Raw genomic sequence first — 61890 nt, forward strand, 5'->3', positions numbered from 1 at the left:
TATGTCTGATAGTAAAAAAGAAGTTTTTGTGATTTAGCCCATATCTGTGGATTTCTTCCTCTACAAAATTGACCTTGGGCTGGTGTAATTTTTTTTGGTGTCCCTTGGATGCTCCAATGGTCCTTGCACCTCAGGCTATCTCAGTATGTCACCACTGAAACCAGTAATTTATCATCGTAAAACATCTAAATTCATTTTTATTTACCATTTTAAAAAGAGAGGCTGTGATGATGGGCACCGTAGGATTAGATACATCCAAAATTTACTGTATTTGCATAACATATGACTAGATATTCTGTGGGAAAATAAGTAAGATGATCACAGAATCCAACATATTCCTCCACGGGGATTGAGGTAGGGGAGTTTTGTAGAGAGGTATTTGTGCCCCTCTACCTTTTATTACAAGCCTCCTCCATCTCTCTCACCCCTTTCTCACTCATCCCACAGTTTCCAGCACTCCCTCCCTTTCTCTCTCCTGCTTCACATGCTTCTCTCTCTCAACCATTTTTTGCCCTGCACTCCTCTCCCTCTCTCCTGTCCTTTTGGTTTTACTAACAAGTTGTATTAGGCAGGGAGGTAAAGCCCCCCTGACAGCGCAGCATCTTGTTTGTTTTATCTCCCACATCATCTCCCTCATCATCTTCTGCAGACCTCCATCTTTCTCTCTCCTGCACCAGTACTCAACATTTCTCAACTTTCACTTCTCATCTTCTCTCTCCTTCACCCTACATACCCCCCATCTTCTTCCTCACCTTCATCACAGCTATCATATTCTCCTTCTCCTCCTCCTCTCTCCTCCATCCTCCCTATTATTTATTGAAGGCTGCTTATTGATGGTATCTTAATTCTTTTTCCCCCTTCCTTCTTCTTCCCTTCTTCCTTCTCTTGCAGGGAGTACATTTTTTTGCCAGCCTTCCTTCCTGTAGTACTAGTGTTCCTTCCCCTTCTTCTTCTCTGGCTACTTCCTCTCCTCCTCCCCTTCTTTCCCTTCTTTTCCCTCTCCCTTTCCTTCTCCGCTCTCTATCTCTCTGAGGTCCGCCTCTCTCTCTTCTTTCCAGTTGTCCTTGCCTCCCCCATCTTTTTCACCTGCCCCTCATGTACTGATCGTCGCATCACCTCCATTCCCCAGTGGTAACACGGGGCGACGTGCACGAGTGCGCGTGTGCGGGAGCAGGAGCTGCTAGCATGCAACAGCAGCACGGGGGAGGGGGAGGGGGAGGAGGAGGAGGAGGAGGAGGCGGCGGCGGAGGTCCGGCACAGCAGTTCGGCGCACAGCAGGTGGAGATGCCTCCGCCATTCTCGCCAGCCGGCGGCGCCGGGCAGCGGATCTCGCTGGCCGAGGCGCCGTCGCCCATCAGCAGCCGGCCGCCGGCGCCGGCGCAGCAGTACGACGAGCTCGGCGCGTCCAGCGCCGGCGCCGGGGGCTTCGACGCCGAGGGCCTGGCGGCCGCTGCCGCCGGCGAGGAGGGTGCCAGCGGGGGCTCCGCGGGCAACCGGTGGCCGCGGCAGGAGACGCTGGAGCTGCTCAAGATCCGGTCGGAGATGGACGCCGCCTTCCGGGACGCCACCCTCAAGGGCCCCCTCTGGGAGCAGGTCTCCAGGTAAACAACTAGCTGAATTGTTGAACGCCGCCGCACTGCACGAATCGCTCGCCACGCGCCGGCGGCCGGCGCCGTCGTCCCGGCGCGCCGCCGCGGCGGAATTCTCGTCGGCGGAATGCTGCATGAAATCTCGGCGGCCTCCGGGACCGGCCCCTGGCGCGATTTGGCTCTAGCTAGAAGCCGCAGTTAATTAATTACTTACCCGGCTAAAGAACTCTTCTTTTTTACCTTTTCCATAACCATCCTTCACGAGCACAGTGACTTTTCCATTTTTAAAATAGCACGAATATCGCTCTCCTTCCCCCCACTTTTTTCCAGAAAAAAATTCCCCCTCTATTTATCTATCACTCACTTTGTCTCTTTGATAAGAGCAATCAGTAGCAGTATACACGAGTAGCGATATCCACACCAAGCTTCAGATCCGGGGGCATCAATCCCAAACTTTATCTCTTTGGCCTCTGAATTTCGCGCAAAAAGGTGGGATTTTTATTCCCAGTTCGTTCCTCCTCTGCGCTGCGCATTCTTCTTGGGATTTACCACTGCGAGAGCTGCATGGATGTGTGTGTGCATATGCCTTTCTTTATCTTTTCCATGGGTGCCCAAATCGAGTAAAATTCTACATGCATGCAACTTTTGTGTGAGGGCTACAGTTGTGTTGCATGTATGATTGAAATCGCGGTGGTTGGTGGCGGTGGTACGCCATTGATGCAAGGTAATTATAGGGAAGCTTTTTCTTGTTGCTGTTGCTAATGGCGGCGATCGATGCGGTGGTTGGCAGGAAGCTGGCCGAGAAGGGGTACACCCGGAGCGCCAAGAAGTGCAAGGAGAAGTTTGAGAACGTGCACAAGTACTACAAACGCACCAAGGAGAGCCGCGCCGGCCGGAACGACGGCAAGACGTACCGGTTCTTCTCGCAGCTGGAGGCGCTGCACGGCACCGCCGGGGCGGGAGGTCCGGCGCCGGTGGCGTCGCTCGTGCCCCCGGCGACCTCCGTCGGGGTGTCCGGGGCGGCGGGGCCATCGGCCGTGCGCGTGCCTGCCGAGCCGCCGCCTGCCGTGGCGGCCGGCGCCGGGATGCCGACGATGGCGTTCGGCAACCAGATGAGCTTCTCGACGTCCAACACGGAGGAGTATTCCGACGAGGAGGACTCGGACGACGAGGGCACCCAGGAGCTGGGCGGCGGCGCGGACGAGCGCGGGAAGAGGAAGAGGGTCTCGGAGGGCGGCGGCGCGGCCAGCGGCGGCCGGAGCGGCAAGATGATGCGGTTCTTCGAGGGGCTGATGAAGCAGGTGATGGAGCGGCAGGAGGCGATGCAGCAGCGATTCTTGGAGGCCATCGAGAAGCGCGAGCAGGACCGCATGATCCGCGAGGAGGCGTGGCGGCGGCAGGAGATGACGCGCCTCGCGCGCGAGCAGGAGATCCTCGCGCAGGAGCGCGCCATGGCCGCCTCCCGCGACGCCGCCGTGCTCTCCTTCATCCAGAAGATCACCGGGCAGACCATCCCGATGCCGTCCATCGCCGCGCCCACCATCAACGCCATGCCGCCGCCGCCGCATCCGAAGCCGCCGCCGCCCCAGCCGCACCCCACGGCCATCGCCTCCGTCTCGCCAGCAGCCCCGCCGCCGGCGCAGCAGCCACCAGCCTCGCAGCCTCCGCCCGCGCAACAACCGCAGCAGCAGAGGTCGCCAATTCCGGCGACGCCGCAGCAAAGCACGGACATTGTCATGACGCCGGCCGAGACGCCGCACGCCGACACCCCCGGGTACGACGGGTCCGGCGGCGGCCCGACGTCCTCCCGGTGGCCCAAGGCGGAGGTGCACGCGCTGATCCAGCTGCGGAGCAACCTCGACACGCGGTACCAGGAGGCCGGGCCCAAGGGGCCCCTCTGGGAGGAGATCTCCGCCGGGATGCGGCGGATGGGCTACAACCGGAACGCGAAGCGGTGCAAGGAGAAGTGGGAGAACATCAACAAGTACTTCAAGAAGGTGAAGGAGAGCAACAAGAAGCGGCCCGAGGACTCCAAGACGTGCCCCTACTTCCACCAGCTCGACGCGCTCTACCGCAACAAGGCGGCGCTGAGCTCCTCCGGCGCCGGGGGCGGAGGACCCGCCGTGCACGCCAGCGCACCGTCGACACAACCGCAGGAGACGGTCACGGTCACGGCCGCGGCGCCCATCTCACAGACTCCGCCGCCGCCGCCGCCGCCGACACTGCCTTCCCAGTCGTCCCAGCACGCGGCCAAGAACGGCGGCAGCAGCAACGCCGCTGGCAGCGGCAACGGCAACGGCGGCGGCGTGTCCAACCGCGGCGCCAGCGGAGGCGGCTCCGGGGGAACGCAAGCGCAGGCGAGCAACGGCAGCGTCGCGGCCAGCAGGTTCTTCGGCGAAGGCGGCGCCGGCGCCGGCGGCTCGGCCTCGGCGGCGAAAAAGGTTAGCCAGCCAGCTAGCCACTCCTAGACATTTGACACATGCATGTGCGTTGTTGGTGTGGCCATAGCTAAACTGCACCGTACATGTGGTACCTGCTGTTCGTTTTTGGTGATCCAATGCTGATTGCATAACGCTGCACATTTAAAGCCAGAGGACATCATGAAGGAGATGATGGAGCAGAGGCAGCCGCAGCCGCAGGCGGCGGTCAGCGGCTACAACAGAATCGACGGCGCGGACAGCGACAACATGGACGAGGACGAGGACGACTACGACGACGACGATGACGACGACGACGTCGACGGCAACAAAATGCAGTTCGAGATCCAGTTCCAGCGGCAGCACCAGCCGCCGCCGCAGCACCAGCACCAGAACGTCGTCAGGCCGAACTCCGGCGCCGGCGCCAGCAACCCGCCCGGCACCAACGCTCCCAGCACGGCTGCGGCCGCGACAACAACAGCCGGATCTTTCCTGGGCATGGTCCAGTGATCGATCCATCCGCGCACCCAAACATTTCACCCGGCCCCCGGTGATTCTCATCCCCTCTCATCCATGGCTTCCATTTCTGTCTCTCCCTTAGCATCTGTATCTACCTACCTGTCGCCTCCATGCTCGTCTATATTTCTACACCTCGAAACCTAAAACCTCAAGAACTCTCCCCCTCCTCCAAGCTCCGGCAGTTCTCCATTCCTCATGCAGGCAGCAACACCTCGATCCATGTCGTCGTCGTCGCTGCTATACCCACCATATCGATCGATCCTCCCATTTCTTGATTCGTTGCTGTGTTAATTACAGTGGTCGCCTCTTTAGGTGTTACAGTAAAAAAAATTGGTGGTGGTGTGGTTATTTATTGATTTGTTGTGGTAATTAATAAGAACCCTCAAGCTTTGGGGTGTTCGCGGAGAGAAGTTGGAATTGGTGCGGTGAAAACGGCACGTGAAGGCGGTAATAAGAGCTCGATCGCGCGGTTAAAGAGACCAAGCAGACAAGGTGGCCAAAAAAAAGTGGCAGGTGACGCAGGGCGTGTACGCACTGTTACTTGGGTAAATGCTGTGCATTAGACTACTACTTTACAGTGGGGTAGTTTGTTGCAAGGGAGAAGTGAAAAAAATATGGAAAGGACTTGGCATGAACAAGAACTAGAGCTGGTGCATGCATGCGGGAGTTTTTCATCATCCTTCCTCATTTTTCCTTTACATTTTCACCTTTTCTTTTTATATTTTCCAACCAAGTAAACTGTCCATTATGAATTACCTAAGTTTTTTTTCTTTCTTTCTCAAACTGTTGTTACCGAACTTTACAGTGTATACTTGAGACATATTATATGTTAAATTCTTGTTATTATCGTACCGTAATGCTTTCAAGTGTGATTTTATATGTCAACCGCATTTAAAAAATGAAGTCAGTTGAGTAAGATAAAATTATTTGCTCAGTTCTGATCATACTCTAGGATCCAATGCGTGTCATTTATTGTAAAGTTTGTGTTTAGATCCAGCAAGGGATCTCCTGTTATATATTAATACTAACATGCCAAGATTGGTATACCTTTGAAGGATCGCCCTCACATGCATGCCAAGATTAAATATACCATGAGGAGGTGAGGTCACAATCTTTTGAACAATATGATCAAATCCAAAATAAGATATACTGCATCTCGAAGCTAATATAAACCATGAAAAGTATATTATATTTAACAAAATATTAAGCAAACCGCTGATTGAAAAAAGCACACCAAACTAAAAAATTATGGTTAGGTAATGAATGCTCACATTATTAAAAAATATAATTAGCATAATTACGCAATTTCTTATCAAAATAAAGGTTGAGTCCCCTTCAGAATTATTTTTTCTCATTTTGTAGGATTTATTCATTTCCCACTATGTTCGTGCAAAATTCTAATTAAATTATTGCATTACATATGATCCTATAATGATATGAGGAGGTGAAGCCACATTTTTTTGAACGATCATATCAGATCCAAAGTCTGGCACACTGCATCTGAAAGCTATCCGTGAAAAAAAAGCTTATATTTAATATTAAGAGAGCTACAAATGGAAAAATTCAAACAAAATCTGAAAAAAAATATTGTTAGAAGATGGAATACCTGTATTATTTAGAAAACTATATGTTGTGTGCATTATTTAAAGGGTGAGTCCCATGTGGAATGTGGAACTCATTCCTGTAGAGTTTGAAGGTGATTCTTGTGGGAATTTAGTTGTTTCTTTTAATATTTCTACAAATGTGTGTGCATTATGTATTGCCCTTTAGTGATAGATATGATTCGGTGTTGGGTAATTATTTATACGACATGCACACAAGTTTGATCCTAATTTCCATGGATTTATGTATCATAACGTAGAAAACCCAATTGAGTCTTGAGCCATATATAATCTCTTATGGTGGTTGCCAGCACCCGGACTCGTGGAAAAATCACAATGGACAAGAATATATGCCCGTCCCTATTCTAGTATTCATATTCGACCATTTGCTATATCGTCGATCCACCTCTAAGCATACAAATTCACATGGTAGCCTCAACGAAAAATCTCCTAGAATTAAAATGTATCCACCCCTTGGTGAATTTGATTTGCTCCTAGCACTTGATGAGATGCTTGTACTACTACTCTATGAGGGAGAAAAAAAATATGTTTTCCTGTAAGTAAATAAGCCTCGAGCGAAATGAGTGTAGCTCAGCTAGTAAGGTTCTTTGCGGTGGAACCTGCCCCGTAGGGTTCGAGTTCTCGACTCGGCACCATTTGTCTGGATTTATTACAGGATTTAATTAGCGTTATTCTTTCAATGGTAGACGACATGCCTGTCGAGAGTGAGTCGCTAGCAGTGACTTCGTCAATCTCGAGGATCTACCTGCTCAGTCTCTTGGAGATGCTTATAGAGGTGAGTGTGCGAGTCTTGATATTTGCAGGGGTAAGTGTGCGTGCGTGTGTTAGCGTATGCTTCTTTGCTGTGTTAAAAAAAGAAAAGTAAATAAGCCTCGAGATGCCTCGGAGTCGGCGCCACAGGCGTCTGGGCTCGTAGTTTATGTTGATCCATTTGGCAAGCTTACAAAATTGGTTTGCGGGGGCCAGTCAGGGCCATGGCCAGGGTCAGGCTCAAGCTCAGCAGCAGGGTGGCTACCGCCTGCCGCCTGCCTGCCTGCCTGCCTGGGGATCCGTATAGAAACGGTTGGAGCGTGGGGTGGCGTGTCCGCCATAAAAAGTTAAAAAAGGCTCGCCCCGCCCCGCTGTGGGATCGACGCCCCCCCGCGCTCGCGGGGAACGTGGTGTGGTGGCCGCAGCGCTCGCTCTCGCGCTCGCGTCGCAGGCCCGGCCGCTACGAGCGCTTCTAGCTCACGGCGGGTGGACGGGTGCCGTCTCGTCCCGTGCTCGATCTCGCGTCAGCAGCCTGGAGTAGGAGGCTCTCATCAGCAGCCGGAAGCATGATGAGCCGAGGCGTACGATGCCTGCTGCGGTGCGGCCTGGCCCTGGCCTGCGGCCTAGCTAGCATGTAGTGGTACTGGTCTACTACACTAGAGCTGCTGTGAGTTGCCGCTGCGCCTTCTTCTAGCTACAGTGCATCCTGCATCTACATGCAACACTTCGTCAGATCGAGCTCGACTTTTTCTTTCTTTCTTTTAGCAAGTACTAGCAACGGTCTCTCTCTCTCTCTCTCTCTCTCTCTCTCTCACACACACACACACACACAAACATCTCTGTGGGGAATGGAGGGGGTATTTCTCTCTCTGGGCTCGGGCAATTAGCATGAGAAGGGAGGGCATGGCTCTACCACTTTCTTGTTGCTGCAGCAGGCAGGCTGAATGATGCACATGGGGAGGTGAGAAAGGTACAAGGGGGCTAGAGGAGTAGTAGTAAAAAAAAAGAAGGGAAGGGGACGGGGTGGTAGGGATCAGACATGTCCAGAGGAGCCCACATCGCATGCAGCCCTGCTTCCCATTTTGCCCCCCTTTTTTATCCGTTCCTTTTTCTTTTCTTTTACCACTTGTATTGACTTTTCACCTAGGTAGTTTGTCGTGGTAAAAATCTCAGCCCAATGATCAGTATATCAGCAGCTAGCTAGAGTGCTACAGACAAGCCCAATTGCCACCCATGCATAAATGCTTTTTTATTCATGAAAAAAAGGATAGCATCATTTTGCCAACCTCTTGAAGTGATCCTTTTGTTGTTGTTGTTTTTGAAGAAATGAAGTGATCCTTTTGTTAAAATTTACTACTAAATCCACACATGCCATTCACGGGCTATGCAGCAAGTGTAGCTCTCTTGTAGTAAGTACATGCTGTAGTGTACTCCTGGTATAGGTGAAGTGGGCTGGTGTGTGCGTGGATCTCCCCAACACAAACACAGCGACAACCGTGTGCCACTCACTCACCCACTCACTCTAACGCCGGCAGCTTTTCTAATGATTGGAGAAGGCAGCCAAGCCAGAAGGGACACTCCCATCCCAGTAAAATTTCCCCTTTCTCCTCCCCTCCATCCACTCCATCTGCGAGTAGTTGTTGTGCATGGCAATGGCAAACTCTCATGCAGGGCTACCCGCAGAAGATTCTCTCCCTCTCTTGGCGATCCAGGTACTCTACGCAGAGAGGAGGGGTGTGCCAGCAGCGGCGGTAGAAAGATGGCGGGCGTAAACAGGGGCCCGGTAAGAAAGGTGAAAAGAGCACGGCGTACGAATTCACTGCGCGGCAGCATGTGCGGTGACTCCACGGTTCACGAGGCGCTGTTACTCCCGGGCGGGGCCGCGGTACTAAAGCCTCGAGGAGCCCGGCTAGGCGAACACCCGACCTGCTACACCAGGATTTCTCCTGCTGCTGACGCTGTAATAATCCACAGCACGGCGCCGGACGCTCATTTCGGCTATCCATCCCGCAGTGGATTTACTTCGTGTGGCATGTCCTAGCCCATGTGAATTGATTCAGTTAGCCTCAATTTGAAGGGTCAAATTTACATTTAGCTTTTAGAAATAGCGCGGGAATTTCATAGGAAATCGTAACGTTACATAGAACGGAACCCCTGCCAAGTTTCAGAGTAATTTCCATCGTCCAGAAATGAGCTGGGCGTAAAATTGTCCAGAATGGGCTAGGGCACTTTGGAGCAAAAATTTGGAGAAGCTTATGAAAATTGGAGCCGGCAAAAAGAAACAAGAAATATTTGCGCAAGCAAGCGGTTACCCCTCTCTCTCTCTCTCTATCCGGTGCATGCAAGGATCAGAACCGTACCGGGTACTCCCTCCTGATCGAGGTACAGAGGGAGCAGGGGCGTATGGCAGGGAAAGGTACGGTTGTTCGCGCTCACGCATGCCGAGACTTTGAGCTCAGCTCCTCCATCCCAAACATCTATCCGGTCCATGCACGCTCGGCTCGACATGACTAGCTACCGGCATACCAAACTCTTGTTGGGTTTGGATCTGTCTGCTCAAGGCGACGCTGTAGATTTACCATTTACTAAGTACTACCGCACAGTGCAAGGGCAAACATGTGTTTGCATGGGTCGATCCGGATCTATCACTTGATCTGGATCACGTGACAAGCTAAGCTAGCAAGTAAAATTTGCCGGATCTCGATCTAACCCCAATGCCTAGTCCAGGTCCGGGCGTCCGGCGTTTTGAGAGCTCGAGATTACTGTCGTTTAAAGATTAAAGAAAACCTACCTCTATCCACAAAGCGTTGCATGCTAGATTTTTTTTAAAAAATAATTTCCCCTTGCTTTAAAAATGAGCAAAAATGCAGAATCATGGCGAGTTTTAAAAATCCACAACTTTGTTGATACATGTTCAAGAAAAACTGCTATTTCTGACGCACATTGTAGGAGCATAGAATTATTTTGACACTTCATGAAAAAGTATAGTTCAAAATAGCAAATTCGATTCACAGAAGAGTGTCGTACCCTTTGCATTCGGATGGTAGGTGATGCTGTTTAATTAGAGTCATCGATTTAGTTAATCCATGGATGTCTGTAGCCTGTAGCCATACCAAGTGACCCCGCTTAGTCTAATGCCTCAGCTAATTAGCTGATAATGACACCCACATGATTGCGCTGCATATATGTTATCAGTAGACTAAAACTAGCATTTTCCCGAAGTTTAATAATAGATCGTCAGGCTGGCAATGCATACGCCAGCAAGCACACATCCAGTTAACTGACAAAAAATAGCAGCTCAATTTTCCATCCAACTTGGACTAATACGCAAACCATCCTTTTTTTGTTCAAAATCAACACAAAATGGAAATATACCCCAAAAGAGAATCTCAAGTTGTCATCTAGCCAACCAGAGCTCGATTATCAATTTCAGTGTATTAACTACTCTATACTTAGGTAGCCAACCATCCCCTCGTCGGAGGTGCTCTTAGGGGGAGGGTTGGGCACGTATGTGTCTGTACTATGTTTCATAAAAAAAATCATCCCCCTCGTCGTATAATGCTAGCAAGATGGTGTAAAATCTAAATTAACATGTTAGGCTATGCACCGATTTAGAACTTTACTACATTCTTTTTTACAAAAAATTATATCCAATTCTCCAATCATATATGATGTATGTATCTTTACAGTTTCTTTGTGTGTTAAGTATAAGCAATCCCCAAATGCTATAATCAAACCTAACACAACACATGCACGCATACCAGCATGCACATCCATGTCGGCGCCAGAAAATTAAACCACCGGAAAAGAGGCGTAGGGTACGATCGAACGGGTGGGGGCATCATGCGTCCTAGGGTGACAAACCGGTAAAGAGGAAAAAGGGCATCGTCCCTAGTGCACGAAAAGGTGGATGTTAAAATGATTGGGCCGCGACCCGAACCCAGGAATTTTGATAAGATCAGATCGATCAAGGCGGGACAAGTGTGCAAGCCTGGGTTTCTTAAATCGCCTGCGCTACGCCGCCCTGACAGCGACACCATGATGTGCCAGTTTTCTTTTGATCCGTTATTATATTTATATATAGATACATATACATATATATATAAACTCTCTAACGCCTGCACTGACACACGGCATCGGAACAGTTTAAGACCCCCGGGAAAAAAGTTGCGGCGATTCCATGCGGCTTTTGCACTGCACTAGCAGGGCTGGATGGAGCCGAAGCAAGATAAAGGAGCGGGGGGGGGGGGGGGGGGTGGGGGGCAGGGGTGGAGAAAAAAAGGAGTGAAAAAATAATTTAAAAAAGGTTCCCTCCGACGCCGGGAGCTGCTACTATGCGTGTCGTGTTCTGTGGTGTCAGCGTCACACAAAGCAGCGGCATGCTGCTGATGAGGCTTGAGATTACTTGTGCGTGCATGGCAGCATCAGAACGCACCGTACCGGGAATAGATAAGCAGTAGTTACACAGTCCCGTAACGATATGATTAAATTTTAAGCATGTTTGCTGATAAGGTGACTGCCATCTGGCTAGTTTATCCCTGTGGCTATCTCAAGAGTTTTCAACTGTCCATAAAGATGCTCCAAAAAATCAGGAGAGAGGTTATATGATGAATATAGATGACCACCATATAAGTTAACAAGTTGAAATTAGACTTTTCCCGAAGTTCATCTAGTAGTACAAGCAAACATGTATGTTTACATTGACCTAGTGAAAGCAACGCTGGCAACCAGTTTCTGTAGCAATTTTTTCATACCGTAGTTTAATTAACCGCGGATCCTAACAGCACAAATCAGTAGCAACTTCGCCTCTTCACTGACCACGCCACGTCATAAAACGGCACATTTTTTTTAATCTGCACACACCGGGCCGGCCGGAGAGAATGGCGACTAGACCATGGTCCACCGGCGCATGCAGCACCTACTGCGTGCCGGCGAGCCTCGGCGATCCACGGCCATGATGGTCCAGCCAAACACGCACGGTCCCGTGTTGCTGGAGACCATCTAAGCATCTCTTCTTTTTTCTTTTGCCCCTCCCCACCTTGGGTGGCTTTGTCCTCTTCAGGCTTGCAAGTAACTAATCAAGCAGAACCATCCATGATTGCTAAGATGAAATCGCAAATCTAGCACATATAGCTTGTGTGCCGCTGGACCACGCTCTCTCCAGTCCAGGGGTTAGCCATGAGCCTCGGCGTACCCCCGATACCGAATCACATGCCGAGACGTGACTCCTAAGCTCGCCGAATAATTAGAGCTTGCGCCTGAAGGAACTGTGAACAGCTTCCCAGCGAATCAGAGCCCAGCCAGATTCCCTCCTCCCTCCCTGTCCTTCCTCCAACCTCGTCCTCTCACCCGGGCTGCGCGGGGTTAACAGAGGATTAGGCTGGCGTTATTAGAGGAAAAGGAAGCTTCTTTCTTGGGAGAAAAAGACTGTCTGTACCGCACTGGCTTTAGGCTGTGCCCCTGGGAGGACCATTTCTGTTGCAGCAAACCTCCAAGATTGTTCTTGTCCGAGACGGGAGCTGTCATTGGCTCGACATGTTAACCTTTGCCAACTGTTGGGCCCTCCATAATCCCTGGCCTTGTGTGGTTGTACAAAGCTAGCTACATGGTGCGCTCCATTAACCTTTCAAGGCAGCACCTACCCAACAAGTGAAGCTAGGACCAACTGTTGACAACAATGCTTCAACGGCCACCATCAAGGAGAGCCGGCCAATTTGGTTGGCCATGTGTGGAGTGGTACGCGCGTGCAGATACAAGTCTTCTGATGCCATCAGATTATACGCATAGTAGATGCTTATACTCTGATATCTGGCGCCACTAACCAGGATGACACAGTGGATGCAGCACAACGATAGCAATCTTGCATAGAAATGCTGATGTACCTCGCCCAACGCTAATTGGGAAGGTGCCAGACTGGTGCCACTAGGCGACTGGTGAGCAAATTGCAGAGCTGACCATTGGCCTGGGAACTAACCAGACACTGATGTACAAGTATATCTAAGCTGGACCAAAGCAATTCACCAAACTTACAGATAGACTTTGATCTCCAAGTGGTTGCTGCTTTGACACCTCTGAACTTTCAAAATCACAGAATTTGGCCATAAACAATAAGGGTGTCCTTCCCATGTGACCATCAGAGCTGTGAGCTTCCTCCCGGTTGGGTTAAAGTGCCACCATTCAATGTTATTATGGTTTTACTGCAAAGATTCCCAGGGTTTCACTAAAGGTACCATCACCTAAAGCACATACTTGCGTGATGTTGTCCTTACAGAGCAACACAAAGCGATCAAAACGTCATAGTGCCAACCAGAAGAAGTCCAGATCACCTGAATATGCTGAGTTTCTGGCAGAGTAAGGTGAATATTTCTGGTGCACTGCTCTGGTTATCTGTCATGCATACCTAATGATTCAGTGAGTGAACCCAAGTGCCAGGGCATTAGGAGACTACTCTTCCAGATATCCATTCTGTTAGATCAGTGCAGAAACTTGAAGCAAATGACTAAAAGTCACTGGCAACATGCACAATCTGTCTCCACAGCCATAGCACGCAAGGCTTCCCCTGAAACTCCATCTATGTTCAGTAGAAAATAGAAATAGAACAAGTTGCCCAAATACCTGAAACTGAAAGCTGACTACCAGGTAGCTTTTGAGGAATCAGTTTGATTCCCTTTGTCAAAAACCCAAACTCAATAAAGGATCAGATCTTAGAGAATGAATTCTCTACCACGTTCACCATGAGGATGACCTCCAATTGGAATAGGATCTGCCAAAGTAAGATGGAAAAAAGAGGAAATAGTAAAGCTTCCATTTCTTTTGGTTGCTAATAGAGGCAGGAAAAGGGTAAGAGATGTAAAGTTGAAGTGGCAGAATTATGAGTTGTTGGTCGTTATTCCCTTGCCAGAGGAGTCCAGCCAATAGTGAAAGCTATACACAAATACACACTAGCCAACATGGAGAGACATGGCTCCCATGTTATCCCGTGCAACCCCTGTTCCCCACTCGTGCCCCTCCCGTTGCACATGGCCTTGTAACCAACCATTCCACCCCTCCCCTATAGTTAATATTGCCATGGGACCCCCTTCCCATACAGAACAATTATCACCACCTTCCTTCCTCCGTTCCTCTGTACCATGCACTTCTGTATTCAAACAGTGCTTTATTTTAAGTACGGTATGGTGCGGCAATATCTCTACTATGATAAAAGAAATTTGTGAGGGCACCCAATCAGAGGCTTCAATGAATTATTGCTTGCACTTACTAGCCTTGTTATGAACGGGATCTCAGCTACAGGATACAAAAATTCTAAACCAAATTGTACGTGCCAAAAATGCCAAATAATTGCGAGATGAAGGAATCCTTAATTAGCATCCTGTACCACATGTAGGACTTGAGTTCAGTAAGTTCAGAGCTGATGCTGCAGATAAATATTCCATATTGGTGGAGTCCCAGTTCTTTAGAAAGCAACAGGTATTATCATTTACTTTGATGCCTATCTACACCATCTTTCATTGTCAGGCCAGTCATGGGTGTATCATTCTATCATCCAGTCAGATATGAAAAAAAAAATCATTTAGATTAGCGGGCCAGGTGACTAATTAGCTAATTCCATGATTAGACTTAGACCTCAAAAGGGAATTGAACACCAGGGTAGGAACTGCGATAAAGAATCTTGATACCATAGAAATGTAGCAACTTACTGTTCATCGATAGGAACATATGACCATATAAATTCTAGCAACTTTTCAGCCATACGAGTGGGTTGGCCTTTGAGGCGTCACTTTCACAGGCCATACTTACAGTTGCACAACTTTGATGGTGATAATTTAAACTAGAAGCTAGAAAAGAATTATAGGGCTCACATATATCCATTAATGGAAACCTTTTGATGATCACTGCATAGCCCAGAGCAGGAAGATTCTCACCAAGTTGGACCTAATAGATTTGATATAGCGGAGTTCTGATATGAGCCAAACAGTTCCTCGAACAGCAGATGCCAGTCTTAATAATTCTTCACCTGAAATAAACATTTGGAACGAAGCCACTGAAGTATAGGCGATCTTTTTATTGGAACGGGTGAAATATAAATGAATCATTTTAAAGATGTCATCATGTAATAGAGAATAATTGTATCTGATCATTATATTTATCTGCCTTGACTCCATACAGATTGGGTGTTCCTGAGTTTTGTACCATATGCTTGGCATTCAGAAGCTGAACATTGGAAGCAGTGAGCACCACCATATTAGGTTGAATGTGCAATCAGCTCTAATGGAATTAGTAGGGATATCCAGGCTATGTATAAAAAAGATCACAAATAAGCACAGGGTCTCTAGTCACTCCACTTGCTGGATAAGAATCGAAGTCCAGAAACTATTATACTTGAGTTTCCCACAGTCATCCTCCTTATCCTATGTTATACACATGTCACATCAAACAATACAGCCCACCCTTTCAATCATAGTCAAAAGGGTATATCCTTCAAATAAATTATCATTGCTTCACCCGACATAACTTGCATTATGTACCAAAGACTACATAAGCTGCTTTACAAAAGAAGGAAACAAACCTTACATGTCCTATAACAATTTGACTCCCAACCTAAATAATGCTGGACGTGATATGGTGCAAGCTGGGTGTGATGGCAGCAGGATTGTTCAAGAATAGAATAATAATCCACTCACATCGATGTCGTTAATCACCATCCTAGAAAGAGTTCTTAATGTTAAGAGCTACTAAGTATCATTCTTAATTGTATTATCCCTGATTTGCAAATCTATGTAAAGCATTGAAAACAATGACATATCTCTACATTAACTACAGAGAACACGTACTCATTTATGATTATTACTTCTCATAAGCTAGAGGAATATTCTCCTTGTTCTTTTTTATGGAAAATCTTTTATTGAGTCATGCAGAAATGATATGCAGGAAGGTATATACTAAGCAAAAGCTGCAAAATGCCAGAACAAGACATGAACTCAAATGCCAGAAAATAAAAACCACAGAGCGGGTAACTCATTTTACTCAAAACCAAATGCTTGTTCAATTATGGAGGATGGGAACAACATTCCAGCACTATATATCTTGAGTAATTCACCATCCATATAATTGGGTCCACACTATAAAATAGATTGAAATACTACCTGGTTTGATTAGTTTTCCACAAACCTTTTCTGAAGAATCTTTCCAGGTTGACCACCAAATATTGGACGGTATATGCTTTCCCCAATATTAAACATGCATGGAGTGCCTAAAGAGCTTACATAGTTCCCTCAAAATAAAGAGCTTACATAACTACTAGATAAGTTTAGCGCCAATACCATGAGATTTGGATCAGATGATGCTCTACCATGTTACTTATTTGTTACAGCTGAATCTGATAGTCTATCAAAACTGTGACATTCAAGATATGTATCAAAACTCACTCGAAGCCCACTGCATATTTATCAAAATTTTGTTATTGTTTATTGTTTTGAACTCTCATGCATATGTCGATAATAAAGCAACTGTCATATTCATAAAAGAAACAAATAATGTAGAAGAAGCTTTTACAACAGCAAGGTATTGTGAAATTGTCATCACCGAAACAAAAATTACAGCCATGAACGGTAGTAGAATTCCAGTTATTGTTGACCGATATTATGCATTTATAACTGTTGAATATAGCTGTACAGATCTCAGAGCACGCTCGCACAATTGCCAAAGTGAGACAAGAAACTGTTAACCAGTAATTAGCCTTTAGCCCCAAGTCCATGTGACATGTAAATAAACATTACCACTAAATATGGCTCAGACTGAGAAGTTGAAATAAGTTTTCATGTCACTATACTGTTAGTAGGTGAATTAAAGTATCGAGCTAAACAAACAAAAAGTGTGGAGTGTCATACCGTGTTTCGACACCAACTGTGTTTGAATAAACTGCTTAGATACTATTTCCCTTGGGTCCAATCTACAAAGACATCCTATAACATTGTACCCATGTAGGGTCAGGCAACCAACAGTCAGGTTGCAGTTATTCTAAAATTATGGTCAACAACTGATCTGGTTGTAAAGTGCAGGGCCAATTACTAGCTCAGGCACACAGAAGAGTTGTTGCGCGCCAAGCACAACCGAGCCCACAACAAAGCTACGCCAAAGCCATCCATCAATCGGCACAACAAAGGGCGAACCGCATGATGACCAGAGATGGGCGATACAATCACAGCCGGATACGAATGTCACGAGGCGGTTACAGGATCAGCGCCGCGCAATCATCGGAGACTGCCAGCATCACACACTCAGCCCGTTCCGCGCCAGAGCGCCGCGCGAGCGCCGTGACGAAAGCTGTCGGGGAATGGAACGGAACGCAGCGGGGAGTGAGGGAGTTACCAGTCCCGCCCGTGACGGCGGCGGCCGCTAATGCGGAGGTCGGGGGGGCTCTCCTCCGGTCCTCACCTCTTTCCGGCCCCCTCCGGATCGGGCCGCGAGAAGGTGTGGGCGAGCAAAGGGGTTGGAGCTCGCTGCTCGCCTGAGTGCGCGCGCGCCGGCAGGCGGCAGCGTGGTTGGGATGGCAGATGGCACGGCAGCAGGCGGCAGGCCGCAGAACGAGGCGGGGGGCCATGGTCGCAGTGGTGAAGCGGTTTGGCTTCCGCGCTTGGCACGGCCCATCGGGAAGGCCTGGCCTGGTTAGTTGTGGTGGGCGTCGGCATGGCAGGCCGTACGTGGAATGGCCCCAAATGTTATTTCCGGGCTGGCTGGGTCCAATATGTCCGTTACAGCTTCCTACTTTCCTCTAAAATCTATTCCGTACTTTTTTTTCGAAGTATTTTGCATGTTTTGCAGTTGGTACACAAACAGACATCTCTGAAATTAAACTTGGGAGTATCGAGAGAAACTTACAAGTTATGATCATCTTTGAAGTGCACCAACAAACATACTAACATGATTCAAGACGCATTCGCAAGCAATCATCATGGCGTTCTCATGATACTATGATATTTCAAACAGTTTACACGATGTCTTTTAGAGAGCCGTGACGCTCAGATTGTTTACATGGTCGTTCTCGTAATCAAACTGCCCTTCTATCCTCGTCCTCAAGACAAAAAAAGAAAAGAAAAGAAAAAAGAGCGTAAAAGAAAACAGGCGCCAGCGGGCCGTGTCCACGAGTGCTGGCACCCATCCAGATCATGCAATGTCCACTTGTGCAGTGGCTGAAGCGTATACCGAATGGAGGGGTTCGCGCCATTCGCCAGATGGACCGCATCCTATCTGTTTGGAGCAGCAGGGATTCGTGCCAGAGAATACAGACGAAAGAAAAAGACTAGCCGGAATGCCAGCAAGCAGCAATAAGTGGTGGGTTTAGTGGTTTACCTATACTGCTGCCGTTTCCTGAACTGCACGAGCATCGGGTATATGTTCTCAAAGGCTCTGTATATATCCTCCCGCACCTTGGCTCCGGTGAGGACGACCTTGCCAGAGACGAAGGCGAGGATCACGACCTTGGGGTCCGCCATGCGGTAGATCAGCCCAGGGAAGATCTCCGGCTCATACTGTCAAGCCTCAGGAGAGCAACAGGTAAGTAAATGCTTAAGGTGAATGATTCGTCAAGGCAGTAATAAGGCACACAAGTTTTGAACTGAAGGAATCAAGAACCAAGCTCCAGATGTTGCTAATCGCGCAACCGTAGCCTTACATTGGCAAACATTCCACTGGCCAGAGCAAGGCCCTCCAGACGAATGGGAAATTTGACGTCACATGACCCAACTATATTCTGGATCTTGAAATCCTGCATGGCACCAGAACCGATTGAGTCAAGGTGAGAGATCAGGAAACCTTTTCCTTCTCGAACGAACCAAAATGGCACAAGCATTACCTTGAAACGAGCTGGGAAGCCGAGCTTTTGGACAATTCGCGCGTACTGCAATAGAGAATAACATTAAACGTCAGATACATATTAGTTACATAGCCAAATTCAGCAAAATACCGAAATCAGGATCCATACGGAACGGCGAAACAATGCGACAATTTGATCTTACCTTCCTCGCAGCCAGCCTTGAGTGCTCTTCGCTCTTTGCTCCTGTGCAAACCATCTTCCCTGAAGCAAATACCAGTGCCGTTGTCTTCGGATCCCTTATCCTCATGATAACCGCAGAAAAACGCTGTCAAAACAGTATCAAGGTTAAGGTGAGACTCCAGTTGATAAACGAATGTAATCTTTGGTTCCATGGTAATGTCCAAAGTAAACATAGAGCTTAGGCAGCACCGATTATACCTTTGGGTTGTACTCTGCGTTACGAGCGCTGTTGGCTATTTGTTGCAGATCCAACTGGCAGTCCAAATTGACTGTGGAGACAATGTTCCTGAGACATCAAACAAGAGGCTGGTTAGAACTCCACTCGAAATTGGGCAGGAAAGCAGCAATCACCTATCGACCCTTTCAAATTAAATCAAGAAAAATCTATCACAGAGCAGCAGCAATTGAACGACCAGAACATAACCATGGTATGTGTAGTTCGTTTTGGTGCAAGTTCAGCAAACTTTGGTTCTCCATACGCATGTGCAGCATCAAACTGGACATGCAGATTTCCCATACCCCAGGGAGATCACGGTTCCCAATTCAGACTACCTGACTAGATATGTGATCCCAAGATTAAGCTCAAGCACTTTGTAAAAACGTGGCCAAATTTGGAGCAAAAGGTTCAGTCGAATTCGGTTCAGATTATCGAGCAAGGAAACCAGGAAGAATCCTGGTCATAAACCCTTCCCACAATGCAACGCCCTGAATCCGTTCCCAATCCACGCAAACGCCAACCGCTCAGGCCAAACCGACTCCCCCTCCCAGTGCAAACCGTAACAGATCAAAACCCAGAGCCGGCGCGCGATCATTCGCAAACCCCGTCCCCAAGGCCCCATCATCCACAAACCCCACCAAATCGAAGCCCACCACGTCCAAGTTCACCGCCCCCCGATGTTTCGAATTCGTCACCGCAATTCTAACGCCGGGGTGGTCTCGGGACTCACTGGAGGGTGGGGACGAGGCCGGACGGGTGCACGGCGAGATCCACCGCCGCGTCCATCGCCGACGCCGCGGCTCGCCCTCCTCCGGCGCCCCACGCGCCGCTCCCGCTGCGGAGCCCCATCCCCAGCACCGTCGGCTCCGCGCCCGCCGCGGAAGCCATGGCTCGACGCCGTGGGTCGCGGGGATCGGAGCTTGGAGGCAAACGGTTCGAACGGGGCCGGGTTTTATGCTTGGCGAGAGGGGGTTTGGTCGGTTGGGCGTGCGGCGGCGTTGGTTTGGATTCGTTTGGGCTGTTGGTTACGAGGCCACGAAGGTGGAAGGAGGAAGAAGGCGGCGCGGGTGTCTTTGCTTTTATAGGCTAGGCCGTGGGTGTGTTTTGAGTTTGAGTCCAGGTCGGAGGCGAGGACAGCCCGGCAAAGAGGACGTGCGTCCGAGAGGGCCTCGGGGCTTGCGAGCCGAGCGAGCCGGGAGATGGCGCGGAGGAGTCGGGGCCCTTTTCGTGCGGGTGAAGTAGACGAGAAAAGGCCTGGCCAGCGGCCTGGTGGTGAATGAGTGGCATGGACCGGAGAGGCCGAAATAGAAATGCGTTCCTAGTTTCCTCTAGGCCGAAAGCGGGCGTCCCAAGAACCAAGATGTAGCCTAAACTAGGGGAACAACGAGAGTGGTGGTAGATTTCACAGAAAATGTTGGGCCAGGGAGGGGCCATGGCCCACGTTAGTCACAACGTGGTCTTCCCTTCACATTGACCACTTGGATGGAAACAGCGGGGCATTCCGGCGGCGGCGACACGAGCAGGCACGGAACGCTGCCTCCCCCGAAGCACATGGCCCGTCCAGCCGCGCAGCCACAGGCGCAGGGCGCAGGGCGCAGCGCGTCCAGCGACGCGCCAGCCCCAGGATCCCACGCGGCGCCGCGTTCCCGCCCCGTGCGGCGCGCACCCAACCCAATCCACATCCCATCCATCCCCGGGGGAAATCCCACGGCGGCCGCCCGCACACAGCCCCGCCGCTCCCACACCACCGACATCTCCGCCGCAGGCCGCAGGCCGCAGCTGGATTGCATAGGCGTCGCCATGCCAGCGCGAGACCCGCCACCGCTGCCCTCGCACCGCCACCCCCGCGCCCGCGCGTCGCTGACCCCCGGGCCCGCGGTTGGACCCCGACCCCTCCCTAGCTCCGCGCGTCATTGACCCATGTGGGCGGACGCCTTATTTTTAGGAGGCGAGAGCGAGAGTGCCCACCGGAACCAGCCCGCGGCACGGCAGATCGATTCGATCCTTTTCCATCCCGCGGTGGCAGAAATCCCTCACGCCCCTCGCCATCTTTAGCTCGAGCCCCACCTCCCAATCTCCGGTCCCCGGCCATTAAAGCCCGGCACCGCAGCGTCCGTTCCGTCCCATCCCATCCCATTCCGCCGCCCCTGATCCGTCCGCCCGCCCGAACCGACCATGACGGTGTCGCCGACACCGGCGCCATCGCCGCTGCTGCCGCCGGCGGGGGAGCCGTTCCGCGTGTTCGTGGGGTACGACCCGCGGGAGCACGAGGCGTACGAGGTGTGCCGCCGCAGCCTGCTGCGGCACGCCTCGATCCCGCTCGACGTGCGCCCCGTCCGGCAGCCGGACCTCCGCGCCGCGGGGCTCTACTGGCGGACGCGCGGGCCAACCGAGAGCACCGAGTTCTCCTTCACGCGCTTCCTCACCCCCTACCTCGCGGGCTACCGCGGCTGGGCGCTCTTCGTCGACTGCGACTTCCTCTACCTCGCCGACGTCGCGGGGCTCCTCGCAGCCGCCGCCCCGCCGGGCGCCGACGCGGCCCGCCTCGCCATCGCCTGCGTCAAGCACGAGTACAAGCCCGCCGAGGCCACCAAGATGGACGGCGCCATCCAGACGGTGTACCCGCGCAAGAACTGGTCCTCCATGGTGCTCTACAACTGCGCCCACCCCAAGAACGTCGCCGCGCTCACGCCCGACGCCGTCAGCACCCAGACCGGCGCCTTCCTCCACCGCTTCGCCTGGCTCGACGACGACGAGATCGGGGAGGTGCCCTTCGTCTGGAACTTCCTCGTCGGCCACAACAGGGTCGACCCCGCCGACCCGGACACGCGGCCCAGGGCCATACACTACACCTGCGGCGGGCCGTGGTTCGAGCGGTACAGGGACTGCGAGTTCGCCGACCTCTGGATCAAGGAGGCCGAGGAGCTCAGGGCCGAGAAGGAGAAGCTCAAGCTCCTCGAGGACAAGGACGCCAAGGAGGAGGGCAAGAACAAGGAGGGGAATTGATCGACCGGTTGGTCATACTGCATTAGATTGGTTCGTTTTGTGCTGCAGAAATCTCGTTCTTTTTCTCCTCGACATTCTATTCATTTCACGCGCCAATGTAGTTTATTTCGTGGATCTGATCTGTTGATACTGATATGTCGGGAGATTAGGATTGGATGGGTAGGCTATGAGTAAATTGATGGTAGTATATGTAGCTTCTGTGTTGCTGCAATTGGTCGGTTCTATGACTGCTCATCGTTAAGGAATAACAATCGTATTTTTTCAGCATTGCCCCGACAATGATATGATCTGTTCATTGATTCTGGTGGTGCTGTTTCTGATGACGTTGAACCCCGCCTCCTTGGTAAGGAATGTCAATCTGGCGCTGGGAAATTTGGTAAGCCATGGGGGGAATATGATCCCTTTCTTCCTCTGCATTGCTGAAATGAAACAAACAGGATCTGGTGTCCCGCTCCCACTCTGCAATCCACCACCATGCTGATTTTTGGCTGTGTACATCGTGGTGCCAATCTTCCATTGTTTTGCATTGCGGCGATTGGAATTGTGCGCTTTTATTCAGGAGATGGGATCTCCTACGGTGAAGATCTTCAGGCGCTGTACGTTTCTGAATGTGGTGCCGGGAATGTTACCTGAAAATAGTTGAATAATCAGTAGAGATATTCTCTTGTTGTTATTACCCAATCCATGTCGTCAGATGCTCGCTATCAGCAGAAGTGCCATCGCGCCATTGCTACAAACAACGCGAGAGCAGCGTCGTGGAGCCGATAGCTCCATGGGATGCACGATAGACCGATAGTATTACGCCCACACGGATAATAGGATTGCGTGCGCACGTTAAGCATTCATCATCGATTCATTTACATAAATGAACTACTGCTACTATGCACGAAGCCTTCTTTTCCAGTACCGTGAGAGGACGTTAGCTGGCTGCACTGCATCCTGATCAGCGTCCAGTACCAAGCTCTAGGAACATTCTGTTCAGTGCGTGCCGCTAGTGAACCTGCTTATTGTACTAGCTACATGATGCAGCTTCCACCTCTCATGTCGGCTGGAAATGCCTCGGGTTCGTGCTGAATGAACTACAATTGTTTTCAGGGCATTGCGTCACAGCTTCCTTGATAGTTGATATCTACATCACAGTATAACCAGGGCCGCCTCCGCCTTCTGGAACAGTCCACTCGATGTTTTGCTTTGGATCTTTGATGTCGCACGCCTGCAGATGCAGCCAACAAGTCATTCACGTTCGGAGGAGGAGCAGAGGATGAAAGCAGATAGCCAGATACAGAAAAGAGGCGAGGCAGGCAAGCCTAAGAAGTTCGAACTTCGTTGTGATTAAGATCGCGCCAAACACAATGGGAATTAATCGATCAAGAAGAAATATTGTGCGCTGATTCATGAGATATCCTAGCGATGCCTGTCAATTTATGCATAGTTTTTTTTCTCGAATATGCAGATCATGGGCATTGGGAAGATAAATCCATTCTGCCTACAGTCAAGTGAAGGAGTGGAGATAAATCACGATTCCCTGCCACTGGATTTACATTTCAGATATAGAACACATAGGAATTCTTGAATGCAACTCAAGCACGTATCTAGGGGAATGCAAAGTCCCCGAACTACAAGTGGAAACAGTTTACCTTGCAATGAAGACAGTTCTGTGCGTTTATGTGAAGCTTTGGATCACCTTTCTCGTCGGAGACGTATCTGCATGAAAACAGCGATGGCCAATAGTGATCAGAAGAGGATTTTCTGTGCACCGAGCACTTTTATCATCGCCGATGCGGCTAGGGACCGTAAGAATTTCAACAAGGCATGGCTAAACAACATACTCGTAAACCCGGGCTGGACAATAACGTGATTCTGGTCCAGCATACACCGGAAGATTTACTTTTTCGGGTACCATAGGATCCCTCAAGCGGAGATGAGGAGGCTGATCATGCTCATGGTTCGTATTGCTCCTGTACCAAAGGAATGATGGTCGATTAGTGTATAGAATGAATATATATTTAGTAGGCACATTTCTAGTGGCTACTCTACTTCAAACTTGTAATGAGTACAATATACACCTTCAAAATACATTCATTCAAACGCCTCTTAAGGTTCAAAAGTCTAAAAAACAACTTAACATTAATAATCCATTAGTAAATATTAGGGTGATACAGATTTGTGTAATCAATTCTAAGCCATGTCTAAATACATCTAAGACATTTGGCGTACTCCTGAACCAAAGAATAGCAAAGCAATAGTTAACAGGTGCAGATAAGGAGAAGATAAAAGGCTTTCTTCATTCTTGCTGCAGGCATACCTGTATAAAGAAGTTGGAACATCGAAGGTTATCTGTCCATCTGGTTTAGGATATTGAATAGGTGCGTGCAGATTGGCTGCCTGTGCACAAGGAAATCTTCTGTCAATCTCAATGGTGAAAAAAAGAAAAAGAAAATGCTGTGCATTAGCATGGTTTTTTACAAACCAATCAGCAGGAACAGTAACAGTAGTGCTGCACACTTACATCTGTTGCTTCATGGTCGGGTTTCCCATGCTTGAATGTATAAGGTGACTTTCCTTTGAATATGTAGCTAAAAGTTAACAGATTACCATAAGTCAGCAAATAGAATATTTACATAACTAAGATCAGATAATTTCTTGAATAGGAAACTCACCGTTCCAGTGCAGACAAAGCCATACCTGGAACAAATCCGTATTCAAATGCCTGGGAAAAACAATAATAAATATGTGTTCAACTTACTGTTTAAAGGAAATGCAGAACCTGCCTCTTTCGTTAACTATGTCAGCTTATGGGACTATTTAACCAGACAGCAAAGATAAGGTTTGTTTCGGAAATTGATAAAATAATCACATACTGGTCTATAATTCCTAGCTTTATGAAGCTCTTCCCATATCCATGACTTCTTGAGATTCTCCCAGTACAGTTCCATGGAAGATCCTTCAATGAGAGCCTTGAAAGTCGCTTCCGCCGCAAGCATACCTTTTTTACACACCCCTCACTTTAGTACAAGTGTTATCAACGTACGATAAAATTAGTACTAATGCACATAATTCGGCAACGAAATTAGTAAAGCAAAAGGAATGAGTGCTGAAATAGGATGTCAAAGCAAAATACATAGAGCAACATGCACAGATATAACATCAACCATGAAGCTGGGTAGCAATTGCACCAACAGAGCTGACAATTAAGTAACCCACAAATCTAGATAAATTCCAAACAAACTGAACATTTCTGTAACAAGATACCTGATTTCATAGCCGTATGAGTTCCTTTTATTTTGGGAACATTTAGAAATCCTGCAGAGCATCCAATAATTGCACCTCCAGGGAAAACTGGATATGGTATTGACTGAAATTTTACATTAACTTCATCAGTGTCTGTCCTATCAGTACAATTGCCAAACACAAAAATATAAAGTTGCTACAGGTAACAGAAATAAAATGCTGGGAAAAAAATGTTGCAAATCACAATGTATAGAAATAGCAGCACAATGAATGACTACGAGAGCAGTACTTCAGCTCACAAAGGTCATAGTGTGTAGTTAACCAATTATATGAGGTGAAATTATGTGATGCCATGTGCAATGATTGAAATGAAATAAACTAACAGAATGCTCAATATGCATAAATTATAAATTTTATACATCTGTCTATTTGCTACAAAATTGCATGTCGTTTCAAATGTCAGCTTACCTGGAAACCGCCTTCATTCAGAGTGCGAGCACCATACTGAATAGCTGTTCCACCTTCCAAAAGTTTTCTGACAGCAGGGTGCTGCTTGAATTTCTGAAATATGGTCACAGAATATTTAGAGAAACAAAGGTCCTTTTTGTTTGTTAAATTTCACAAAAATGTTTGTCTTCTAAACCACCCATCTAACGTATTTCGCATTAAAATGCATCTAAAAAGAAAACCACGTACCTGGAATTCATCATACGGACTCAGGAAAGGATTTTGATAATTCAATGCAACAACCAGACCAATTGCTAGCTGAAAAAAAAAGTGAGAGCAGATAATACATTGAGTACAATCGCTTACTACTTAGCCATCAGTAATCTAAATATCTAAGTAAATATTGCAGGAAGTCATGAAAAGAACCCCATATCTAGCTATCCAGCCTGCAACTAAGATGGTGTTTGGTTCGGCCATTTTAGGGTGTGATCCAATTACACCACAAACTGATTACGTTAGTTGGTGGTTGGTTTGCGTGCGGATGTTGCGGGATGCGATAACGATGTTGTACAAAGCCGATAATGCTCGAAATATTCCGTATCGTAGCGTCATAACGTTTGGATTGGACTTGCGGAGGAGGTCGAGGCCTCGCACATGCAAGTATATATGCCCCTTCATGGTGAAGACTGAAGAGCGGCTGCTGCAGCCTGCACTGCCTTGGGGCAGCCCCTGGGCATGCAAGCATATATGCATGATGGTGACCTTGTCCAGATTTAGTTACAGAGCTCTTTTGTCTACTCGAACCAAACAAAACAGAGGATTATTTATTCTGTAACCATTTACCGTGCAATCCCATTCCGTTTACGTTTGGGTTACAATTTTTTAACCAAACAGCACCTGAAGTCCAATGTGATAAGTGGTTAATTGATGATTTTAAGACTTCTTTTGAGCATGAATGAACCAATTTTTTTTTCTTGTCCCGGTTTCTGCTAAGTAGCACACTTCACTAAGTATGAGCAGTGGGGAAACAGTGTTAAAGTTGCTTATAATTTGTGCCAAATGCAACCTACAACTTAGCATTTCGTGCATTTTCTCCATTATCAGAGAAAGCAAAACATGAGGACAGAATATTACATCTATACTCATATGACAGAATGACAGAATACATCAAGTGCCAATTTGCATGTCTAACAGAAGAGTTACCTGTTGATCATCAAGGTGGTATAGGAATGATCCTCCATATGTTTTCGTGTCCAATGGCCATCCAACAGTATGAATAACAGAACCTGGCTCATGCTTTCCTTCTTCAATCTCCCAAACCTAAAGAATAGAATCCACTTAGTTCTGAGTGGCATTACTAACTCATTTACAAGTAGTTAGGGGGAAAGCATGTGAAAGCTTTGAAAGAGAGAGCTCATAAGTCACAATCCAAAAACTAAAATACAAATGGAACAATGCAATTCCTAAAAACAACATTGACACGGTAAAATGAAAAAAAGGTTTGTAAAAATAACATAAATATAGATCATCATAGTTAGATTAACACAACATTCCTACAACACATATGCCATATTCTTGCAACAATACGCATGAAGTGGCATAATTCATGCAGACGATCATGGATCATGTGTTCATTATGAGGCATAAAGTTAGTTCCACCAAAATTAAGAACAAGGCATTTGGAAACTGGAAGTGGTATAATGGATATTAAATACCTCCTTAATTCCAAGAGCATATGTCTGATGCTGCCCTTGCCCACTTTCTCTGAGCTTGTGATTCCTAATTATTTTCTGAAATATGTTTAGGCTTTAGCATCAAACTGCAATCATAAAAAAATAAATATTTCAAATAATAGATTTGTGAAACTAGCATTCCACATGCTTACCTCTGATAATGAACCTCGACAACCCTCAGCAAGCAGCGTTATTCGCCCTGCATTTCTAAGTAGCTGAGAATGAGAATAGATACGTGAGTGGAACAAAAAGAACAGAAAAGGAAGTTATGAAATTTATAGAAGTAAAAAAGAATGAACATTACCCGTCTATCCAAATTCTAAACAAGAAAAAAAAAGACCACTGATTAACTCTATATGCACTCACCACTCAGCATTATAGCATATATTTGCATGGCCAGATGTTTATCCCTGAATTAGTTATCTGTATGGAAGGCAAGTTACTTGCCTCTTAGTTCTACACCAGGTTGGAATGTTTCCCTTTTGGTTCCATCCTTAGCAATACCAACATCATTGGTTGCGACGCCTGTAACTATTTGATTTTCATCATAAATGATCTGTTAGAAAAGAATTCAAACAGATATTAGTCCTTCCACATATGAGTTTCTACAATGAAGAATGATGGTACCTCACTAGCAGCAAAACCTGGATATACTTCAACACCTAACTCCTCAGCTTTTGTGGCCATCCATCGCACCAATTGGCTCAAGCTGGACATAAGTAAATTTGTCAGGAAAGCCTGATCCTCCAGAATAGGAGGAACATCTAATTTCTTCAGAAGGCGTGGATTTAGATGATGAACATTGAACACATAAAAATGTTGGCACCTGATCACGTAGTTTCCTTTGTTGTCAAATGGAGATGGAAGTGTCCATGCTTGGTTCTTTGTTAACAGCCAGAACTTGTCAGAAGAGACAGGAACTCTGATTGGGGCCTGTCAAACGCAACATAACCGCATAAAAAACCAGCATGTGCTTCACAAATCTACAAATTCTACACTATTCCGATCTGCATTCCCAACAAGAAAATAGCTCAAGGAAAACAGCATATAAAGCAACACATATATCCAACAAAATGTCCTCCATCTGACAATTTGAAATTCTCAGAATGTTCGGATTTCTTATCACATCATAAGTATTATCCATATGACCAGCAATTAGGGTTGTTGTATACTTGAACTGAAAAGTAGCCAAAAAAATAGTCGTGATCGGTTGAATGAATCTAAGTCAAGTATGAAGTGAATCAACCGCATCATCACAGTCACACTTCGTCGCTAAATACACGGAAAATAAAGTTAAAATTCATCATTGTTCAGAGGACAGAAATGCGTACATCCTCTTGCCTCCATTTGGGAATCAGCTCGTCCAACGCCCGGGGCTCGAACACGTTCCCCGACAGCACATGAGCACCTGCGGCGCAACCAGGAAATTTCCCAAATCAGACAAAGGAAGAGCACATCGCTGCTCCCGAAGTAAGAAGGGGAAGCGTGAGAGCCGGCATACCGACTTCGGAGCCCTTCTCGAGGACGCAGACGGAGAGGTCGGCGTCGGCGGCGCGGCAGAGCTGCTTGAGCCGGATCGCCGCGGCGAGCCCCGCGGGCCCGGCGCCCACGATCACCACGTCGTAGCTCAGCGCCTCCCGGCCGCTGCAGAGCCACCGGGTCGCGCCCCAGCCAGGCGCGCGGGGTGGAGAGGGCGATGCCCTGGCCGGCGAAAGCGCTCGCCCGGCGGCGGCCGCCGCCGCGCGGATGGCCCGGTGCATTGCTCTCCTGCTCGGTAGCTCGAGGTGCTGGGCGCTTGGGAATTTGGAGAAGTGGGGGGAGGAGAAGGCCGGGAAGACACGGAAGTATGGCAGTGGAGTGGCAGTTGTTGGGTTTGTGCTTTGGATGAGATCGCTGAGGTGGACGGAATACGAGGAAGTCGAAGACGAACAGCTCTCCTTGATGGACTGGCCCATCTATTGTTTTGGGCTCGGGCGTTGCCGTTTCGTCTCAAGCCGAGAGAGGAATTTTTTTTAAGAAAGGGTTAAAAAGAAATTAAAATTTGAAAAAGGGGTGCCGGATTGGAATATTTCGAAAAATGGGGGCCTCCCGCCCAATGAAAGGGCGGGATGAGAGTTGCCGCCCACCCAACGGGCGGGGGGCCGGCGGGGGGAGGAAAACCTCTTCGCAGGGGCCTCTTCGCGAAAATAGCCAACATCCCGCCGTTCCAACGGGCGGGGGGTCTTCCGAGGGACCTCGCGCCCGCCCAACGGGCGGGACGTTCTGGGCCACCAGCCGTTGCAACGGGCCGGAGCTCCCCCCGAGGGACATCCCGCCCGCCCAGCGGGCGGGACGTTCTGACGAGGGGCATCCCGCCCCCCCAACGGGCAGGAGGTCGCCGGGAGGGGCAACCTGCCCTTCCAACGGGCGGGATGTCTCCCCACCACCTATTTAAGCCCCCCCCCACCCCCTAATTCTCATAAAATTCATCAAAAATCAACAAAAAAGAAAAAAGAGGAGAGGAGAGGAGAGGAGGAGAGGAGAGGAAGCGGCGAAGCCCTGTCCACACGTCGGTTTGGAGGTATTATAATCGTATAATTATTAATTATTTTTTATGAATATTTGTTAGAGTAGTTATACGTAGAATTCAGTATTTTTAATAGCTTTTAGAAATATTTCTTAAGCTAGTTCTGTAATAAATAGTTTTTAGTATTTTCAATTGTTTTTAGATATATTTCTTAGGGTAGTTATATTTTGAATAGTTTTTATAATTGCACTAGTTTTTAGATATATTTCTTAGGGTAGTTATATTTTGAATAGTTTTTATAATTGCAGTAGTTTTTAGATATATTTCTTAGGGTAGTTATATTTCGAATAGGTTTCAGTATTTTGAATAGTTTTTAGAAATATTTCGTAAGGTAGTTCTGTTATAAATAGTTTTTAGTATCTTCAATTGTTTTTAGATATATTTCTTAGGGTAGTTATATTTTGAATAGTTTTTATAATTGCAGTAGTTTTTAGATATATTTTTTAGGGTAGTTATATTTCGAATAGGTTTCAGTATTTTGAATAGCTTTTACAAATATTTGTTAGGTTATTTCTATTATAAATAGTTTTTAGTATTTTCAATTGTTTGTAGGAATGTGTCTTACGGTACTTATATTTTTCATGTAGATATGGTGCAGACACCAGAGCTCCTTGACGCGCACATCGATGAACGGCACAGGTCGTACCTGGCTGCGGTGGAGGGGCAGGAGCTTCACGAGTTGCGCCCTCGTGTAGCAAAGGAGTTGTTGCACCTGGACGACCGCTGGCTTGACAGGTGATACTTTATATTTTTTTACGAAACTAATGTATAGCGTGTAAGATAATTGTAACCACAATGCAAAATATACAGGTTACGTGAGGCTGGTTTGCTGCCACTCGCACGTATGCTTCAGGCCGGCGACGGCCAAGACGGTGGCGCGAAGAAGCTGTGCGGGGAGATGGCCCCCACGTTGCAGGACGTGTCGTACCTGCTCGGGCTTCCCATTGCGGATGAAGCTGTTGGTCCGGTTGCCGTGCCACCTTTCTGGAGGGCGGAGCTGCAGGAGCGGTTTGGTCCAGCGAACCCGCCACTTGTTGTGAACGTACCTGATTTGCCCGGCCCCGGCAAGAGTTGGGTAATACAATTTAGGGTACGTCCAGTTATTTTTTATTTAATTTAATTGAATCATATGTGAGTACCTCTAAGTTTTGAACAAATATATTACAGGCTCAGGATCTGCACCCTCTGGCTGGGCAGTACGAGGTGTCACGATACCTGGAGGCGTATCTGTTATGGTTGTTCGGCTGGACTCTTTTCTGCAACTCTACCGGCAATTACGTGGACAAGGTGCTCATGCAATACGCGCGCGCAATTGCGGATGCGGAGCCGGGCCAGGTACCTGGGTGGAGCTGGGGATCGGCAGTGCTTGCTGCGACGTACCGAGGTCTTTGCCAGGCCTGTTTGAAGACGGAGAGGACTGCCGTCATCACAGGCTGCCCACTTCTGCTGCAGCTATGGTCGTACGAGCGATTCGCCATAGCACGTCCCCTAATCAGCGAGGAGCCTTATCCACCCGAGATGTACGGGATGTGGGACGAGGATAGCCCCACGATGGGTTCGTTTTGGACCGATCGACGGGTAAGTTCTTTTAAGCTCTTTAATTTACTGTTGTACTTATATATTCGTTATCATAAAGCAATGTTGAATTTCAAATGTATGACGCTCCAGGTGCACAGTCCCAGGATGACCCGTTCACGCCAGCACCTCCTCCGCCTCGTCCTCACCGTGCTCCAGATGCATTTACGTACTCGGAGAACCACATACGCCGACGGCCTAGGACTAGGGGCGGGAGGGCCAAGAGAGCGCGAGGTCCGGGACATGCGGAGTAGATACTTCTGATTTGGTGAACTTTTTATATTTGAACTGTTTTTGTATGATACTATTTTCTTTTTAATCGGTTGATCTATCGTACTGTCGTAATATTCGGATTCTACGTTCCAAAACGTTATCGTTTAACCATCTTCACACGAATTTTAGATAGAGCAATCTTCTTCGTAAAATTGAATTAAAATTTTATATGTACACAAAAGAGTATGGCGAATCAATATTGCATTTGAAAACAGTCTGAATTTCAGATAGATTGTAAATCATAAATTCCAAAGGAAAATAATAAAAAAATGGCTCTCCACATCCCGCCCACTGACCAGGCGGGATGCCTCCCGCCCTCTGGCCGGGCGGGTTGCTGCCTCAGGGACCCCTTCGCGAATAAGAAACTTTCTTATTCGCGAAGGGGCCCTCGGGAGGGGCCTGCAAAAAGCTTTTGAAGCATCCCGCCCTCTGGTTGGGCGGGATGTCCCCGGCCCCACGCCTCCCGCCCGATGATCGGGCGGGAGGCACCCATTTTTCAAATTTTTCCGAACTGCCACCCCTTTTTCGAATTTTATTTTTTTAAACCCTTTTTTAAAAAAAGTTCGAGAGGAGGGTGCATAGAGGAATGGGCCTTGTTCTAGCCTGGATCCTTGGTATTTTGTCCGTGCCTTCTGAGAGGTGTGAAAGAAAAACACGGCCCACGCGGTCACGCGAGTCGCGAGAGCAATTGCACTTCATCCCGGGAGTGATTTAGGGCCTGTTCGAATCCAATGGAAAGAGAAAGAGAAAGTGCAAAACTTTTGCTCTTTTACACTTTTTTTGCACTTTTGGATCCAAACACCCCAAAGTGCAAAAGGGCAAATGCTACCGTAATTTTGCTAATTATGGATTAATTAGGCTTAATAGATTCGTCTCGTCATTTAGTCCTCATCTATGTAATTAGTTTTTTAATTAAACTATATTTAATACTTCTAATTAGCGTTCAAACATCTGATGTGACAGGAGCAAAAATTTTACCATTTGCCCTTTTGCCATTTGCCCTTGGATCCAAACAGCACCTTATACATCACTTGAGGTGATGAACTTGGGTCCATCGTCTGAACCGACCCACAAGCTGCCTTAGAGCGACGCAACGAATTTCTTTTTCCTCCTCGCTCTACCTGCGCTCCCAGCCAGCGTCCGCTCCTCTGGGCTTAAGTGCTTTTCCTGATACTGCAAAGTGAAATTGAAAGATATCCTTTCTTTTTCACTCAGAGGCTGCCCGGAAGTAGGAGGCCGTGGACTCCGCTCGCCCCGGCGCCGCCATATACCTCTGCCGCTGGATTCGCCGCCGCCGACACTGCCACCGCTGGAGTTGCTCGTCCCTACGCCACCTTCAAACACCGTCTCCGACGGCTCCCCATCGAATTCGCCGCCACCAACTCCCACCATTCTAACCTAGCTCCGTCAAGCGGCGGGAGCTCGCCGTGCCCTCCCCCCCCCTCCGCCTACCGAATATCCTCCCTCCACGATCCACGACCGGCAGCGTCCGCCGCCCCGCCCACAACTCGCCACCGCCGCCCGCTACCATACCGCCGCGACCTCCCTCTATGGCCGGGCACGCCGGAGACAGCCCAACCCTGGCAACCGGAAGCCTAGAACCGGAACCCTAATACGGCAGCGAGCGGAGAAAGATGAGCAAAGGAGGAAGAAGGTGCGGCACGAGAGGAGGAAGAAGGTTGTTGTGGGCTGCGAAATCGAAGATAGATTGAATACCTCTCGGTGATGCTTCAAGCGATGGCTCGTGCTATTGTAGCGCAAGCGATATACAACCCTGACGCTTCATCCGTGCCGGAGCTAAGAATTGGATGACGCATAGACATAAAGACCCTGGTCGAGCGAGCGCCATTGGGACTCGTACAAGACAAACGCTTGCAAAAGCACTTCCACTATTTCCTATTCCATCCGTTTCAAATTGTGGATTGTTTTAGCAAACCATCTACAATTAGAAATGGATAGAGTATTCTCTTAGAGCATCTCCAGCAGATTACTCATCTCTCTCCTCAATACTAAAAAATTGTTCTTTTGGTAATTTGTAGTGCTCCAGCATATTACGAATTTTATTATCAATACCAAAAAAATTTTGGTGATCGCCAAAACACACCTTTCTCTTGCTCAAATATAAAGGATTCCTCCCTCCACCTTGTACATTGAGTAATCTGCTATAGCATTAGCTATTAAAAATATAAAAATTATTATTGGTGGTGGAAAGAAAATATATATAGAATATAAGAGATGAGTAATCTGCTGAATATGCTTTTAGCTCCAGATTAGCAATGTCAGCCGGCGACATGGTCCATTGTTAGAGGTGCTCTCTCGCCGAGGTAGTGGCTCACGGTAGCGTCGCTACCATCTGAGCATCCTTTTCCTCTCGATTCTCGAAGAGACATGTATGTACTGCTACTGCTAAAAAAAATAGGATAGAAAAAATAGGTTTGCTAGCGCCTAGACGTCTGTTGCAACATCAAAACAAAACATCATAAATATAGAAAATGTAAGTTTGCAACATTGAAAAAATATGAAAAAAATAATTCAATATAAATATCGTATTCTGAGGAAAAAAATTCCCACCGCAACATCGAATGCATGTTTTGTGCAACATTCCCCAAATATCGAAAGAAGTCTACTGCAACATCATGAGATACCCATTGTAATGATCTGTAAGTGCAATCAAGCTCTTTGTGGGTTTTGGTGTTGATGACCACCTAATTAGGGAACTAATGAGATTCATCGAGATGATATGCAGGAAATTTAAAAAGAGGATGATGTACAGGTTGGAGGATTCCCCAAATTGATATGATGGCTATCTTGACTCATGAAGGATTAATTTATTTTATATTTTGAATATTGAGTTTAAGGAAAGCCGTACTATAAAGAGGGATCCAAGATCAACTGTCCAACTGTTGAACCAAATGCTCAAATCCTGAAAACCACATCCTCGTACTCAACCAAAACAGCCAGCAAAATTTCACATCCAGCAGAGTTGTTTTGATGGGTGCGGCAGTGCCGCGCCTTGGTGCGGCAGTGCTGCACTTAATGTACCGCTGGGACCAGAGGGGTATAAATTCCCCAACGGTTACAGACCTCAAAATAGTGCTTCCCAACGTTCATATTCGCAGAAAACAGAACCAGTGCTTCTCTCTCTCTCCTCCATTGCTCCCAACTCTCCCCTCAAGCGGATCTCCACATCCCACCACCAAATCTTGAGGGAAAAGGCAGCAAACTTCGATTGGAGAGCGGATCTACTGATTCCCCCACTCAAAAGAGCATTTGGTTCACGTTTGGCCGGCGGATCTAGGGTTTATTACTCTTGGAGCTTGCTCCTAGCCGGCTAGGCGTTGCCCTTGAGCTTGCCCCTTCGTGTGGCAGCCTTGGAAGGTCTGTAACATTCTCTTGCAGCTAGTAAAATCACCCCTCATCTCAAGAGTTCACCCTCTTGACTTGAGAACGAGGAAGGGCCGACCTTTGTGGTGAAGCCCAAGCCTTTTGTGGCAGCCTCAACAACGTGGACTTAGGCCAGCCTTTGTGGCGACGCCGAACCACGGGATAAATCCTTGTCTCGCGTGCTGATTTACTTTATTGGTTAGTTTCGTTCTTGTTCAAGGTTTGAGGCCGATCTATTTATCTACTGCGGTGTTCCCTGTTCTAGTTCCATATATGTGTTGCTGACACCTGCAGGAAGCCTAGAAATTAACTCGATCTACTTTTGGTTCAGCAGTTTTTGAATTCTGTAATTTGTGTTCTGTCTGAGCACGGCAGTGCCACACTCGGCACGGCAGTGCCGCACTCTCCTCTAACAAGAATTTGGAGTTGAGTTTTTGCAGGCCTATTCACCCCCCCTCTAGGCCTCTTTACTGGTCCAGTGATCCTACAAGTGGTATCAGAGCCGCGTTGCTTCGTATACGCTTCACCGCGTGAAGTATGGAGACCGGTGGAGGTTCGAGGAAGATCGGTGGCAAGGGAAAAGAAGTTCGCATGGAGTATGTTGGTAGTAGTAGTGAGTTGTCACTATCTACAGCCAGCAACACCACTCTCAAGGATGCTCCCGAAGGAAACACCACCGATGCTACGAGAAGAAAAGAAAGAAAAGAAAGAAGAGAAGCAAAGCTCAAGAAAAGAGAGGAGCGTGAGCAAGAAAATAAACTTCAAGAGAAGCTGAGCCGCAAGGAAGCTAGAAGAATCATAAGAGAAGAAAGAGCCAAGAGAAGAGAAGAAAGGGTCAAGAAGGTGTATGAAGCATCATCAAGTGAACTATCATCTAGTTCGGATGATGGTGATGATGATGTATCATACCATGTCTCTAAGGACAGCAAGAAGGGTGAGAAGAAGAAGAAGGATGAGAGCAGCAGCAACAAGAATAAATACTCCGCTGTATCCTTCAATTATTCTTCTTATTTCACTAACCGCGATAAGAAGTCTTTCATTAATGTACCCGCGGGCAAGTTGCCTCATTTTGATGGGACCAACTTTGCCAAGTGGAAGCACTTAATGAGAGCCTATCTTATTGCCCTTCACCCCGGTCTTTGGGAAATTGTGTGCAGTGGTTTTGAAGGACCGGAGGATCCCGAAGCTCCCACAAATGATGAGCTAGCTGCTGTCCATCTCAACGGCCAAGCCACAAGCATTCTTCTTAGCGCCTTGGATGGAAATGAGTACAATAGAGTGATGAATGTTGATGTTGCAAAACAGATTTGGGACACTTTGCATCTAGCACATGAAGGTGTTGATAAAGTGAGAAAAGCAAAGATTGATTTGTTGATGGCCAAGCTCAACCGGTTTGTCATTGTTGATGGAGAAGGACCACAAGAGATGTTTGATAGGTTGATGATTTTGGTGGGCAAGATTAGAGGCTATGGTGGTGATGAGCTTGATAACCACAAGGTAGTGAAGATTATGTTAGAAGCTTACTCACCGAGAAATGAGACCGTAGTCACCTTGATTAGAGACAAGAAGAAGTTTGAGCACTTCACTCCCAATGATGTGCTTGGAAGACTTTTGACATTTGATATGCAAAGACAAGAAGCAAATGAGAGAAGAAAGCTTGGTGAGCTGCAAGCAAGGTTGGATGGCATGAAAATCAAAGATGTAGCTCTCAAGGCCAACAAATCAAGCAAACAAGTCTGTTCAAGCAAGGAAAAGGGCAGCAAGCAAACTTCTACTTCTCAGCCCAAGAAAGAGAAGGAAATGCAACAAAATGATGATCCAACTTCCTCCTCAAGCGAAGAAGAAGACCATGGGGCAGATTTCAAGAAGATAGATGATATGGCACTATTCATCAAGAAGTATCACAAAGGGCTGAAATCAAATTTGTACAAGCTTGTGCAAAGAAGGTTCCCAAACAAGAAGAAACGGACTTGCTATAATTGTGGCAGCACCGAGCACTTCATAGCAAATTGTCCTTATGAGAAGAAAAACAACAACTACAAGAAGGACAATCATGAAGGCAAGTATGAGCACAAACAAGTTTATAAGAGAAAGAAGAAGCCTATGGGAGAGGCACACATTGGGCATGAATGGGATTCGAGTAAGGAGTCAAGTGAAGAGGATGTGAAGATTGCAACCGTAGCCATCCAAAAGCCATCCTCTACACCAAGACTCTTCAACAACATGTCCGATGATGATGACTACCACTCCTCTCACATTTGTCTTATGGTAAAGGGTGAGAAGGTAAAACTGAAAGCCACATCTCCTCCCTCACCATCTCTTTGTGATATCTCTAGTGAACTTAGTGATAGCTCTAGTGAAGATGATGTCTCTAGTGATGAGGAACTAAATGAGATAACTAGAAAACTAGACCCTTCAACTAAAATCTTCATCACTAAAACTTTGGAGGACTTAGAGAGTGTTCAAGCTGAGCTAGCAGCTAGAGATGATGATCTCTTAGCACAAGAAAAGCTGTACATTGCTTGCAAGGAAGCTCTTGCATTAGAGAGAAGTGAGGTGTCCTCTTTGCGCAAAGCTTTGGCTAATGAGCAAAAAGAACATGCTCTCACAAAGAAGGCAAATATTGCACTCAATGACAAGTATTGTGTCTTAGATGAAAAGCATAAGGACCTTGAGATGCAATACAACCTTCTTTGGTAGATCACCTCACATCCTTCTAAAGCAAAGGACACCTCTACTCCCTCCACTAGTCAAGATTGTGGAAAATGTCATAATGTTGATTTGAATGTTTATTCCACTAACCTTGCAAACATGGAGGCCATGAGAAAGGAGATTACAAGGCTCAATGCTATGCTGAATAAAAGTGGCAAAGATGAACAAAAAAGACCAAAGTACAAGGATGGAAGATTACCTAACATTAAAAATGGACTTGGTCATAAAAAGGGTAACAAAACCAATGGTCGCAAAGTGATCAATGGTTTTGAGTGTGTTCAGTTCATCAGCAAAGGAAAGATAGGTACAGATAGACCTGCACAGTGGTTGACACAAAAGCCAACCCGAGTAGCACAGCCTGTCAAGCGCAGCAGTGCTGCTGTGAAGGGCGGCAGTGTCACAACCCCAAGAAAGGGGAAGGTCACCTACTCTTCCTTTGCTCATGATAAGCCCAAGAAACAGATCTACAAAGTGAAGAATGAGCCCCAGAAGTCGAAGAATACCATCTGGGCCACCCCAAACAGATATTCTTATCAACCGAAGGCTCATGCATATAGACAAAGCTTGAGTTCATGCTTTGTGCTGAAGAAAAACAACAAGAGGAAGGTGTATGCCAAATATGTTGGCAAGGACAGAAATGTTTATATTAACACCTCTATTTGGGTTCCTAAGATTCTTGTTACTAATATGCAAGGCCCTAAAAATATTTGGGGATCTAAATCAAGGAACTAAATCTGTTTTGTAGGCATACTCCTCCGGTGGATCAAGTTGGGTGCTTGACAGCGGATGTACAAATCATATGACCGGAGAAAGGAGTATGTTCTCATCATATTCCCCAACTACAGATTCTAGTGAGAATATTATTTTTGGTGATAACTCAAAGGGGGATGTGATTGGTCTTGGTAAAGTTGCTATTACACTTGAGCATTCAATTTCTGATGTTTTACATGTTGATTCGTTGAGTTACAATTTGTTGTCGGTTTCACAACTTTGTGAGAAAGGCTTCAATTGTCTCTTTACGGATAAGGGTGTGGAAGTCTTTAGTAGGGAGGATTCCTCTATTGTCTTCACAGGCCGCCTCAAGAACAAGCTCTACTTAGTTGATTTCAACAAAAGTGAGTCTACGCTTGAGACCTGTTTAGTGGCAAAATCTAGCATGGGTTGGTTATGGCATCACCGACTAGCTCATGTTGGGATGAGGAACTTGGCCAAACTATAAAAGAACGACCACATTCTTGGACTAACCAATGTTGATTTTGACAAAGACAGGATTTGTAGCGCTTGCCAAGCCGGAAAGCAAGTAGGCGTACCTCACCCACCAAAGAGCATCATGACCACCACTCAACCTTTGGAGTTGATTCATATGGATCTCTTTGGACCGGTTGCCTACCTTAGCATTGGGGGTAACAAATATGGATTAGTTATTGTTGATGATTATTCCCGTTTCACTTGGGTATTCTTTGTCTTTGATAAGTGCCAGGTACAAGACAAGGTGAAGACATTTACAAGAAGGGCACAAAAGGAATTTGGTCTCCCAATCAAGAAAGTGAGAAGCGACAATGGGACCGAATTTAGAAACACCTAAGTTGAAGAGTTTCTTGATGATGAGGGCATCAAGCATGAGTTTTCAACCCCGTACACCCCTCAACAAAATGGTGTAGTAGAGAGGAATAATAGGACACTCATTGACATGGCAAGGACAATGCTTAATGAGTACAAGGTGTCGGATATCTTTTGGTGTGAAGCCGTCAACACCGCTTGTCATGCCATCAACCGCCTCTACTTACACAAGAAACTTAAGAAGACTTCATATGAACTTCTCACCGGTAACAAACCAAAGGTATCATACTTTAGGGTGTTTGGGTGCAAATGTTTCATTCTAAACAAAAGGCCCCGAACCTCTAAATTTGCACCTAAAGTTGATGAAGGCATTCTTCTTGGTTATGGATCAAATGAGCATGCCTATCGTGTCTTCAACAAAACCTTGGGTAGAGTTGAAGTCACAATAGATGTGACATTTGATGAATCTAACGGCTCTCAAGTAGAGCAAGTTGATTCAAGTGTTGTAGGAAAGGAGGATCCACCATGTGAGGCAATCAAGCAATTGGCCATCGGCGATATTAGGCCACAAGAAGTTCAGGCCACAGACGAGGAGGATCCACAAGCTGTTGCTGCACAAGATTCCGCTGACGTACTCGATGACCAAGTGCAGCACACTCCTGCTGGAAATCAGCAGAGCGGCAGTGCCGCACTTAGGAGCGGCAGTGCTGCTCCCTCTGCCTCGGCAACAGCTTCACCAACTCCTGCACCACCAATTCAGGGGGTCAATCTTGATCCCATATTTGAAGTAGAAGAAGCTGAAGGTGAAGAAGAAGAAGAAGAAGAAGAAGAAGAAGAAGAAGAAGAAGAAGAAGATGTTGAGCATCCTAAACTACGCCAAATCATTCAACGGGATCACCCTATTGACAACATCATTGGAAGCATCCGAAGGGGAGTAACAACAAGATCACATTTGGCAAGTTTCTGCCAACACTACTCTTTTGTGTCACCCAAGGAACCAACCAAAATTGAAGATGCTCTAAAGGATCCAGATTGGGTTTTGGCAATGCAAGAAGAGCTCAACAACTTTGAGAGAAATCAAGTGTGGAGCTTGGTGGAAAGACCCAAGACCAACATCATCAGCACCAAGTGGGTTTTCCGCAACAAGCAAGATGAGAATGGCGTGGTGACAAGGAACAAGGCAAGATTGGTAGCTCAAGGCTTCACTCAAGTTGAGGGCTTGGACTTTGACGAAACATATGCACCGGTGGCAAGGCTTGAAGCAATCCGGATACTCTTAGCCTTTGCTGCTCATCATGACTTCAAGTTATACCAAATGGATGTCAAAAGTGCATTTCTCAATGGTCCAATTCAAGAATTGGTATATGTGAGGCAGCCACCAGGATTTGAAGATCTCAAGTTCCCCGACCACGTCTTCAAGCTCCATAAGGCGCTCTATGGGATTAAGCAAGCTCCAAGAGCATGGTATGAATGCCTTAAGGATTTCTTACTCAAACAAGGCTTTGAAATAGGCAAAGCCGATCCTACACTCTTTACACATAAAGTTGGTAATGATTTATTTGTGTGCCAAATATATGTCGATGACATAATATTTGGTAGTACTAATCATGTGTATGTTGAAGAGTTTAGTAGGACCATGACAAAGAGATTTGAGATGTCCATGATGGGTGAACTCAAGTTTTTCCTTGGATTTCAAATCAAGCAAATGAAGGAAGGGACATTCATATGCCAAACCAAGTACACCCAAGATATGTTAAAGAAATTTGACATGGTGAATGCAAAGCCAATCAAAACTCCCATGCCAAGCAATGGACATCTTGATCTTGATGAAGAAGGAGCACCCATGGAGACCAAGGTATATCGTTCCATGATAGGTTCTCTACTTTATCTTTGTGCATCTAGACCCGATATTATGCTTAGTGTGTGCATGTGTGCTAGATTTCAAGCTAACCCGAAAGAGTGTCATTTAATGGCCGTTAAGAGAATCTTGAGATATTTAGTGCACACTCCTAACCTTGGCTTGTGGTATCCCAAGGGCTCTAAGTTCAATCTACTTGGGTATTCGGATTCCGATTACGCCGGTTGCAAAGTAGATAGAAAAAGCACTTCGGGGACTTGTCAATTCCTTGGACGGTCCCTAGTGTCTTGGAGCTCTAAGAAGCAAAATTGTGTAGCCCTTTCCACTGCCGAGGCCGAGTATGTTGCAGCCGGTGCATGCTGTGCTCAACTACTTTGGATGAGGCAAACCTTAAAGGATTTCGGATGTCAATACTCAAAAATCCCACTCTTGTGTGACAATGAAAGTGCTATCAAACTTGCAAACAATCCTGTAGCACACTCTCGCACCAAACACATTGACATCCGTCATCACTTCTTGAGAGACCACGAACTTAAAGGAGATATCGAAATTCGCCATGTGAGCACCGAAAAACAACTAGCCGATATCTTCACTAAACCTCTTGATGAGTCAAGGTTTTGTGCTTTGCGCAGTGAGCTAAATATACTTGATTCTCGTAACGTGGTTTGAACTCCTGCACACCTTTTGAGTGATCAACTAGCATGTGTAGGAAAAGAATTTTAAAATAAAACATCATATTGGGTTTCAAAACTAATTGCAAAACTAGCTCCAAAGTTTCTGACCATAGCTTGTATTGATTATTTGTTTCTGGTCATGAAATTTGGAAAATATAGGTCCATATCTAAGATAGGAAGAGTCACCTAGATGGTAGCTAAAACTGGTCACACTGGGCAGGTGCGGCAGTGCCGCTCCTAGTGCGGCAGTGCCGCACTTACGGTTTTCTTTAAAAATTCGCCCGTGACTCTTTTTCTCTGTGGGGGCCCGGTTTTTATTCTTCCCTATCTACTCTGGCCCCGCAGTAACTCTTCTCCTTTCTCTCTCTTTTCCCCGTCGCCCGTGACCGTGCGCTCTCTCTCTCCCTCTCGCGCGCACACGGGGTGACGGCCGCCGCGCGCCCCTACCACAGCAGTGCTGCGCCGCCCCTGGGTGTCCTCCTGCTCGACAGCACCCAAGGGCTAGGGTTCCTGGCCGGACCCCTTCTTTCCTTTCCTCTCCATTCCACGCGGGCAGTCAAGCTGAAACCTTAACCAAATCTGTTTGTGTCTGATCTATGCAATGAGATGATTTTGCTCTCGGATTTCTGTTTCTAGATGCAATGTGGGGTATTTAGAATTGATTTTGATGGTTTAAATTGAATCAATTTGGTGTTCCATGATTTGAAAAAAAAAGGGGGAGGGCGGCAGTGCTGCCCAAGGCAGAACATCAATGTTCTGTGTTGATTCAAACAGCAATTTACCCCTCTTTCATCCACATCATTGATAACCAAATAGATTGGATTTACTCTCTACAAAGTCAAGTCTTTATTTCCCATGTTTATTCTCTCAAATTCATGAGCAAATATCATAATTTTTTAGACTGCGATTCAGAGATTTTGATAAAGAAAAGATGGAGCATGGTGATGATCAGAGAGGCAAGAGAAAGCCAATTAGAAAGCAGCTTGCTCGCAGAGGCAGGGGGAGGGGATCCAGCAGCAGTGCAGCCCCTCGAGAGTCAGTTGACAGAGAGACTCACAGGCAGGACATACATCAGGAGGAATTGCAGCAGCAGATTGGGTACACCATCCCTCCTGAAGGTGATCAAGGCACTCCTCTTCATCTTGCAAATGCTAACATTGGATACATGGTCTTAAAGACAGAAGAGTTTAACCTCACAGCTCCAAAGAATGCAGCAAATCACCGTTTTGAAAGCTATTACAGAAAATTCAAGGAAGTGGCAGATGCTAGAGAGATCAATACTTACACAGATCCAAAGAGTCTAGTTGTTGACCATAGATTTTGGGATGGGTTCCATTCCAACTTCTATGCTTCTGTCATCTTCGACTGTAAGAAGAGTAAGATTTGCAAGATGCACTATATTGACTGGGCAGCTATGAGAGATAAAAATGAGTCCGAGTTCAATGCTGCAATTGACACTTGTGAGAAATATGAGTTGACTAACATCATGGGTTTCAGGTATAATTGGAATGTGGAAATCCTTGCTCAGTTTCATTCCACATACTTTTGGAACAGAGATTCAGATGAGATCCACTGGATGACTGATGGTAGACACTACCGTGTTAGTTTTATCACTTTCTGTCAGATTCTTGGTTTTGGGCAGATGCACAGGACTTACTCCAGGATTCACCAGGATAATTCTTTCAGGGTCAGTGATATTAGCCATTGTTGGAGAGACCCCAACCAGGCAGATGGCAAGAGAAGTGGTCTGAAAAGCTACTATTATGTCATGAACAACCTTCTGAGGAACACCATTGATTCTAAGGATGGAGCAGCTTCAGATATTTGTGGTTTTGTGAGGAACTTACTTGCTCGTTTTCCTGATGGTGAGAAATTCAATGTTGGTAGGTTCATTTGGGTGCAGCTAGCTTATGCTATGGATGATGCTAGGAGGAGTCTGCCCTATGCTCCCTATCTTATGTTCATGATTGAGAGGGTTTCTGGTTATATATTTTCTAAGGATGGTTTCCACACCGTCTATAATATTGAGAAGACCCAGTCTTATGCAGCAGCCACAGAGACAGTTGGTGGCACCTCCAGAGGTCGTGAGGACATTCCCGAGAGTTCTCACTCTAGGTCTCGCTCTAGGAGCAGTGGCAGAGGACTGAGTAGCACTGTCAAGGCCTGGATGAAAGCTATCTTTGGACATTGCTCTTATGCTTCTCAGACAGCCTATGACACAAGGATGGAGCTCAGAGAGTCACTCAAAAGGACCAGAGAGCGTGCTGGGCTTACACCATTTCCACCTGCTCCTGTCCCACCTCAGTTTGAGTTGCCTGATCTTTCTGGGACAGAGCAGAGCAGTGACTCAGGACAGCATTCCAGTGATGATGATGATGAGTGATTCCTCTATATTCTCTTCTCTTTTTGGTACTTGATGCCAAAGGGGGAGAAAATTAGAGGGGTCAAACTTTTCTTTTCTTTTGATGCCGTGTCCCTGCTGCAGCAGCGTTTCATGTCAGATCCGATGAGAGCAGATGTTAGGTTGTGAGTTTGAGAGACGATCAAAACTCTATTTGTGTAATATTACTATCTATATGACTCTATTTGTATCGGATAAGGACATGCATGTGTTTGTGTGCTGCAGCGTACTTCATATTTATGCTAGAGATATTATCTCTCATATATGTTTTGCTGAGAAATCTTTCTTGTTGATCTGACTGATGCATATGAGTGCGGCAGTGCTGCACCTGTGTGCAGCAGTGCTGCACCCCATTGCAACAGGCATATCCTATTATGCTCTGAACTGTCACATGCATCACGTATTGTTATTTTGACACAGTGTTCAGCACCCCACAGCAGGCATGGATGTAGGGGGAGGCCCCAAATCACATACTTTGACCTTTATGTCAAAATTGGAATTCAAATCCAACTCATATATTTAGGGGGAGGCTCCTACATCCATTTCTCGAAAATTCTCAGTTATAATTTATATCTTTTGTAAGCTCTAATTGGGTTGTCATCAATCACCAAAAAGTGGGAGATTGTAAGTGCAATCAAGCTCTTTGTGGGTTTTGGTGTTGATGACCACCTAATTAGGGAACTAATGAGATTCATCGAGATGATATGCAGGAAATTTAAAAAGAGGATGATGTACAGGTTGGAGGATTCCCCAAATTGATATGATGGCTATCTTGACTCATGAAGGATTAATTTATTTTATATTTTGAATATTGAGTTTAAGAAAAGCCGTACTATAAAGAGGGATCCAAGATCAACTGTCCAACTGTTGAACCAAATGCTCAAATCCTGAAAACCACATCCTCGTACTCAACCAAAACAGCCAGCAAAATTTCACATCCAGCAGAGTTGTTTTGATGGGTGCGGCAGTGCCGCGCCTTGGTGCGGCAGTGCTGCACTTAATGTACCGCTGGGACCAGAGGGGTATAAATTCCCCAACGGTTACAGACCTCAAAATAGTGCTTCCCAACGTTCATATTCGCAGAAGACAGAACCAGTGCTTCTCTCTCTCTCCTCCATTGCTCCCAACTCTCCCCTCAAGCGGATCTCCACATCCCACCACCAAATCTTGAGGGAAAAGGCAGCAAACTTCGATTGGAGAGCGGATCTACTGATTCCCCCACTCAAAAGAGCATTTGGTTCACATTTGGCCGGCGGATCTAGGGTTTATTACTCTTGGAGCTTGCTCCTAGCCGGCTAGGCGTTGCCCTTGAGCTTGCCCCTTCGTGTGGCAGCCTTGGAAGGTCTGTAACATTCTCTTGCAGCTAGTAAAATCACCCCTCATCTCAAGAGTTCACCCTCTTGACTTGAGAACGAGGAAGGGCCGACCTTTGTGGTGAAGCCCAAGCCTTTTGTGGCAGCCTCAACAACGTGGACTTAGGCCAGCCTTTGTGGCGACGCCGAACCACGGGATAAATCCTTGTCTCGCGTGCTGATTTACTTTATTAGTTAGTTTCGTTCTTGTTCAAGGTTTGAGGCCGATCTATTTATCTACTGCGGTGTTCCCTGTTCTAGTTCCATATATGTGTTGCTGACACCTGCAGGAAGCCTAGAAATTAACTCGATCTACTTTTGGTTCAGCAGTTTTTGAATTCTGTAATTTGTGTTCTGTCTGAGCACGGCAGTGCCACACTCGGCACGGCAGTGCCGCACTCTCCTCTAACAAGAATTTGGAGTTGAGTTTTTGCAGGCCTATTCACCCCCTCTCTAGGCCTCTTTACTGGTCCAGTGATCCTACATGATCCAAAATCTCTACTGCAACATCATGATATACCTATTGCAACATCACCACCCGGTGCTCCATTGCCACAGCCTTCGCTCCTCCTCTGCAATCTCCTGGAGCTGCCCGCCATGGCCGCCGCCCGAAGCTCCTCTAGCGGCCAGCACGAGGGGTTCCGTAGGGGAGCGACGGCCGGCGCAGCTCACTCTCGCCGAGGGGCGGGGAGGGGGTAGGGGGAGCGACGGCCGGCGCAGCTCACTCTCGCCGAGGGGCGGGGAGGGGGTAGGGGGAGCGCGGCCGGCGCGGCTCGTCCCTACGCGGGGAAGTGGCGGCCGGAGCAGCTCCTCCCGATGCTCCAACCTGTATGGGAGAGAGAGATATAGAGAGATTGCGCATCGGGAACCGGTTTGGATGGTGGTTAATCCCTAGCATTACTATAGAAAAAAATAATATACGCACCAGGTATGCACACTTATCACTGTAAACGACGGGAAGTGACCACTATATCGAGTCGGAGACTTGTACCAATCTAATAAGTTTCACTTCGAGAAAACACAATCAACAGAACGCACGTACGTATAAATTTTTTTTTCAAGTAAACGCTTTTGAGTTATGAATGACTGCGAATGCAAGCTACACCTCGTTCCAGAAAAGTAATAATGACCTGCGCCACCAAGCAAAACCCAGAGGGAGGTGGCAGGTGCCATGACTTGAAGCTACACCATGCACGCGCACGCGTGGCTTGCCGCCGCACGAGCGTCCGCCCAACACGATGCGCGCACGATAACACGAAAAGTGTAGCGGTCGCCGACACGCGACAGACGAACACTCGCGTATCCCTCCTGCAGCTCTGCCTCCTGGTTCGCAGGCAGGCTACCCGGCATCTCTGATCTCTCTCGCCGGATGATGAGTCGTCGACTCCTAGTTGATGGCCGTTCGTACGCAGTACGCTCGCCCTGGATCTTCATGTCGGAGTCAGCCGGATCCTTCTACGGATTACGCAATTTATAAACGGGATTAGCGAGCTAAAGAATTGATTAGCTAGGAGTGGTTAACTGACCCGTCCGCATGGCAACAACAGGCCGCATCGCAGGCATTAGATTACGCTTCCTGAGCTGCTTGCACGTAGTTTCCTCTCGGTACTTCTCTATTGCGTCTCCGACCAAGTCGTTTGTCCCAGTACTTGGTTCGAGGAGCAAGAACAAATTAATAATGCAATAGAGTAATAGTAGAATTTTTTTCCTGTAAAATAAAAAACTGCAGCTTGATTTCCACAAATTCTCAAGAAGACGAACACGATTTCCGCAGCTTGATTTCCATAAATTCCCGGGACAAGCTCGTGCCCAGGACCGGGCCGGACAGGCCCGAATCGCGGCGACCTGCGATCCGGCCGACACAGGAGTAGACAAACGGCACCCCTGTGTCCGGTTGCTCAACGCGCAGGATGTGTGTCGGCCGAAATCCTCCCCACGGGCGCTCGCTCCGTGCGCACCTGAACGCCGAGCCTCGCAGTCAATGGCCGAAAGCTTGCCAAATTGTTAATCCTAAAGAATTTATACATGTTTATATATAAATAATTATATATATGTAAATATATGCAGTTTCAACGTTGCCGTTGCAATCGCGACAGGTCGGATCCATCCGTCAGGAGTATTGTTTTCGTAGGGCTTCAGCGGAGAACTGGTTTGCAACTGAACACGCAGGCCTTGTTCAGTTGCGACGTCGTTTGCTCCTCGCACGTAGCTTCCAAGCACACTGCAAAGAAACTCATTTCAATTTCCCTCCCCTTTTTCCTCCTTTTCTATTCCATATCCATTGCACCGAACCTGAGCTCGTTTGGTGCTTGTCAAGGCAAGCAAAGACACTGTTTCGTATTTAATCATCCGGATGAACATATACATAAAAGAAACACGTCTATTTGTTCATTTATTTATTTTTAATCATTAGCCGCACGCACGGGTTAGCGATCTCCTATAGGTCCTGTCTGACTGTCTGATTCTCTGTAGGGCAGCCGGCTCCACACTCCCACAGATACGCGTCGCCATTCCGAATGCCCTCGTGAAGCTTCTCGCTTGCTTCACGCTGCCCTCGCGCGAAAATAAATGCCCCCACATCGCCATCGCTTCGATCCCCAAGACATCCAGATTCGCCTGATTTTCGTGTGGCTGATCCATCGGTTCCGCGTTGCCGAATGATTGGGTTTTATTTTTGTCAGAAATGTGATGGAGTCGGGAGCCATCGGCGATTGGGAGCGGATGGCCCGCAGGAGATCGCTGCGTTGTGATCTTGTGAGGAGAACTTTCTTGACGGAGCTCGAGATCTTTTTCCGTGGAAGAAACTAAACGGGATTGTTGTGGAGCGGAGCCATTACGTTAGGATGTCGTCTTCTACGTCGGGCCCGGCCGGCCGCTGTACCTGTACTCGCCATGGACCTCAACCCCATGCCCTGATGTGAACAGCGATCGATCGGTGCGGTGATGCGTTCTAATCTATACGTCTGAAAACTGACGGACGATCGAACGACAAGCACAAACGAGCTCTGGCGCTTCGTGTTTTCCATTCGGATATCGTGTCGGTCTGACCGTCTATCAACCAATGATTATTCAGATATACAATTCTTTTTCTGAAGACTGGATGGTTTCAATACTCTTTCTTTTCGTCGAGACTGGATGGTTTCAATATTCTGTTTCTGAAGATGGAATGATTTCCACATTCTTTTTTTTTCTGAAGACTCGATGATTTCATTCAGTATTGGAGCTGAGATTTGTGGTCAGGGGGACATGCCAACCGCACCAGCAGACTGGTGGTCTCTGAATCTTTTGTCGGTCTCGTTCTCATGCATGCATGGAGGCCATCACTTTGGTTTGTTCATCTCCACAAGTTTTCACTAAACATCTGTTGTTGTTGTTTATTCAGTTGCTTAACCGTGGAACAAAAAACTCGAGAGTGCTTTTCCAAGTAGCTAGCTGCTTTTCACGCATCAAAGTCGTTGGCAAACCCTGTCGTTCAGTCGCTAGCATGGTAGCGTTGCGCCGTTGCCGTGTATATTATACTTCACGAGCCGCAACCAAGTGGAAACGAGCTGACACAGAAGTCTGAACTTTATGCTATTCCTTTCAGAGAGAGCAGTGGAGCACAAGACAGTGTTTTTGGACGTGTTGCACACGGCGGAATTCAGCGCTGAGCTCGTCTCACCTGTCACCAGACTCTGACATGCAAGCTCCCTTCACCTTCACCTTCAACCAGTGCTTTCAGTTCCAGTGCTTACCTCTTCCGGCACCTTCCTGATGGCAATATCTTCGATGCAGTCACCGCAGAGAGAATTATAGGCGTCTGGAAAAAGTGAATAACCTGCTGAGGAAATACGATGGCTAGCTAATCGCCTGACTGATTGAGGTCTAAGAGCTGTACCGACCATCTAGCTTGCAGTGCAGTACCAGATCGTACTGACAGGTCCAAATAGCAATGAAATCGTTCGCTTTTCTCAGCGGCGCAGGACACCGATTCCCCTTTTCTTCGTAGCTTCAGTCCTCCATGGCACTGTTCTTCACTTCCTGCAGCCAGCTGTTTCAGACTAAGCCACTAGGATCCATAGCTAGGCCGACGGGTTACAGCGTCCTCCTGTCCCTGAAGAACGTTGAGACGCCTTGCTTTATTCAGTTAACGAGCGATTGTTTGGTGTCTAGTGGGGCGTCCGAATCAGCGCCAAATGATTGCATCTTGGCCTACAAACCCCTGTACCTCGATGACATAGCCTCAGCGACCTTTTGCTCGATCCCAGTACGCGCCGGCCTTGATTTCAGCAATCAGCAGCGGCAGCAGCAGCCGTACGCGGTACGCCGTCCCCCCTCTCGGCCTCTCCCAGGAAGAAACAAAATGGCCGATGAAATGCATGCGGGCCTGACCGGTGGCGCGTCACACCGAGAGCTCGCGCCGCCGCCCGCCGACGCACTGCCAAACCTCGGTGGCTCGGTGGGTCGGCGCAGGGTAGGGAGGACCTGCCCTGCCCAGGTGACCCCATGAACAACGCGGGATCATCTCAATGTTCACCGTTCAGAACTTAAGAGGCTGCGTGAGTCGAGTGTTCAGATGCGTCTTTTGAACGGGGATGCGTCTGTTTTCAGGATTCAGATTCGGAGGCAGCTCTGCGAGCACGAGGGAGGGTAGCAGGCAGGCGTAGAAGGCACCTGCTACCCTTTGGCTCCAGCGACTTGTCACCTTCTCCGTGTCTTGGCTTCTTGGATCGGATCAGAATCCATGGCGTCGCGTCGCGTGTCGCTGCATTGGATCGCAAGGGAGACGGAGACCGGATGGATGAGCGTCTCGTTCGTCGACCGACGACCGGCCCATAAAAGCCGGCCGGCGCCCGGCGGGGGAGGGATAGAAGGGTGGCTTGACGCAATAAATCTACCTCCTCCCACCTTTAAAACGCTCGTACGCGCGCCCATGCGGAGGTGTTGAGTTCACTGAACGCGAGCAGGCCAGCCACCCCCGGAGTTCTTGTGAAGGTTCAGGAATCCGATGCGCTTGCGCTTTGTGCTTGCTCGTGGTTCATGCCCCGTGGAAAGCTTGCTTGCCCCTTTTAACCTTTGGGCCCAGCTACCTCATCGGTGTGCAGATCTAAACAGTAACAATATGCTCTAGTCTACAAGTCGTCTCACACAGCTCAAAAGTGACCATGTCCTGAAGAAACCTGAAGCCCGTTTACAAAGCTCCGCGTAAAAGCTACTCGAATTCGTCTGGAACGCATGAGTTTCACGGGGAGTGTAGTCGAGAAGTCCCGCATGATTCACAAAAAGGCAGCATTCCCGCATCCCAAACGGCGACGATTTGAAATCTTTTGCCTCATTTTTGCTTGACTGAGGTGCTGTTTAGATTTCCGGACTAAACTTTAATTCTATCGTATCGCATTGGACGTTTAGATACCAATTAAAAATATTAAATATAGATTAATTATAAAATTAATTATATAAATGAAGGCTAATTCGCGAGACGAATTCATTAAGTCTAATTAGTCTATGATTTGATAATATTGTGAGCGCTAATGATAAATTAATTAGCCTTAATAGATTCACCTCGTGAGTTAATCTCCATTTATACGATTAGTTTTATAGTTAGTTTGTGTTTAGTCCCCTGATTAGCATCCAAATATTCGTACCCAAAATAAAAATTGATCCCTAAATACGAATAGCCTCTGAAACTGAACACCAACCGGATGCATGACATGAACACTGCTGCAGTGAGACGAGTACTCGTCAGAAGCAACCAAGAACGAGCGCATTTATCACCCCGCCTCTCGGATTCGTCCTCCCCCGCAGGACGCATCATCATCGCGCGCCCTGTGCTGCTGGCTGCTCCGCCCGCCGGCGCGTCGGCCTCGCCCTCCATTGACCACCGCCTCCTCCCGCTCGGGCCTCGGGGCTCTGCCTCTGCTCCACCCGGCGGGGACCACGGCGCCACCACCGTCCCACCCAACCCCGAACCGAGCCGTCCCGATCGGCCCGCCCCGCCTCCCACACGCCGCTTGGCGCGACGCGCTTCGCCCACACACCCTCCACGCAGGAAAATTGAGGGCTCCGGTTTTTTTTTTCACCTAACGGCTGCCGTAAACATCGTACTGACAGTGGTTAGATCTCTGATGGCGGGAGTAAATTCCCGATGCTGCAGTGGAGTGAGCAGCCAGGCTCCTTTGATTTAAGCTGATGATCGGAGCTCGGCAGCGGCAAGCTGACATGCCCCTGAGAAGCCTCCGGCTTTTTCCACGGGAGCTAGGCGTCGCGCCATCATCTCGCCCTGCCTAGTCGATCAGTGGTGGTTGCCGGACATCCTGGATCGTGAAGGAACCATAACTGTTCGGTTCGGGGCTTTGGTTTCTTCTGCAAATCATGTGTGTCCTCCAGTGGTTAAACAAGCTTCAGCCGTAACCTAATCCGGTGGAAGCTCCACACATAATGGACTCACTCGCCAAAGACATGTTATAGAAGCATCATCATCCATGTACCAGTGTACTGGTCCAATTATCCGTCTAAGAAGGGACACAATTTCGTTTGTAATCTATCGATCTCCACAGATAATGGAGGGCTAGGAAAATGAACAAAATGTCATTTGATTGATGTCCTCCAGAAGCATATTAGGTGAGGCCATGCATGACAGTAGAGCAGGAGGTGGGACTTGTGAGTAAGGTGGGGCCCATATGGCAGGCGCACCATCATGCCTCCCACTGCTGCATAATTTCCCCCCGCTCGCTTACGTCATCCCTCATCACAATTCACAGCGCACATCCTAATGTTGGCACTTCACAGTTCACACCCCCACCAAATCCGAATTCCCCACGCCCGCCTGTATATAAGCCTCCCTCCCAAGTACACAGAGGCGCGATACAGAGAGGAGGCAGGAGGCACCCTCAAGGCTTCGCAAGTCCTCCCCTCTGCTCTGTGTGTGTGTGCAAGAAACCCCAAGGGAGAGGTGAAAGCAAGAGGCTAGGCTTCCTTGACGGAGATGGGGGTGCAGAGGTACAGGTTCTTCTGCTGCGGGTGCGGCGCCAATGCGGCGGCCGGCGACCGTGAGGGCGACGACGACGGGGATTTCGGCGCGTTCGAGGAGAAGGTTGAGAAGGGGGCCGAAGCCGGGCCGCGGGGGCTGTCGTGGGCGCAGGTGGAGGCGATGACCGGCGGGTTCACCTCGGCCGTGGTCGGCGAGGGCGGGTTCAGCACCGTGTACCTCGCGCGCCTCTCCGGCGCGCTCGCCGCCGTCAAGGTCCACCGCAGCAGCGAGCGCCTCCACCGCGTGTTCCGCCAGGAGCTCGACACGCTCCAGCGCGTCCGGCACCCGCACATCGTCCGCCTCCTCGCCTTCTGCGAACAGCAAGGTTGGTGCCCCGTGCTCTGTCTCCTGTCTCCGTTCGAGCGTCTAGTACCGGCGAGCGGTGTGCTGAAAGGTTTCTGCTTCCGTTCGATTTGCAGAGGAAGGCGTGCTGGTGCTTGAATTCGCGGCGAACGGGAACCTGCACGAGCGGCTCCACGGCGGGGGCAAGGCCGCGGGGGCGATGCCGTGGGCGCGGCGGGTGTCGGTGGCGCTGCAGGTGGCGCGGGCGCTCGAGTACCTGCACGACCAGTGCGAGCCGCAGGTGGTGCACGGCGACGTGAAGGCCTCGAACGTGCTTCTGGACGCGTCCATGACCGCCAAGCTCTGCGACTTCGGGTCGGCGCGGATGGGGTTCTCCGCCGCCGTCCGCCCGCGGTCGTCGGCGCACACCATGCTGGGCTCCCCGGGCTACGTCGACCCGCACTACATCCGGTCGGGCGTGGTCACCAAGAAGAGCGACGTGTACAGCTTCGGCGTCCTGCTCCTGGAGCTCCTCACGGGGATGGAGGCCTTCTGCGCGGAGGAGGGCCGGCTCCTCACCGCCGTCCTCGCGCCGCGGCTCAGGGCCAGCGCGCCGGCCTGCGACGCGCGCGGGCTGGTCGACGAGCGGCTCGGCACGGCCTACGACGCCGCGGAGGCCGCCGCGGTGGCGGCGCTGGCCGCGGCCTGCGTCGGCGAGAACCCCAGCCTCCGGCCGTCCATGGCCGACGTGGTGCGCACCCTGGAGCACCGCGCGCAGGGATCCATCTCCGCCGTCGGGAGGAGATCGGACGGCCACGGGAAGGTCTGAGTCACGATGGGGGGGGGTCGTCGCGCCCCCCGAGGCGCTCAGATCTGGCATTCTGGATTGCCGAGTTGTTAACTCGCGGCGGTGAAGCACGTGGCGCCCGGCTACTGGTTGCTAGGAGAACAGAGCGTTATTAGTGGGCGAGCATCTCAAAAAGAACGCATCGAAAAAAAGGAGAGAAAAGCGTCTATTTAGGGGGGAAAAGATTTGGAGGAGATAAAAAGGCAACTAGGCCAGGGTTCGTGTGCTAACGGGGAATTTCCATCATATTAAGCCGAAGGGGCATCGACCCTGGGAGAGACCAAAAAAAGAATGGATCGTACATCACACGATTCTAAGATTTTGTTGATTCTTGATTTCTTTTGTTATTTTTGTAAAGTACATTGGGTGCTCATGACTCATTCGGTCCTGCTGTTCAAACTTGTCCGTTGTTGCTTGTACTTATAATTTAGCTGGATTTCGATTTGTATTGGATTTATAAAGAGCTTGGTCTGCGTAAATTCTGCGCAAAAATTACTTGTTGCAAATGTGGTCTTGGCAGAGCCGCAAAAAACAAAAGAAAGTATACTGTCCAGAGTAGGGCACTGTAAAGATTAGCTGAACAAATAACAACAATCCAGTCGTCCTTGTTCAAAAATACTAACTGGGTGCTGATACGGCTTTATTCCGCTGTCAGAGCTCGTGCAGGGCTCATAATTGGGTCCTTGCATCTAAGCGTTCAAACCCTTGGTTTTGAACGCACATATTCGCCTCTTCCTTCTCCGTGGCAACTCAAGCCCATGCTGCTCTCTGACCGAGTATAATACCAACCCATACGCTGCTACCTGCCATAAGAAAAATACCCCACATGTTCTCGGTCAAAAAATATATTCATTCTCGTCCCCTTTTCTTTCCCATATTTCATTCCAAAACGAATTGATCAAGAGGTACCAGCATGTAGCCCAACAATTGCTCCCATTTGTGGAGCGGTAAACTGTCCATGCTAGGAAAACGAAACAAGGGGAGAAAATTAGCCCTAATAATGCAAGCCAACATGATTAGTCTGTGGTGTTTAGCGCAGCGCAAATGAGCAGCCAGAGCGGAGCTTGACTTTAACAAAGCCGTTGAGAGGGACACATGTGCTCCCAAACCGAGCGCACGCATTGTTTTTTTCCCTGAACTGGCACGCACATTAATAGTATTGTTGGCCCGCGGAGCCGTCACAGGTCTCGCGCCGCGCGGCCAGACGGGACGGGAACCGGACGTTGACGTGCGAGGTCAGGAGAACGATCCAACCCCGTAGTCTCTGCCTCCGTCCCCCCACACGGGATGGCGGGAAACGCCGTGCCGGCCGGCCGGCTGGCCGGCCCGCAGCCTCACACGTCGCGGCGAGCTGCCGTGGTCGCGCCGGCGCTGCGCGGGCCAGGTATGCGTCGGTCGCCAGGAAGCGTGTCACGGGCGGGCGGCGCGGGGCGAGAGCGGCGCGCGCACCGTGCCGTACCGGCCGGTGGCGCGTCGCGGTCGGTGATCGCGCACCCGGACCGCCCGAGGGCATCGGGCCGCCATCTCTTTCGGCAGCCGCCGACGCGACGGCCATCCGCTCGATGGAGCAGCGGGTTAATTTATATCTCGGCTACTGCGGACAACAACAGTTCGTGAAAAGATACCTGAGCAGGGTCAGTGACTCGATCACGGATACCAGCCGTGTCCACGCGACCCTTGTCCTCGACTTATTCACGGGAGGATGTGCACTTAAACCGTCAAATGGGAAAAAAATGTGTGGCATCAAACATGACCACAGCTCAACCTTTCGTTGTAGAGCAGAGGACAACGGTCGTGTTGCAGTGACAGCGTGCATTGCCTAAACCAATCTATGCAGGATCGGAACAAGGTGCTGCTCTTTTGCAAGAGCTAGTTTGTATTCTAACTGGGAAAGGATGCCGCCTCTTACCTTTTGAAGATAACTACCACATGTACAACAAGGACCACTGCAGTGGCTGAGATTGGCAGCTGAGCTCGCCCACCCACAGCCTCAGAGCCATCCTGCAGCAGTGCAAACTCTTGTTTAGAGCAGAGTCTCATCAATCCTTGCTTAGACAAGAGCCGTTAATTCTCCCCAGCTTGATCCGAAATACATGGGGGCAGGGTCAACTGAATCTGAGATCAGGAAAGAGGTCGCACTCCTACTTGGTTTACGGCTACGACTAGATTAGTATGTACATATACAATGGCAGGTCAATTTTGAACGTTCAGTCGTCTGTGGCTGTGGATCATATGCTAGCTACATGAATTCACTGTCTTCAGCCACATCAAAGTGAAGCTCACTGTATGTTGCTATTACTCTCTGTGTCCACTTAGGCCCTCCACAATGTATCGCTTGAGTGATGCTCCAGTTGGAAAGAGAGTATAGAGGCTTCGCTCTCAACACTGCAACCAGCGATGCCCAAACTAAGAAAATTGGGAGCGATGAACCTGCAAGCGCCGATGCCCATCGAATAACCAACAAAAAAAAAACTGAAGTTTTCCCGTCGCTTGCTCTTCCTGATGCTTCATTGTTTTATTTATTCTACTGTGATATGGGATCCACAAGCAATGCCTGCCATTGCAGCCCAATGAGAGCGGTGCCTATTTCATACAGTGGTGCTCTTTTTATTTCCGGCACCGCTCGCATGCTGTGAAAGGCCTTAGTGGAGTTTTTTTTTTTCCTTTTTGTTTGAGATAAACTGATAAAGTAGCCGGAGCTCATCTCACCTGACAGGTAACTGCATATAAAATATCTCCAGATCTTGTCTTAGTCCGGCATGCCTGCTGTGACATCATGCTTAGCGTGAGAGCCTTGAGGCTGTTAAGATTAACCTGTCCTGTCCTTCCCACATGGCATACTCTCCCGTTGGCCTCGACGCTTAGTTCTTTACCATTTCCCTGACCTTGTCACACGGTAAAATAAAAATAAATCATGCCCTGTTTGCATTGGAACATTGTAGTAAAAAATTTTCCCAGATCCTGCACGGACTAGCTGGACCTGTTGCTTCCCATGAGACTCGCGCCAAATTCCTCCCACTGTCCTGGTCCAAACAGAGCCCAGCATAATTGACCAGCTCGATCCGGCAGCAGTCGGCAAGCCTCTCAGTCTCAGATAGAGCCCCGAGGATGAGGGCAGCAGGCGAGCTCTGAATAATTCCTGCGGGTGCGTGCGAATTATGCAGGGAGCAGTTGAGACAGTTGGGCGCAGTAGATACGATGCCAACTAAATTCGCTCTGATATTCTGATCTCTCCAACTTAAGAAAAACAAAGGAAAGAAAAGACTGGCGCCGCCTGGCTGGAATGTTGGCTGGATCATATGCTCATATGCAGGGGGCGCTCACGGTCGACTCCTCCAGCGTCTTCCCGGCAATAATTTGCAGCCACGAGCGGACGAGCCCGTCCAGTGCGATCACACGCCTATTCTAATGCCATTATCCTTGCATGATGGTTTTCTCAAGGATGGTAGCATGATACATGCAGCTAGGTTGTGCCATGATAAAAAGGGAGGAATTAAGTGAGTCGATTTTCATTTTTGTGCTCTCCGATGAAAATTTTCTGAGAAGATTGTGCTGTTATGAGCGATCCCCATGGCCCATTTTCAGGAGAAAAGAAAGAAGGAAATGGAGGAGAAGTAGCTCTGCTCACATGGAGGACAGGTGAACTGGAATGCAGGGGAAGCAATGCGTGGGGGCGCATGATTATTCCTACCAGTTTCGCAGGAATCCTACGGGCCAAGTTATGATCAAACGGGAAACAATATTGGAGAAATTCATTCCAAGGCACCAGGGATCATCAATATATTTTTGATAGACAGGCCGGACTATCAGCTGTGGATAGCAATGCGAGGAAGCCGCGCGCCTTTTCTTAGAACGGAGAGAATGTTACTCAGCAAGTTGCTCGCGATTCCCTCCAGATTTACACCCTAATCAGGGGCACGTCACATGCGCAGCGATGGAACTTAAATCGCATTCGAGTGCGATTCTGCTGGCCTTGCAGTTGCAGTTGCATGGTCACGAGCACGTAGTACCTGCTACGACCAGCAGTACAAAATCAGAATCCAGAGCACTTGTACACATGATGCTGCTCTTGACGATGCCGAAAGATGATGCCTTTTGCCATGTAAAGCTGGTGAATGAAGCCCTTACCTGTAAGAAGGGACTACCTGCAGAATCAGATCTCTGAGCTGTTAACTATCCTGTGATGGCTGCCAGAGTTCATCTTACCAACAAGAGAGGTGTTGAAACCTTCGCCACTTAACATGCAAACAAAGAAGATGCCGATATGAAACAGAGCAGCACAGGTTGTTCGTTCATGGAAAAGCGGCGGCGGCTGGGACGCCAACCACATCCTAATCCAGATTGTACCACCGGTTCACGGATCGCAGGCAGAGAAGAAAAAGGGCCAGGACTTTTGCATGCGCTTGTAAACAACAATAGGGTTAGTTCATCAACGAACTTATCAACTACTGCAGTGTCACATCTACCAACTAGCTTGCGTCATTCATGATCCATGGTTCGGAGGACATACACATAGCACATGCCAAATGCTAGCATGAGGTTGACATCTGCAGAGGTTAACTACTTAACCCAACTACCGTTACAACATCATCAACAACGACACAAGGAAAAGGCCAGAGGCCCCATAAAAAACAGCTACTCCCTCCACTCATAAAAAAAGTTTTGACTAGTTTTTGTTATAATATATTTAAGAAACACAATATAATTGTACATTTGTAGAAGTACTTCTTGAGGCAAATCTAGTTGTATCATTCTAAATACCTAGACTCAAAATATATATAAAAAAAATGTAATTTGTAACCAAACTTCAGAATACTTATCTGTGACTGGAGGAAGCTCTTACCAAGCAAATAATTCAGGTATGGAGTATGTTATATCCACATGAATGTAGTATACACCAAAGAAACAAAAGAAAAAAAAGAAAACAAGAAACGATTTCTGGTGGCCATAACCATAAAGGAGCAGCTAACCATCAACTAACCCTTTCCGATCAACAAACTTATAATTCATCACATCTGCATCCATCGGACCATCTTCCCTGGCCTAACATGGAAGAGCAAGGCGCACCGATATGTGCGTGCATAATGGAGACCACTACAACCAATGCAAGATGGGGGAGGCACGGCACATGCGGCCGGGAAACACTTCACGTCGGGGCAGCGCTGTGGCTGGCATGCGTGAAACTGTTGGAGGACGATGGCCATATGGGGGACAGGGGAGGACCTGTAGACTATACATAGCTCGCCAACATCCTCATCCATTGCTGCATGCATGGAGGATCTGCATTGGTCACTTGGTCCGCAGGTCAACCCAACAATGTACATAGGACCAGAATATGTTACTATACTAGTATAGTAGTAGCAGTACTATTCATGTGAAGAATATATGGACACTGCCAATGAACAAACAGTATGGAAGTTGCCGATTAACAGTAGATCGACCTGGTTGTTTATACGTGCCTAGGATTAGCAGTCGTTCTCTGAGATTGGTCATCAGGGACATTTAACAATGCCAAGCAACTTCCGAACCGCCAGTAAGAGAACATTAGAACAGAATAATCAATACCATTTTTTTTTGTTAACGACAATGATCGAGTAGTGCTTACTGCTGCTGCTGCCACTAGCTACTACTCCTAACTACAGGTTCTCGATCAAATCGAGCTGGCAGTAGATACTAGACGCCGGTGGGCCAATGAGCTAGGCGCTGCATGCATTTCTTTTCTGATTTTTCCCAGAGCTAGTAAGTTAGGCGGTGCACGCATGATTGCTAGAATGGTAGCTGCGTGGAGTTCCATACACTGCTAGAATTGAGGAATGGTGGTTAACGTGCTCCATAATGCATGCGTGCGTACGCGTAGCAGTGCATGGACGGGGACTCCATGCGTGTAGCCATTCCTCCAAGCACAAGGAAAGCTGTGAAGACGCATCGTCGACAACCTTCACGGGCACACCACCTACGTAACATCGTATCACACACGCCCCAGCCAGATGGGTCGCGTTGGTGGGGCGAAGGATATATGATGATGGCCTATCCGCCTATGCCGCGCGCTGATCCGCGATAGGCGTCGTCGTGTAGCTCGACCGTATGCTCTGGAGAGCCTGGACCTCAGCTCTCGCTCCATGACCTTCTTGCTAGCCTTATCCGCGTGGCGCGCCCGCCCGGCGGCCCCTGCACGGCGCTACGAGCTCATGATCGATCCAAGCAATGGTCCCGGTTTCCGCCCGTGATCCGCCGCGCCAGGAAGGCAGGAACATTCTGCGGTCGCCGCGCTGTTTCGTCATCACCATCGACCGGTCTAATGGGCGCCGGTGGTGTCGCCGAGGGCGCGCGCAGGCCATGTGGGATGGCGGCCGATGGGAAGCGGCGGACGAAGCACGCCTCGTGACGACCGGGAACGGGCTCCAGTGCCTTGGCTGTTGATCCTGACGCGACTGCGCCTCCCCTGTGTTTGGATGCGTTGGCGAGCGAGGATGAAGGCGACACAGTAACAAGCTAGTGGCAGTGGCAGACACTGCCTTAAACACCCTTCAATTAGCTTACCAAACTTTGCTAACACTACTGCATAAACACACCATTGTGGTGGTAGCAGTGTGCTTTGATTTACGGCCGTTGTTTCAGTGATTCCGAACTCGGATTTTAACTGTCCGAGTTGCAGTGTTTACTCCAGCGATGGAGGGAACTTCGCTGCTAGCGGCGACGGCGAGGCCGTGACCGATTGGATTCTGCACAAAGCGTGCACTCCTCTGCCAATGCTTCCTGCGTGTCACCCTGCATGCGCTGGATCTCTGACGGTCTGACTCCACGGGTGGCGTCACGCGTCGCGGCAGGTGGGCCCCCGCCCCGCCGCAGGGTTGGACCGCCAGCCTGGCACCACCACTCCTCTCGGATTGGACCCGATGTCTGGATCTCCCGCTGACATCCGCCCCGCCTGGTGGCCCCGCCCCGCGCCACCCCCGGCGTTTGAATTTTCGCGCCCGTCCCCGGCGGATACGCGCGGAGGCGGGGCCCGCCGGCACGTGCCGCTCACGCCCGCCGTCACGTGCTCGCGCTCCCCTCCAGCTCCACCCCAACGTCACTCCTCCTCTCGAAAGGTAGGCAGGGGCGTAGGCTTTAGGCTTTAGGCTTAGCTGGATCTTGGGAGCGGCCACCAGCCCCAGCGCACATCCATGATCCCGTCCACCTCAGCATGGGAGGAAAATGTACAAGGGACCAGCGCCCGGGATGATTGGCACGTATCTAACCACTCCCCCATAATGCGCGCGGGTGGTATGCTCTACAGTTTGTTGCCCTGCGCCGCGGAGTTTCCGATCCAAAAAAAAAGGGCGAGACCTGGAGAGCCGTTACACTTGTAACAAACTTTAGAAGGAAACGTGCCAGGCCACGAGTATTAGTATGTTATGTTATGGGTGTACGAAAGCGGTGCAAGCACCAGACGCAGCAAAAATACGAGCACTGAATTAATAAAAAAAGATGCAAGGGCCCATCCCACGCACGGCATGATAACTCCCGGCCCAACCAACCCGGCTATCGCCCCATGATCGTCGCCAGCGCCATCTCACACCGCCGGCGGGGCCCCGTGCGTCCATGATGCGTGCCGCGCGCCCGTCCATGTGGCCGGCCGCGCCACGCTTTACAGCCACCGATGCGGGCTGCTACGGCGCCCGCGCGGGCCGGGTGCGCGCGCCACGCCGCCGGGGGTGGTGGGGGACGTTCCGACTCCGTGGCTGGCGGCTCGGCGATAGCCAGGCGAAGCGGAGCAGGCGGCGACGGCGAGACGGCATCGATCGAGGCGGGCACGGCGCGGGCACATGCGT

At 48.6% G+C, this 61890-nt stretch overlaps 6 protein-coding genes across 8 annotated transcripts; 3 read left to right on the forward strand and 3 right to left on the reverse strand.

Annotated features, from left to right (window-relative positions):
* The first annotated feature begins 360 nt into the window (after nucleotides 1-360).
* Nucleotides 361-5376, forward strand: LOC112875023 (trihelix transcription factor GTL1-like). 3 transcript variants are annotated; one of them, XM_025938699.1, is made up of 4 exons: nucleotides 369-836; nucleotides 1130-1601; nucleotides 2380-4030; nucleotides 4178-5376. In XM_025938699.1, the coding sequence occupies exons 2-4, from the start codon at nucleotides 1186-1188 to the stop codon at nucleotides 4514-4516; spliced, it is 2406 nt and encodes an 801-aa protein (XP_025794484.1). In that variant the 5' UTR covers nucleotides 369-836; nucleotides 1130-1185; the 3' UTR covers nucleotides 4517-5376. The 3 variants fall into 3 exon arrangements, with proteins under 3 accessions (XP_025794485.1, XP_025794484.1, XP_025794483.1); XM_025938700.1 differs by having other exon boundaries at nucleotides 361-1601; nucleotides 4182-4335; XM_025938698.1 differs by having other exon boundaries at nucleotides 369-1601.
* A 6184-nt stretch (nucleotides 5377-11560) lies between these two features.
* On the reverse strand, nucleotides 11561-17832 carry LOC112878132. Its single transcript, XM_025942549.1, has 3 exons — nucleotides 17266-17832; nucleotides 14820-14911; nucleotides 11561-13660 (listed from the first exon to the last, which is right to left on the reverse strand). Exons 1-3 carry the CDS (start codon nucleotides 17495-17497, stop codon nucleotides 13595-13597), a joined length of 390 nt encoding a protein of 129 aa, XP_025798334.1. The 5' UTR covers nucleotides 17498-17832; the 3' UTR covers nucleotides 11561-13594.
* Nucleotides 17833-17849: 17 nt separating this feature from the next.
* Nucleotides 17850-20313, reverse strand: LOC112878131 (TATA-box-binding protein 1-like). The gene is made up of 7 exons (XM_025942548.1): nucleotides 19897-20313; nucleotides 19148-19235; nucleotides 18912-19034; nucleotides 18749-18793; nucleotides 18569-18661; nucleotides 18247-18425; nucleotides 17850-18144 (listed from the first exon to the last, which is right to left on the reverse strand). Exons 1-7 carry the CDS (start codon nucleotides 20052-20054, stop codon nucleotides 18141-18143), a joined length of 690 nt encoding a protein of 229 aa, XP_025798333.1. The 5' UTR covers nucleotides 20055-20313; the 3' UTR covers nucleotides 17850-18140.
* Nucleotides 20314-20905: 592 nt separating this feature from the next.
* Nucleotides 20906-22629, forward strand: LOC112875403 (protein CDI-like). Its single transcript, XM_025939244.1, has one exon. It carries the CDS (start codon nucleotides 21342-21344, stop codon nucleotides 22170-22172), a length of 831 nt encoding a protein of 276 aa, XP_025795029.1. The 5' UTR covers nucleotides 20906-21341; the 3' UTR covers nucleotides 22173-22629.
* A 339-nt stretch (nucleotides 22630-22968) lies between these two features.
* On the reverse strand, nucleotides 22969-29445 carry LOC112875402 (electron transfer flavoprotein-ubiquinone oxidoreductase, mitochondrial). The gene is made up of 18 exons (XM_025939242.1): nucleotides 29085-29445; nucleotides 28915-28991; nucleotides 28410-28516; nucleotides 28211-28292; nucleotides 28031-28139; nucleotides 27736-27782; nucleotides 27566-27640; nucleotides 27054-27170; nucleotides 26100-26168; nucleotides 25872-25964; nucleotides 25425-25527; nucleotides 25034-25158; nucleotides 24833-24882; nucleotides 24682-24748; nucleotides 24478-24557; nucleotides 24002-24130; nucleotides 23810-23876; nucleotides 22969-23385 (listed from the first exon to the last, which is right to left on the reverse strand). The coding sequence occupies exons 1-18, from the start codon at nucleotides 29341-29343 to the stop codon at nucleotides 23302-23304; spliced, it is 1740 nt and encodes a 579-aa protein (XP_025795027.1). The 5' UTR covers nucleotides 29344-29445; the 3' UTR covers nucleotides 22969-23301.
* Nucleotides 29446-52790: 23345 nt separating this feature from the next.
* LOC112875446 (probable receptor-like protein kinase At4g10390) lies at nucleotides 52791-54520 on the forward strand. The gene is made up of 2 exons (XM_025939301.1): nucleotides 52791-53272; nucleotides 53367-54520. Exons 1-2 carry the CDS (start codon nucleotides 52903-52905, stop codon nucleotides 54056-54058), a joined length of 1062 nt encoding a protein of 353 aa, XP_025795086.1. The 5' UTR covers nucleotides 52791-52902; the 3' UTR covers nucleotides 54059-54520.
* The last annotated feature ends 7370 nt before the right edge of the window (nucleotides 54521-61890 follow it).

Source organism: Panicum hallii, chromosome 9 (assembly GCF_002211085.1).
Source record: "Panicum hallii strain FIL2 chromosome 9, PHallii_v3.1, whole genome shotgun sequence".
In the NCBI taxonomy this organism is placed as follows: Eukaryota; Viridiplantae; Streptophyta; class Magnoliopsida; order Poales; family Poaceae; genus Panicum; species Panicum hallii.

Coding starts and splice junctions, on each gene's coding strand:
- LOC112878132 (XM_025942549.1), bottom strand. CDS start 17,497: ATGGCCCCCCGCCTCGTTCTGCGGCCTGCCGCCTGCTGCCGTGCCATC. Junction 14,912..17,265: donor CGCCGTCACGGGCGGGACTG/GTAACTCCCTCA, acceptor TGTTTATTTCAG/GTGAAGAATTATTAAGACTG. Junction 13,661..14,819: donor AATCTATTAGGTCCAACTTG/GTGAGAATCTTC, acceptor TTACTTTGGCAG/ATCCTATTCCAATTGGAGGT.
- LOC112875402 (XM_025939242.1), bottom strand. CDS start 29,343: ATGCACCGGGCCATCCGCGCGGCGGCGGCCGCCGCCGGGCGAGCGCTT. Junction 25,528..25,871: donor TGAATGAAGGCGGTTTCCAG/GTAAGCTGACAT, acceptor GTAAAATTTCAG/TCAATACCATATCCAGTTTT. Junction 24,131..24,477: donor GTTCCAACTTCTTTATACAG/GTATGCCTGCAG, acceptor CCTTTGGTACAG/GAGCAATACGAACCATGAGC.
- LOC112875023 (XM_025938698.1), top strand. CDS start 1,186: ATGCAACAGCAGCACGGGGGAGGGGGAGGGGGAGGAGGAGGAGGAGGA. Junction 1,602..2,379: donor CTCTGGGAGCAGGTCTCCAG/GTAAACAACTAG, acceptor GGTGGTTGGCAG/GAAGCTGGCCGAGAAGGGGT. Junction 4,031..4,177: donor CGGCCTCGGCGGCGAAAAAG/GTTAGCCAGCCA, acceptor GCACATTTAAAG/CCAGAGGACATCATGAAGGA.
- LOC112875446 (XM_025939301.1), top strand. CDS start 52,903: ATGGGGGTGCAGAGGTACAGGTTCTTCTGCTGCGGGTGCGGCGCCAAT. Junction 53,273..53,366: donor CGCCTTCTGCGAACAGCAAG/GTTGGTGCCCCG, acceptor TTCGATTTGCAG/AGGAAGGCGTGCTGGTGCTT.
- LOC112875403 (XM_025939244.1), top strand. CDS start 21,342: ATGACGGTGTCGCCGACACCGGCGCCATCGCCGCTGCTGCCGCCGGCG.
- LOC112878131 (XM_025942548.1), bottom strand. CDS start 20,054: ATGGCTTCCGCGGCGGGCGCGGAGCCGACGGTGCTGGGGATGGGGCTC. Junction 19,035..19,147: donor ACGCAGAGTACAACCCAAAG/GTATAATCGGTG, acceptor CTGTTTTGACAG/CGTTTTTCTGCGGTTATCAT. Junction 18,662..18,748: donor GCTTCCCAGCTCGTTTCAAG/GTAATGCTTGTG, acceptor GGTGCCATGCAG/GATTTCAAGATCCAGAATAT.